At 37.7% G+C, this 70,433-nt stretch overlaps 4 protein-coding genes across 11 annotated transcripts; 3 read left to right on the forward strand and 1 right to left on the reverse strand.

The window, feature by feature from the left end:
- The first annotated feature begins 12,682 nt into the window (after positions 1-12,682).
- On the forward strand, positions 12,683-19,117 carry LOC133797103 (uncharacterized). 2 transcript variants are annotated; one of them, XM_062234906.1, is made up of 15 exons: positions 12,683-13,104; positions 13,994-14,382; positions 14,646-14,766; positions 14,911-15,031; positions 15,822-15,964; positions 16,429-16,512; positions 16,826-16,894; positions 16,996-17,076; positions 17,151-17,270; positions 17,344-17,418; positions 17,523-17,603; positions 18,240-18,313; positions 18,421-18,481; positions 18,682-18,737; positions 18,842-19,117. In XM_062234906.1, exons 1-15 carry the CDS (start codon positions 13,021-13,023, stop codon positions 18,930-18,932), a joined length of 1,650 nt encoding a protein of 549 aa, XP_062090890.1. In that variant the 5' UTR covers positions 12,683-13,020; the 3' UTR covers positions 18,933-19,117. The 2 variants fall into 2 exon arrangements, with proteins under 2 accessions (XP_062090890.1, XP_062090891.1); XM_062234907.1 differs by having other exon boundaries at positions 16,441-16,512.
- Positions 19,118-39,185: 20,068 nt separating this feature from the next.
- On the forward strand, positions 39,186-52,856 carry LOC133797102 (probable RNA-dependent RNA polymerase 5). 6 transcript variants are annotated; one of them, XM_062234901.1, is made up of 20 exons: positions 39,186-39,372; positions 39,524-39,893; positions 39,995-40,148; positions 40,233-40,362; positions 40,523-40,600; positions 41,282-41,471; positions 42,207-42,405; positions 42,493-42,580; positions 42,677-42,817; positions 43,558-43,638; positions 43,792-43,863; positions 44,442-44,548; positions 45,095-45,243; positions 45,345-45,570; positions 45,729-45,954; positions 46,124-46,269; positions 46,740-46,902; positions 47,081-47,219; positions 52,056-52,222; positions 52,307-52,856. In XM_062234901.1, exons 2-20 carry the CDS (start codon positions 39,545-39,547, stop codon positions 52,541-52,543), a joined length of 3,042 nt encoding a protein of 1,013 aa, XP_062090885.1. In that variant the 5' UTR covers positions 39,186-39,372; positions 39,524-39,544; the 3' UTR covers positions 52,544-52,856. The 6 variants fall into 6 exon arrangements, with proteins under 6 accessions (XP_062090885.1, XP_062090887.1, XP_062090884.1 ...); XM_062234900.1 differs by lacking the exon at positions 39,186-39,372 and having other exon boundaries at positions 39,425-39,893; XM_062234902.1 differs by lacking the exon at positions 39,186-39,372 and having other exon boundaries at positions 39,425-39,893; positions 40,001-40,148.
- Positions 52,857-57,326: 4,470 nt separating this feature from the next.
- LOC133797104 (NADP-dependent malic enzyme) lies at positions 57,327-61,760 on the forward strand. Its single transcript, XM_062234908.1, has 19 exons — positions 57,327-57,612; positions 58,068-58,188; positions 58,282-58,356; positions 58,498-58,649; positions 58,736-58,841; positions 58,941-59,006; positions 59,097-59,192; positions 59,295-59,366; positions 59,461-59,544; positions 59,643-59,741; positions 59,869-59,916; positions 60,016-60,069; positions 60,175-60,273; positions 60,358-60,447; positions 60,555-60,632; positions 60,757-60,831; positions 60,918-61,008; positions 61,227-61,355; positions 61,445-61,760. The coding sequence occupies exons 1-19, from the start codon at positions 57,461-57,463 to the stop codon at positions 61,531-61,533; spliced, it is 1,776 nt and encodes a 591-aa protein (XP_062090892.1). The 5' UTR covers positions 57,327-57,460; the 3' UTR covers positions 61,534-61,760.
- Positions 61,761-62,523: 763 nt separating this feature from the next.
- LOC133797105 (2-oxoglutarate-Fe(II) type oxidoreductase hxnY-like) lies at positions 62,524-65,361 on the reverse strand. Of its 2 annotated transcripts, none has more exons than XM_062234910.1 (11): positions 65,157-65,361; positions 64,851-65,046; positions 64,621-64,719; positions 64,413-64,464; positions 64,063-64,184; positions 63,877-63,980; positions 63,742-63,800; positions 63,525-63,581; positions 63,394-63,439; positions 63,154-63,233; positions 62,524-62,877 (listed from the first exon to the last, which is right to left on the reverse strand). In XM_062234910.1, the coding sequence occupies exons 1-11, from the start codon at positions 65,265-65,267 to the stop codon at positions 62,787-62,789; spliced, it is 1,017 nt and encodes a 338-aa protein (XP_062090894.1). In that variant the 5' UTR covers positions 65,268-65,361; the 3' UTR covers positions 62,524-62,786. The 2 variants fall into 2 exon arrangements, with proteins under 2 accessions (XP_062090894.1, XP_062090893.1); XM_062234909.1 differs by having other exon boundaries at positions 64,621-64,722.
- Between the last annotated feature and the right edge of the window lie 5,072 nt (positions 65,362-70,433).

Below are 70,433 nucleotides of genomic sequence, written 5' to 3' on the forward strand. Positions count from 1 at the left end.
ACACACAAGAGTGGGATTAGTTTCTTTGGTGTACCAAAGCCCATAATCAGTTGTTCCATGAACATATCTAATTATTCTTTTCACAGCCTTCACATGAGATTCCATTGGATTCCCTTGGTACCTGGCACACACACCAACACTATAACACAAGTCAGGTCTACTAGCAGTGAGATAAAGCAAACTACCAATCATACTCCTATAGAGTGTAGGATCAACTTTGACACCATTCTCATCTTTTGTGAGTTTAGTTGTGGTGCTCATTGGTGTTTTTGCAAATTTTGAGCTATCAAGACCAAATTTCTTGACCAAATTCTTTGCATATTTGCTTTGACTCACAAAAGTGCCTTCCTCCATTTGCTTTACCTGCAGACCTAGAAAAAACGTTAGTTCACCCACCATACTCATTTCAAACTCGTCTTTCATTTGTTCCACAAATTTTTTCACTTCTGACTTAGAGGTAGAGCCAAAAACAATGTCATCCACATAGATTTGAGCAATTATGATATGTGAATCAACAGTCTTGATGAACAATGTTTTGTCAACTCCTCCCCTTTTGTACCCATGTGACACCAAGAAATTTGTAAGTTTCTCATACCATGCCCTTGGTGCCTGCTTTAGCCCATAAAGAGCTTTGTCTAGCTTGTAGACATGGTCAGGTGCATGAGGGTCTTCAAACCCTTTAGGTTGTTCAACATAAACCTCCTCATTTAAAACACCATTCAAGAATGCGGATTTCACATCCATTTGAAACAACCTGAAACCAATCAAACAAGCAATAGAGAGTAACAAACGTATAGATTCCAGTCTTGCAACTGGGGCAAATGTTTCATCAAAATCTATCCCTTCCACTTGTGTGTATCCTTGTGCCACCAATCTTGCCTTATTTCTTATGATAGTACCAAATTCATCAGATTTATTTTTAAAGATCCATTTAGTACCAATAATATTTGTGTCAAGTGGACGGGGCACAAGATTCCACACTTTATTTCTAAAAAATTGCTCCAATTCTTCCTGCATAGCCTCAATCCAATTAGCATCAGTTAATGCCTCTTTCACATTTTTAGGCTCAAAATTGGATAAAAAACAAGCAAAACGAGAAACATTACTAAACTTCTTTCGTGTCACCATGCTGTCTTTAGGATCCCCCAGAATTAAATCTGATGGATGGTTCAGTTTGACTCTGCTAGAAGGTTCTTTTCGAATCTCATCAGATATAATACCTGGAAACCTTTTTTCTGTCTGTTCAGTATCTGTGTCATCAGACTCAGGATCTGTGGATACAGATGTTCCGGAGGTTTCCACAGCATGGTCATGAACAGGTTCACCGTCAACTTGCTCATCGGATTCGTCCACAAACCTGTCAATTTCTTCTTCTGTAGAAAATTCAGAGAAATCTCGAACATCATCAATAACAACATTAATTGACTCCATAACAGTTTGGGTTCTCATGTTATACACACGATAAGCCTTACTATTAGTGGAGTACCCAAGAAATACACCCTCATCACTTTTGTTATCAAATTTTCCCAGATGTTCTCTATCTCTCAAAATGTAACAAGCACATCCAAACACATGAAAATAAGCAACACTAGGTTTTTTACCTTTCCAAATTTCATATGAGGTTTTAGAGGTACCTAGACGAAGAAAGACACGATTTATGATATAGCAAGCAGTACTAATGGCTTCAGCCCATAGCCTCTTAGTTAGTTTCTTGCTATTCAACATTACCCTAGCCATTTCTTGCAGGGTACGATTCTTCCTTTCCACTACGCCATTCTGTTGAGGAGTTTTAGGAGCTGAGAACTCATGAGTTATACCTGCAGCCTTACAAAATTCATCATAGACCGAGTTCTCAAACTCCTTTCCATGATCGCTACGTATGCGCAACATTTTTCCAATTGTGCAATCTTTTTCAACCTGCAACTTAGTACACAAGGTTTTAAACGCATCAAACGTATCTGATTTTTCCCTTAAGAATCCAACCCATGTGTATCTAGAAAAATCATCTACACACACAAATATATACCTCTTACCATTCAAGCTTTCAACTTGAATTGGACCCATTAGATCCATGTGAAGCAATTCTAGCACTTTCGAAGTATTAATGTTAGAGACACTTTTATGAGTGCTTTTTAGTTGCTTACCAAGTTGGCATTCTTTGCACTTGCCTTCAGTTTCCTTACCCAAACTAGGTAAGCCACGAACAATCCCTGAATGAGACAACTTTTTCAACAGTTTAAAGTTTATATGCCCAAGTTTGGCATGCCACACATCAATATTGTTACCTAAGGCAGAATAACACATGAAAGAAGGTAACATGGTATAACAATTGTCTCTAGACCTGTACCCTTCAAGAATTTCCCCAAAAACAGCAGATCCAGGGTTAAGCATTCTAACATTCTTATTGAGATTCTCAAGATCTTTTGTCAATTTGCTTATTTCATTAATTTTCGAATTAATATCATTTTCAAGCAATTCATTTTGATCAACAAGTATTTTAATCTCAGCAGAAAGTTCTTTGTTCTTACTAACCAATGATCGATTCTCAGAACACAATTTCTCCCATGATTCATACAATTTTTTGTATGCTTCTCCTAGAGACTCATCATTTAGATCGGATTCATCACTATCCGAGCTTTCACCTTTGGTGCAATTGTTTAGGCACACCATTTTGGCCTCTCTCAATGCTGACTCAGAAACGCTGGTTGTGAACGCAACGTTCTCTTTTTCCTCTTCACTGTTATCCGAGTCTTCGTCACTCCATGTAACGATCATACCTTTCTTGTTCTTTTTGAGAGGGTTTGCACATTCAGCCTGGATGTGCCCAAAGCCTTCATATTCCCTGCACTGAATACCCTTTTTGTTAGAGAAAGAGAAATTACCTCTAGGAGCCTTTCCAATGGTTTGCCTATTCCCAATCTTTTTCATGTATTTTTGAAATTTTTTTGAGAGCAAAGCCATTTCATTATCACCATCTCCCTCATCAGGAGTCTCCATCTCCGTGCTTTTGAAAGCAATCGTTTTTTCTTTTTCTTTTGATGGGTTAGGTTTGTCCTTTTGACGAATCTTTTGGTTAAGCTCAAAAGTTCGTAGTGATCCCATCAACTCTTCCACCTTCATGTTGCTGAAATCTTTTGCCTCTTCCATTGCTGTGAGCTTCACATTAAACCTGTCAGGTAGAACTCTAACAATTTTCCTAACAAGTACAGAATCATCAAGTTTCTCACCCAAGGCAAAATATTAATTAGCAATATCAGAAAGTCTTTCATAGAATTCAGTTAAAGTCTCAGAATCAGACATTCTGAGATCATCAAACCTAGTTTGAAGCATAATGAATCGAGATCTCTTGACATCAGCTGTTCCTTCAAATTGAGTTTGAAGGATTGTCCAGGCTTCTTTAGCAGAGGTGCAAGTGGAAACAAGCTTTATAAAACTTTCTCCGACACCATTGAATATGGCGTGAAGAGCTTTATTATTATAGCTAGATAATTTTTCTTCTTCTGTATCCCAAACAAGTTCCGATTTTACAATTGTGCTTCCATCTTCACCTTTTTCAGTAGGAGGTGACCATCCAGACAAAATTGCTCTCCATGCTTTCTCATCTTGAGCTTTTATGAAGGCTCTCATCCTAACTTTCCAATATGGATAGTTTGAGTCATTTAGCAATGGAGGTCGAGACACCGAACTACCTTCTGCAAAGAAAGACATTTCACACAAAACAAATCAAACGAAAAATAACCACAAGATCTCACTAAGAGTTTAGTGAACCGCTCTGATACCAAATGAAATTCTCTTATTTGGATTAAATTAATTGGTTAATTCAAATAATTAATCCAAGGATGTATATGAAAACACGTTTTAACACATTGCGGAAAAGCTTAAACAGAAGTATGATGTGTGTAAACAGAATTACTTAATCAGAAACGTAAAGAATAAAGGACACACGAATTTTTACGTGGTATCAACAACCTTTGCAGATTGTTATTAATCCACGGGGCCACGCCCAGAGAATGAAGTTTATTAGATAAGAATTATTCAAATTACAATCACCAATTGACTTATACAATCTTAAAGACTCCCTCTTTAAATTGTCGCAATCCCAGCAATTTGACACTTCCTAATAACACTTCCAAATGACTCAGAAACTTGAACTCCCTTCAACTTCTGGTCCGTGCACTAATCATCCCGAAGAGTGACTCACACTACAAGCTTCTCCCGAAGCTCTTAAACAAGGTGTCCTTGAGAGTTTTACCTGCAAAACAGTTAACAAACATATGCAAGAAAAACAGAAAACAAAACACAAAGAGCTCTAGAACAAAAGCTCTCTACACATGAAAACGGCACTTCAACAAAATATGAAATCAATCTCTGAAGTGATAACCTAATCGCACAGGTCAGAAGCTTTTATAGAGAAACAAAAGCATAAATAAAGAATATTCACCATTGATTACTTGATGCACAAGATAATTCTAAATAAGGTAAATATCCATCTGTTTCGACAGAACTGGATTCTGCTGAAACAAAAGATACCCAGACTTTCCTAACCGAGACAATGAGAATAAATGACAAGAATATTTCCAAGATAATTCCAGATTTATTCTATATGCAGAAAGAGACATTTACAGCAGAGAATTTTACACAATAAACAGGATTTAATCAATAAATACAATATTAATTTTGACTAAAACCAAAAATGCCAATAAACTAAAAATAGAAACAAATCCCTCAAAACCGGGATTTTACACAATTTTTCACGGAATGAATTTTGGATACTTCATGCGTTTTTTTCTGGATTTTTTTCCTGCCTCGATGTGTTTCGATGAAACTCGATAGGTCTCGATGTGTTGCATGCATGCTGGCTCGATGGTCCTCGATGGACCTCGACGTGCCTCGATAGTGTTAGGATGTTAGTACCTCGATGGTACTTGATTGTACTCGATAAAACTCGATAGGTGTATAAGAGTTTAATTGGATTTAATAACTCGATAGGTGTATAAGGTTTAATTGGATTGTTTGCCTCGATTGTTCTCGATAAAACTCGATAGGTGTATAAGAGTTTAATTGGATTGTTTGCCTCGATAGTCCTCGATTGTACTCGATAAAACTCAATAGATGTATAAGAATTTTATTGGATTGTTTGCCTCAATAGTCCTCGACTGTACTCGATAAAACTTGATATGTGTGACCTCGATAGGACTCGACATATATCGATAGAAATCGATATTTTCTGTTTTATGTTGTAGTTTGACTTTTTGACATTTTTTTTTGTTTTGTTTTTTTTTGCAGATTCGACTGTTTCTGTATTTGTTGCATTCAATGGTGTTTGGGAACTCGAAAAATAGGGATTGGATTTTCAGAGATGCTGAAAATCAAGTTCTGCCCGTGGAGAAGGGTGTGACATATGAGCAACTACTTAACATTCTGTACGATGAGCTTGAAGTGGATAAATGTGTGCATGACTTGAAAATTGAGGTCCCATACACATGCCTATCACAATCCGTCAAACCTACCGTTATAAAAAAAGATAGGCATGTGCGTGCATTCATTGGGTTAGCATCGAAATCTGTAGAGAAGCTCATTCCTCTATGTGTCACATTGATTAAGAATGGAGGTGTAAGAAATGCATCGGCTTCTGCCAGCGTTAATAAAGAAGTTTGATTTGAAGAGAACATTTCTCCTCCATGTCATGGTTTCAAAGGAACTCAAGGTGACGTTGGAACATGTGTTCCCGAGACAAATCCAGATGTCATAGTCCATGATGATATCCCGGTTAGAGATCCTTCATATGTGCATGACACGGCAGAGTACGATCCCTATGGCTACGAACCTTATGTCAACGACGATCTTGTTGCTGATGCAACAGATCTTGGTGGGCCAGATGTTAGGGCAGATTTTCCAACACAGAGTTCAGATGTTATGGTAGATGAGGAGCGCAGAATAGAAGACCGGCAAACACCTGGGACCAGCAGTAGTCGTCCAGGTCCAAGTAGAACCGATGATAGTTTTAGATGTAGTTCTCCATTGGACTTAGGTGAAGATCGTAGAACATGGAGTGCTCCCATGTTCACCAAAGAGGATATAGAGGCCTCACATCAACATCATTCCTCAACCAACAAAGCTTCAGGAGAATTGCACCTTGGGAAGTTCTTTCAGAACAAGCTTGAATTGAAAACCAAAGCATCCATATTTGCGATGAAGAATAATTTTGAGTTTATGGTGAAGAAATCTGGGACTGATGTGTGGTACATTACCTGCAAGGATCCTGATTGTGGTTGGAGATTGAGGGGTAAGAAAAAAATGCGTTCTGAAATGTTCGAGATTACTGTATACAACGAAGTACACACTTGCTCATAAGAAATTCGAGATAAGGACCACCGTCAAGCATCACCATGGGTTGTTGGGCACCTAATCAAGAGGAAATTTGCTACCGATGGTACTCAGTATATGGCAAACAACATAAGGGAGGACATGAAGCACCATTTTGGGGTTGAAATGAGCTATGAGAAGACGTGGAGATGCAGAGAAAAGACTCTCATGTATGTCAAAGGGACACCTGAGGAATCATACTCCAAGTTACCTGGATACCTGTGTCAGTTGGAGCATAAGAACCCAGGTACAATTACTGATTTTGTAGCAGAAGATGATCGTTTCTTGTATTGCTTCTTTTCCCTTGGTGTTTCTAGGTGTGGTTTCCAGTACTGTCGTCCTGTAATTTGTGTGGATGGCACATTCTTTAAGAATAAGTATGGTGGCCACATGCTCTGTGCTGTTGCGTTGGATGCAAACAACCAGTTGTTTCCAATTGCGTTTGCATTGGTGGACAGTGAGAACCATAACTCTTGGACTTATTTCATGAGAAAATTGAAGGAAGCCATAGGGGACGTTGAGAACCTTGCTTTTGTATTGGACAGACATAAAAGCATTAATCATGCTTTGGAGCTTGTGTTCCTAGATGCATATCACGGTGCATGTTACCATCATATCTGTATGAATGTTGTAGCAAAATTCAAAACTGACCACGTGCAAGACATCATAGGGTGTGCAACGTACGCATTTCGAAGAACGAATTTTCACAAGTTCTTTGACAAGATTAAGGTAATTGATCCGCCCATTGCTCAATATCTAGAGGGAATTGTCTTTGAAAGGTGGAGTAGTGCTTATTTTCCAGGTAACCGATACAATATCATGACGAGTAACTACGCAGAAAGCTTTAACAATAAGACCAAGGAGACAGGGAGCTTTCCAGTCGCCACTTTTCTTGAATTCATAAGATTCACTCTTCAGTCTTGGTTTGCAGATAGACGTGAAAGAGTTGCAAAAGCAACAACTGTGTTATCACCTGAGATGGAAAAGGATTTGAAGCAAATAGGTGATAAAGCAATTTTTTTAGATGTCCAAGTCCTTGGTTATCACGAATTTTTTGTGGTCGATGGTAATGGTGATGGTGAGGTGAACTTGGCCACAAAATCATGCTCTTGTGGCATGTTCCAAACCATTGGGATACCCTGTGTACATGCTTTTGCTGCAGCCAGAAAAAGAAGCATAAACATTTACTCATTGTGTTCCCCTTACTATAGAATCGAGGCATTGAAGGACACTTATAAAGATACTATTTACCCTGTTGGGAACGAGGATGAATGGGTAATCCCTGATCACATCAGAGATACGGTTGTCGGCGTCCCTGCTGAGAAAACCCCTGTAGGAAGACCCAGGAAACAGAAAGTGGGTAGGCGAAAGACAAATCGCTATGCTTCACGCGGGGAAAAGATTGTCAAGCCACGTAAGTGTAGCAGATGTGGTGGTAGTGGGCACAATAGGAAGTCATGTAAGGCTAGGATTTAAAATATTGTGTTATGTAATTATTTAATTGATTTTGCTTCTCCTCTATTCCAATGGAATTTTATTTATAGGCTGTGATAAATGTTTTTACTCCAATCATGTTATTGAACTCCTTGTTTTGATATAAACATGTTTTGCTTTGTGCTTTGGTGAATATGAAGTATGATAAAATAGGATAAACAAAACTAGCAGAATTATAGTTTGTTTATAAACTCAACCTCTCTGTTTACTCAGTTCACTTTGTTGTTTCATATTTGGTTGGTCAATTCAATCATACCGTAGATTCAACTTGTATGTAGATAAAAAGTATGCATGCCCACAAAACAAAAATATAAAAAGTAAGCATGAAAAGATTTTAACGAACATATAACAAAAAATATAGATAGAGGAAACATATTAATCATCAAAGAACAATACTTTAAAGAACAAAAGGTAAAAACTTCGCCTCTTTTTAACCTAGAAAGATACTCTCGGCATAAGTAGCAAAGTAGGAACGACACTCCCGTTCACCAATATAGTGGACTGTCCTACTCTTGGGATCATAAAAGGACAGAGCATACCAGCTCTTCTCATGAAGACTTCTTGATTTAAGTAAGAGGTTACCATTATGTGAAACACCTAATGGCCGGAAGTGTTTTCTTAAGGATGATGGCACAGTTTGGTTAGCCAAGTCCACGTAAAGATATTTAGTCCAAGAATCCCACACACCATATTTCTTCATCACCCATATCTCGATGGAAAAGAGCTGCAAAAGCAACAACTGTGTTATCACCTGAGATGGAAAATGATTTGAAGCAAATAGGTGATAAAACAATTTTTTTAGATGTCCAAGTCCTTGGTTATCACGAATTTCTTATGGTCGATGGTAATGGGCACAATAGGAAGTCATGTAAGGCTAGGATTTAAAATATTGTGTTATGTAATTATTTAATTGATTTTGCTGTATTTATCATATGGAATACTTCTTCTAATACTTTGTGTGTTTGGATGTCGAGGCAGACACATTATGTAAATTTAATATATTTTTATTTAATAACTTTTTCAAAAAATATTGTTTGATAAAAAATAATATACAAAACTAACTATATGCTATACTATACAAGATGTGTAAGACAAAAATGTAAAGAGCATCACGGGGCCAAATTCTGATAGAACAGGTCCACACACCACTTGGTCCTGGTCCTGAAATGCTGGATATTCTCATCGATAACAGTATCGAGTGGTAGCCTGGCAACCAGATGCTCGATATGTTTGATGGCAAACATACCACAATCCCCACTGCATATAATCGATTTTGTGTCAATAGAAGATAAAAATAACTTTAATTTTCAGATTTCAAAATCCACTAATTAAATAGGGGAATACCTTGTCTTAGTCTGAGGACACTCCTCTGGAGGAATACAACAATATGAGAAAGGCTTTGCATTCTGCTCAGGATATACCTGGAGGTCCTCATGGTCGTCAAACATGCCAGAACACCATAACAACGAAGGCAACAATAAGCACCAAGGCTTGATCGCTTCCTCCATCAGAGTGGGACTGAGCACGCTATGGTTGGAATCATAAACGTTGATGCACCACGTTGGAATGGAGACTTCAATGGTGATCCAATGTGCGACTTTCTCGACCTGCAAGGCAAAATATAGTTCACTCACATTTTGCCATGATACAAGGAATTGATTATCATCGCCCTTCAACATTCTCAGCACATCGTCGTCCCATGTATACTTAGTGCCGGTCTCTCTGAAATGATTCCAATGACCTAGGCACACCTGGGGGAAGGTGGTGTTTATGATCGCAGCATCTTGCCGAAATGCAGCATGGTAAAAGTGGCGTCGGCGGCGTAGCATGTGCAAAGCGGCATCAATATGCTAAAAAAACATAAAAATTCGTTAGTACCATCAATATATTTTAAGATTGAATTGAAAACATGAATGTAATTTACATACCGAATCCCAAAGCCAAGTCTGGACTGTGTGCAACTGTAAGAACCATGCCACACCGTGCGTCCCAGTATACACGTTGCGGTCTCTCTTATTGTCGATCTTCCCGATGATCCACTTATGGAAGCTCTTCTCCTGCTGTGGGTCACACTTCCTCAGTGGTTCAGCAACTAGCCCCTGTTTATCTAGTCTGATCTTCTTTGTTGAGTCGGTGAAGTCATCAAAATGCTTGGGCCTGCATTTCTTCCTGACAACTTCAAGGCTAGCTGCCTCCTCGGGCTGCAGTACTCGTACACTAGGACTGTCAGCATCACTGGCAGCTACAGATGTCTGGGCCTGTGGAGTGGAGGGTTGATCACCGCGCTCGTAGTCTGCAGGCAAGATATCAGACTCTGTATCTGATTTTACGTTGGTGGATCGACCTGAGACCAGTGAAAGCAGCTGCGCCAACTGAGCCATGATCGTGGTCTGATTCTGTAGTAAGATTGCCTGGCCCTCCTCAACCCTCTTGAGCCTCTGCATCAATTGCTCATAATCAGGCTGGGCAACCTGACTAGATGAAGCTGCACAGGCCTATGAAGTGCCCTCAACCCTCGGGACATCCTCATAAAAAATGGAGGCTTCCTTTGCAACTTATGCTAGCTTCTCTGCCTCCTTCTCAGGTACCACTACTTCATCCATTGCAGTCCCAGCCTCCAACTCAGGGAATAACCTGGAATTAACTTTTGGGAGGCTATTGTAGTAGACTACCTCACCGGGACGTGGCTTCAGCATGGGAAATACCACTAACTGCATGGTTGAATAACATGTGTCAGAAAAACTTTAATAAAATAAATCGTTAATCAATTAATTTGTGACATTTAACAAGATAAAAATGGAACTTACTCGACAATTGGCAAATATAGGAACTAACAGAGCTGTCAAAATAGTGATATCAGTCTTCGTAGCCCAGCTGAGCATCCTCGGAATCTGATTCCCACTGTTCTCACCGAACTTACTCCCAAGAGAAGGCATGGCCTCAAAAGCCCAGTAAAGAAGCGCGGGTGCATAGCAATTGAAACTATACTTCGCCTCCTTCTGTTTTTTGCTTGACCCCTCTTTCTTCTTCTCCTCATAGTGTTTCAATTGCTTCTTCATGTCCTTTTGAAGGCCTTTGCTAACCTTCTTAAATGACAACTTCCCCCAAGGATACTTGAAAAAGTAATCAATATCCTCAACCATCCTCAGGGAATCTCCCCATATCGTTGTTGTCTTCTCTGGGGCATTCAGTACCCCCTCTATCAAATAGCACAAACCCAGCTTAAATGCATCTTCTGGGTTTGTGGAGGCCTTCAATGCATCTTCCAACTGACCAAAACTAACCTTTGAATCACCATTAAAATATTCATGGATGATCCGATCACTTGAAATATGCTCTTTCAATTCATCTGGGGACGGTGATTTCCAAAAATTTAGCCCGGTAACTAGGGCAAACTCTGGAATACCAAATCTACACAGAGTGTTGCCTAGGTAGAACTGACCCTCTTCAGGCTTCTTACTTTCTACCTTACGCAACATTAGCTGATGCAGCAAAACCCCAGAAAAACTAAATGGTTTTGCCTTAAAGAACTGTCCCAACGGGCATGCATGTGCCCTTTCAATAAGACCACGCCTCTTAAACTGCTCTATAAGGGTATCCAAGTAGGCACTACCCCTATAAGTGACACGGCCAGGAAAATGTTTCTCCAACGGCACAATAAGGTCAGGCATCTGGAAAAAAAACAAAAAAAATGTTAAAAACGTTAAAAAAAATGTTAAAAATGTAAAACAATCTGGTAAGGCAGTTACTATCGAGGCAGAAACAATCGAGTTCTATCGAGTCTTATTGATGCCTATCAAGGTGGATTCCAAAATCAGAAAGAATAATATAATCGGGTTACTATCGACTCTTATCGAGGCCTATCGAGGTAAGGCAAAAAAACCAAAGTCTAGTCATATCGAGAAGGGTCCTAAAAATCCCAAAGCAGTGTATCATCGAGTCTTATCGAGTCCTATCGATTCTTATCGAGGTACGTTCTAAAAATTCCCAAAGTCGTGTGTCATCGAGTCCTATCGATTCCTATCGAGGTAGGTTCTAAAAATTCCCAAAGTCGTGTATCATCGAGGCCTATCGATTCCTATCGAGGCACAGTCTAATCCATTCCTCATCCTATAGTTATCGAGTCCTATCGATTCCTATCGAGTTTCATGAAAATATCAAAAAAAACTCAGATTTCTTCATTGCCAGCCCCGATCTATCCTATGAACAAAAATCAATAAAAAAAACTAGACACATACACATATTGCAGATTAAAAATGAAATCCCTCACCTTCGCTTTCTTTGAGGTTGTTTCCTAAAAATTTGGTCGGCTTGCTTGACGTTTTCTCCTTCCCCTTCTCCGATCGTCACCCTTTGGGAGCCCTTGTTCGTGGTCGTGGAAGACAATAAAGGTTGGGTTCTACGGACTCAATCGAGGCCTATCGATTTCAAAGTTTGCTTGGTTCGAGTATTTTGGGAGAGAATACGGAGAGTTTGAGAAAATTATGCCAGGGGTATTTTGGGTAGTAACGACATTAGTAGCACCAAAACGAGAGGCTTATAGGGATAAGGTATTTTTCAAACAGAGTGTCACTTATTGCATTAAAACTCAAATTTCCCTTTTGAAATACAGAATACCTATGAGTATTATTTTATGAGCATTATTTTAAAACAAAGGGTACCAAAATTATATTTTGCACCAAATGAGTAAATTCCATTTAATTTTTTGTAAAAATTTAAAAACCTTCATTAAAATCTGTAAACTTAAATTTAAACATTATTAATGCTGAAAAAGATAATAATAAACATAATTAAAATAAATCCAAAATTAAAAAAATGAATTAGAAGCAAAACACGAAGAAAACCGCCGTTTTTCTTCTTCCTTTGTACTGGGACGTTTTTGCGATTTGGCGAGGAGGACGACCGGTTGGCGAGACGACGCATCTGCGATATTGCGAAGAGGACAGGCTCGTAACGGCGACAAACTCGGAGAAGAGGACAGGTCGCGTGTGTGAGAAGCCAAGTGAAGCACGGGCCTTAGGACTGAGGTAGGAGTGGGTATAAACTATAAATATCCGACTCTTCAAAGTTCAAACCCAACTCCCTCCTCTCCATTCCAACGCCTACTATAAAACCCTCCTCTGTAACGGTACGAAGCTCTCTCTACTCGGAGTTCCTACAATGGCTGAATGCGAGAATGGCGATCTCCACGAACTTTTGCGAGAGCTTCCTTCCCACGCTGTAAAGGAGTTGTTGTACATTGGGGTTTGTCTCCTATTCTATACCTCTTTCGCTTTACTTGTTTTGTTTTAAGGTTTTATTTATGGATTCGGCTCGCATGCGATTTGAATGATAGAGTTAGAGTTTTGTACAGTCACTATTATTAGTTCATCACTGAGAGTGGATTTGAAATAGCGGAAATTTGTTGGTCGCCTCGAGATGATCATAACCGCATTTGGTCTATTGTTGTCTTATGGATTTTGAAATACCTGTGTAAATTATGGTTTAATAGTGCTTATAGGGTTTAGTGGACTCGGCTCGTATGCGATTTGAATGATAAGAGTTGGGGATTTGTATAATCATTATGCTTAGTTTATCACCGAGTGGATTTGAAACACCAGCAATTTGTTGGTTGCTTGGAGATGATCATAACCGCATTTGGTCCATTGTGTTGTCTTATGAATTTGAAATACCAGAAATTTAGGGTTTATTAATGCCTTTAGGGTTTTATGGATTCATACAAAACTGCTTAATTGCTTATGTTTCCGCTGCGGTTCTGGATGACAGGCATTAGTTTCTCTTTTTCTGTCATTAGGGCTTATAGAGTCATCATGCTTATCGACATGTTTTATCTTAATGGTCGGCTTGATCATAGCATTTTTCTCTCTGTGTGTGCTTTTAGGTTTTATTGGTTGGTACAATGATGCTTATGTTTCCGTTGCTTTTTATTAGTGGTATTTGTTTTCTCTCCCTTTGTTGTTAAAATCAGGGTTTATTTGATTCATTATGCTTATCTGTTCTTACTAATGATCTTAGATGCATTACCTTTTTATCGTTAACAGTGGCCTTGGCTATCTATTGATCCGTTTCTTTGTACCACAACAATACTCTTTGGTTTTATATTTGATTCTTGTTATTGTCTTTTCTGATGTAGGTATGCAGCCAATGCATTTTGCGGTTATTTGGAATTCGAGGGGATATGTACGACTGTAATCCGTTGTCTCCTTCGATTTTCAGTTCAGTTTTTGGAGATCTATCAGATTCTGAGAAACATGTTCAGTCTGGTTTGGAAGAAAATGAAGACTCCAACAGTTCTCTTATTTCTAAGGGACCCAAAGTCAATCAGCTGCTTTGTAGCCTTTGTTTGGGCATCTTGCAGTTCACTTACCGTGATGACAATAAGTTTGTGGTGAGAAAGGACAGTGCTTATGAATTTGTTGCCTCAATTGCGGAATTGGTAAAGCAAGATTATAGTCAAACTGATGGTTTTTCTCTTGAAGTGTCCATTCCACCAGTTACCCAAGAAAATGATCGTTCTATATGGTATTACTTGTTTTGTATTGCATTCTACTAGTTCTTTTTTTGCAAGGCACATGACTTTTTTTTTTTTTTCAATATCCGTTGAAAGTGTTTTTTACATGATGTATTTTTTTTGTTATTTTTTTTATAGAACGTTGCAACCAGACCAATTGATGGATAATTTTATTTTTTCTTAGTGTTTTTTATATAAAAAAATTATGTTATTTAGCTCTTAATTTAAGTTTATAAAGATATGTATCATATTTTTTCTGTCTAATTTTTATCAGGTTTTATATTAAAGAAAAATATGGATCTGAGTCGTGGTTTCAAAGGAAAGCACTTAGTGATTGCATTTCTGTGAAGGATGCTTTGAAGGCTTCTATAACGAAACCACTTGAAAAACTGCTTGTAAGTTCCTGTGTTAGTAGCTATTAGGTCATATGGTGTGGGGGTGTAACTTCGAAGCAAGGTTACGGCCATTATTACATTATTAATGTCTAATGAATTCCCTCGAGTATCAACTCAAACGTATTGTAATTTGAAGTTTTTCAGGATTGCAAATCCAATATGAGCTCTCTCCGTATTCGTTTGACATACAGCCAACTTAAAGCGTCAATGGCAATTTTGAATTTTGTTGAGAAAAGCCAGGCTGACTGCAAAAGAAGAAAAACAGGCATGATGATGATTATTAAATATTTTTTTCTTTCTTTCAATAATACGCTGAAGCATGACTTTATCAATAATTCATATGAAGTAAGTAATATAATTTTTGTACACATGCGGTACAAATATGTACTGTTTGTCTTAAAATATATTGGCTGCATTAAAATGAATTTGTATATTTGCTTTATTGAAACTAGTGTATATGATTACAAATTTGCATTAGAAGACTGACTCTTTAAGTTGGATTATTTGGATTCATTTGTTGAAATGACTTTAATTTTTACTGCAAAATAACCTTCATTCAAGCGAGCATATTTTATATGGAGGAACCATAAGAGTGAACTTTTTTTTAACACTAATTGACCTTATCGCCGCTCGTTGTAGTAAATAATAATGTAAATTTGGTAATTTCACTTTTTCATGTTTTCATTAAACTCTGAGAAGAAGCGAGACCTTCTGTTATTGCCCAAATTTGCCTTTTCCGAAATCTAGTAATGATTATTATTAGTGCATTTGTTATTGAATGTAATATGTTTGTACTAAATCTTGATTATATGCATGAAAATTTAGATAGGTCCAACCTAAATTCAAGTGCGATTTTCAAGAAATTTATGTCCAATTTATTGGAAAACCAACTTTGAATTTTATAAACTGTGTGCATGAGATCTTAGTTTGGTCTGAACTAAATTCTAGCGTGATTTCCAAGATATTTATGCATAGAAATTTATGTTCAAATTAATTGGAAGACCAACTTTGAATGTTCAAGTGAATCCCCTTTTTTCTTTCTTTTGATTTTGCAGTTATAAGCACATGTGGTGGCCTGGAAACTTTTAATGATGGTGTCAAAGGTTCTGATTCTAGTAATGTTGCATCAGATGTAGCAATCTTAGAGACCTCTCAAGATAGTCAAATTTCTGAACACGTTAACATCTTTCTAGAAAAGGTTACCTTTTGTCAATTCTCTGAATATAATTTTAAATGAGTTTTTATAATATCAACAACAATTTTCAACTGTTTTGTTACCACTATTATCTATTTATACATTTATCTTTTGAAATGGTCCTTAGGCCTACAAATTAAATTATTAGGAGATAAGAAACTCTAGTATATGTTTAAGTAGGGTAGGTCCCCATGAGAAATTGAGTTTTAAACATCGTGGGAGAAAGTCATGGTCTGATTATGATGACTGATCAGAGTAATGTTGCAGGACATGGTGATGTTGTGCTGTATTTTTTTAATATGTGAACACGTCCGTTATGATTTATTGGTGTCCTTTTAGTAAAATTAGCTCCAATCATCAACTTGCTTTCAGGACATGATCCTTATCCAAGTGGTTTATGTTTGTTAGGTTGTGTTTCTTATTTTTTTTTACTGGCTCTATACATTGTGATACTAATTCTGCTTTAGTTTTTAAACCAGATCAGTGAACCCTGCCAATTTGTGTTCCACTGCAACAGGATGCCTATATACGTTGGTGGGAGATACCTAAAGGTTTGTTTTATTTTTATCTTGGATGATATTCAAGTGTGGGCTATAGTGAAGTCACTAATGCAATGAAATAAACAACTAATTATGTGCTTATTTTAATCTATTCACTTACCGAACAATTGAAACTTCTATGCATAATCTCTTTGTTCTATGTAAATAATTTTTTTATGTGGAAAACAAAATATCACAAAGAAAATGGGTGCTTTACCATTTTGGAGCTACTCTCTATTCATGACCTTGTGAAGGGGCAATGAAGGAAGCAAGAAAATAGAAGGAAAGAAGTTAACATGACTAATAATTTATATTATATTTTCAGTACTCCAGAAATGTTAGTCAAACACGCTGGATCATTGATGATGAAAGAATGGGAGATGCTTCTGTTGAGGTGATATTATCTTTGAAATGACAACGATGTTTCAATTTTTATTTATTTATGTTTTATATTGCGGAACAGAGTAAAACTTGATAGTCTATGCTTCTCTGCAGGAATTAATTGGTAGCCAGATTCTTCCTGTATGCCAAGGCGATAACTACAAGTTTCATGCTGCTGGCAGAGAGGATATTGATGTGCGTCTACTTTTTTTTTTAATGAAATTTCTGAATTAAGCAAAAGGAATTCTGAAGTTTGAAGTGCTTTTCAGGTTAGGATGTTGGGTTCAGGTCGTCCTTTCCTGATTGAGATTCAAAATGCACGCCATGTACCATGTGTAGAGGATGTAAAATCCATAGAAAAACTTATTAATCACTCGGATAGTAAATTGGTAAGTTGACTTTATAGTTGCTGTTCCATTTTCAATAGTTGATTCATTGTTAATCAGAATATTGTTATTGTAGGTTGGAGTTAAAAATCTCAAAACAGTGGATAGTCAAGTTTGGACCCTAATGCGTGAGGGAGAGTCAGAGAAGCAGGTTCTCAAAATTTCACCTCATGATTAACTGTGCCTTTTTTTTCTTGGATAAACCATACACCATTATCATCAGTTTTTTTTATTTTCATTATTTATTTAATACAGAAGCAATATGTTGCATTAGTGTGGATTTCTCGACCACTCAAGGATGAAGACTTTCAGTCTGTATTTTCATTTAAGGAGATGGTGAGTAATTTAGCTTCATCTGGCTTTGCTTTCTCTCAATTGCTCAAGAGCTGTAAATGTTGCAATGTTATTGATTTTTTTTTCTTTCGCCTGTTAATCTTTTCTTACCCTTCAATGAAGCCTTGTTTAGGCTTTCATCTAACTTGTCTCTTCCATTTTTGCACGTTGCATTAGATTGTACAACTAACACGCTTTCTCCATTTTTCCTAAAGGAATTCTTGATATTGATAATTGACTGCTAAAACCTTGATGTTTCATTGTTGCATAGTCAAATCTTTTCTCTTTACCCTGAACTGCTTGAAAGAAAGTAAAATTGTCAATGTGCTTCTAACTTAAATCTACACATTCATGAGTGTAAATTTATATTAACTTAACTTTTACAATGTGCTTTTGCCTTTATAACTTAATCTGAAAATTATTGAGGAAAATAAATTTCATAAATCTTTTTTAATTTTTTTTTGAGTATCTTTATGATTGCCCTAAATTTTATAAAATTTTACTATGTTTAAAAAAAATTCTCAATTTTTTGTTTAAATCCAAACAAAAGAAAATGAAATCTTTGTGAATAATTTTTTTTTCCCGAGATCCAATCAGAGAGTTAGTACTCACGCATTCTTTTTCTTTTGCCCCACACAGAAGGTTATGCAAAAGACTCCGATTAGAGTGCTTCATCGCCGAAGTCCACTGGAACGTGAAAAGATAATACATTGGTTAGTTCCTTTTCAATTATTTAGTGAAATGTCAATATGTCATTCTATTATTCATATCTCTTTTTAACATATTATGAGATTTCGTTTCTATTTATATTTTATTGTAGGATGAAAATGGAGAAGGTTGTTGGAAGTTCTCAATATTTTCTTTTGCATCTATGCACCCAGGTATTTTTTTTCCTCTTTCTTTTACAGCTGAGTGCAATAATAAGAATGAGATGGAAGCAAGGAGAGGATTTCAATTTACCATGGATTACTCTTCTTATCTTTTAGTACTTCCTTTTTTTCTTCTTTCTCTTCCTCTCTGTTTCTTAATAATGTTAAAAATATATATTCCAAATTACATTTATAATATCTTTGAGTGACAGGCTGGCACATATATTAAGGAATTTGTCCATGGAGATCTTGGGCGTACCCATCCCAGGTACCAAAATTTATTTATCACCTTAAAATAGTGATGTGATTTTACTGGTCATTAGTTGGCAAGAATATTTTTAGTTAAAAATGCCTTTTTCTTATGTGTTGCAGCATTGGATCAATCCTTGGTTGTCGAGCAGAGATACTACAACTTGATGTTACAGATGTGAAAATGGATTGCTTTCTTGATGACCAATGTTAGCTCTCAGTTACCATCATTATGATGATTGGTTCCTTTTGCTGTTGGATTACTTTCTCAATTTTGATGAGTTTAACTGCATAGGTTGGCAGTATTTTTTAAGTTGCTGCAGAAATTAGTGATTTTATTTGGACAATTGCACACAGTTATTAGTTTCACAATAATAACAAGAAGCTCGTAATTCTTAATTTTAACATTTAATTGATTTGCTTTTTTTTAATATACAATTTACAAAAGATCAACAAAAATGATCCTTAAATTTTCACCAAAATTAAAACAATAATTTTTAAAGATCACAAAAAAATTGTGCTAATGTACAAAAAATTGTGTTAATATAGCATTGCTAGTTTATTTTAAGCTACTTCTAGGATTAAAAAATCACTGATCTTTTTTAATTTAAAAAGTTTTTTTAGAAGATATTTTTTAAATTAGAATGATTTTATTATTCCTAATTTACTTATAAATTATCTTTTTTAATTAATATATAAATAATTTTTAAAAAAATCATTATGTCATTTTTCAAGTGTGACGTGGTTTATTGCATTGAGAAATTTGAGTTTTTACGCCTTATGTGGGGGGCTAAATAAAAAAAATACATCATTTTACACATCAAATAAATAAGCTATTATTGGCCATTCTTTCCAAAATACTCCTCCCATATTCCTCATTTCTTTCTCTCTTCTCTCTTTCCTTTTACCTACGGCAGCTACAATTCATTGTTGTGAAAAAATGTTCAAAATCATCATTCTTCACCATGAGGAAGGGTTCTATTGCTACAATTCATTGTTGTGAAAAAATGTTCAAAATCATCATTCTTCACCATGAGGAAGAGTTCTATTGTTAATGCGGATGGTAGACATCTATTAATGCCATCTCCTCTCACCTCGAAGCTCCTATTCCATTAACACCATCATTTTTTTTTATGAAACTAAGAAAACTTTTAGTGAAAACACTAATCTATACATTTCAAACAAATTTGTGTATGATTTTTTGGTTTTTTTTTCGCAACTTTTTTCAGATCTGAAACTCTGAAAGTTTCAGAAACTCGATGCATCTCGATTCCAAGCTCGATAGGGCCTTTAAAATCAAGATTTTTGTGAAAAAAATGATATGCCTCGATGAAATTCGATGCCGCCTCGATGAACCTCAATGCCCAGCTCGATGGGGCCTTAGAAATCAAGATTTTTGTGAAAAATGATCTGCCTCGATGAAATTCGATGCCACCTTGACAGACCTCGAAGCAATTCATTGAACATGCATAACTTTTCACTTGAGTGTCCGTTTGAGATGATTTTTTTTTAATTTGGGTATTTTTTTTCGAGATCTACACGTTTAAGATGTTTAAATATACATTTGGGAAGTTGAAAGCTTAAAAACATACCAAAATTAAAAAAACTTGGGGTATTTTTTGAACTTTGGGGTGTTTTCAAGCTTTAAAATTCTCATATGTATATATAAACATATCAAACGTGTAGATCTAAAAAAACCTAAATTAAAAAAAAAAAAAAAATCTCAAAGGGACATCGAGTGAAAAGTTATACATTTTTATGAATTGCATCGAATTTCATCGAGGTGTGTTGAATTTTAATGAAGCAGGTCCTTTTTTTTTTCATGAAAATCATCATTTTTAAGGACTCATAGAGCTGGACATCAAGGTATATCGAGATGTATTGAGGTATATCATGGTGCATCAAGTTTTGTCATGAAATTCATGATTTTAAGGCCTCACCTCGACAAACCTCAATATACCTCGATGAAGCTCGATATAATTAATTGAAAATGCATAAATTTTCACTTGGGTGTCCGTTTGAGGTGAACTTTTTTTAATTTGGGTATTTTTTGGAGATCTACATATTTGAGATGTGTAAATACACATTTGAGAAGTTTAAAGTTTGATAACACCCCAAAGTTTAAAACAATACCCTAATATTTTCAAAGTTGGGCATATTTTCAACTTTTAAACTTCCAAAATATGCATGTACACATCTCAAACATGTAGATGTCTAAAAATATCCAAATAAAAAAAATCACCTCAAATCGACACTCGAGTGAAAAGTTATGCATTTTTAATTAATGACATCGAGTTTTATCGAGGTCTATCGATGTGTGTCGAATTTCATCGAGGTCTATCGATGTGTGTCGAATTTCATCAAGGCATGTCATTTTCCGATCGATCTGGGCATCGAGGTACATCGAGGTGCATTGAGGCATATTGAGTTTTCTACAAATTTTAACGTTACAGATCTAAAAAAATCGCGAAAAATTACAAGAAAAGCAAAAAAATCATGCACACGTCTGTTCGAAATACATATATTGGTGTCTTAATTGAACTTTTAGTGGGTTTAAGTTTGAAATTATCAAAAACTAATCATCTATGGATAACTTTAAGAAAAAAAATAGGGAGGGGAAAGAGAGGGAGGAAATGGAGGGAAAAAAAGAGAAGCTACACTTCAAATTTTTCTTTACATATAATATATGTAAGGTGATGTAAAGTCACCTCTTTATTGCCTTGACCATGAAGGAGGAAAGCAAGAAGTGAAGACCCTTTATGCCTTGGAAATTTCTTTATATGTCGAAAGTGATGTATTTGAGTTTGCCAGCATTGGTTACAAACCCCAACTTCCTAATTAATCTTTTTTAGGGAAATTCTATTTAATTCCTTATAATTTGGGTGTTATAAAAAAGAAATTAACTAGATTAGTCCATAGTGTCTTTTTTTCCATTTTATAATATACATGGTCAATTTTAGAATATCTAAAATTAAGAGAAAAAAAGAGAATGATATGGAAAAACCAAGAAAAAAATAGAGGTTAATGAGTGGTGATCCACGGGGGAGAAGGAGAAGAGGGGGGAGAGAAGGTGAGAAAAATAGAGAATAGTGAAAAACAACTTATGTTAGGGACATTTTTGGAAATAAGGAGAATAATAGAATAAAATAGTCATGTGTATATAGCATAGTATATTTTTTATTTAAGACTCTATAATGCATAAATAATCAAATTTCCAATTGCAATTTAAGCTATTTCACTCAATAGTTGTCGTTTCTTAAATTTATTGTCGTTTTTCAAGTTCCACGTCGTTTTTATAATTATGTTGTTTAACTCTAGAGGGTATTTGCGGCATAAATACCCAATGTTTCACAGTTATTACACTTAAATACCTAATCTTTTATTTTTACGGCAAAAATACCTAATTTTCAATATATGTTAAAGATTGTTGACGCGGTTCTTCGCCAACATGTAATTAAGAGAAAGAGAGGAAGGGATTAGTGCTGAATGTAGAACCGTCACAGATATAAGATCTTAGTGAATGAAATAGGTGACTCAAGACACGTTTTTGAGTGGTTCAAAGGTTAAAATCCTTCTACTCCACTAGTCAATATTATTGATATATTCTGGGTATTTGGTTACAAAGTATATCTCTCTAGAGACTATTTTTTTCAACCCTTATCAACTCCCAGGGTCTCCATATTTATAGGAGAAGGCACCTGGAAGTTGGTAAGGAGGTCATCCCGTGACCTTCTTATTTGTCATATCCACTCTGTGACATTCATGATTAATTCCTAAACCTGACACATAAGTATGGTCAAATCGATAGGTAAGGAGATAATGGGCCGCACGGCCCAACCCAGCCGTGGGTGTCTGAACACGCACGTTCCTTGTAATGCCCCGGATTCCCTATTATGGTTAACGACCGGGTTAGTAGGCCGGGAAGGCCATAATTGTTTAATTATGCCATTTAATGTGTTTATACGTGTTTATGAGAATTATATTATAACATAATGTTAATTGTATGCATGTCAGTGATATATGTTGAGACCACATTATGATGTGGGTTTGTTCGAGCTATTCGACATGAGACGATCGTAGAATATTGATTAGCGGTTTAGTCACAACGGGATTAAGTGTCGGGACTTGGGTTGAGTCTCGGGGTGATTTTGATGATTAGAGTGTTACCAGGAGATAAAGGGTAACAGATTGTGAGTTATTGGTGTTTGAGATTATTGAGAATAGCGGGAATTGGAGAGCGTTAATTACGATTAACGAGATAGGAGGGAAGTACCAAAAATGCCCTTGGGAGCCTTTAGAAACTATTAATTGACCTAGGGGTAAAATGGACATTTCACCCCTAGGATTGATATAACTCTTGATGGCTGAAGAAAATGATGGAAAAACAAAGTATACTTTAGAGTTCTCCCGTACCTTTTTCTCCTCACTGTTCTTTGTGGTTTTTGAACCAATTTTGAGGATTCAAGCTTAGGAAGCAAGCCTTGGGAGTTTAGGAGTGTGTTCCACTATTGAAGACCATCATAAGCCAAGCTTTGGGTAAGTTTCTAACCATGGTTTTCTCTGGTTTGCTCTGTTTTGGTTTTGTTTTGCAGCTGAGTTTACTAGGGTGAATTCATGGTTTTTATGGGAGTTTTGGCTAGGGTTCCCATGCTTGTGATGTTTGGGGTGTGTTGGGATGGTTTTTGGGTTTATTTGGCATTAAGAATAGGCTTTGGAAGCTTGGAAATCGAGTTAGAATCGAAGAAGTTGAAGAAGGTCGGTTCAGGGGTGTTTGGGCCTGGAGGTAGCGCTACAGCGCCCACCCTAGGGCGCTATAGCGCTCCTCAGGAGGCTTTTTGGCGCTTGGGAGGTTCTGTGTAGAGTGCTGTGGCGCTAGGGGTTGAGCGCTGTAGCGCTACCCTGCTCCTTCCAAACCCCGTTTTGAGTGTTTTTAAGGGTTTTTGACTTGGGGTTTCAATCCTTAAGGCCCGGGATCGAATCTACTCACCGTGTGGGCATGTTTCGAGGTCCCGAGGGTGGTGCTTAGGTTAAGACCCTATTATTGTGGATACTCATTAATGGAGGTTATAATTGGTTGTGATTAGGTAACCGCTAAGGAACTAAAAGATCGATCGTTCTCAGGGGTCGTCTTTATCATACTTCTCGCTCGAACTTGAGGTAAGAAAACAGTGTATGGATACAGTTGCACCCTGTACAGGTATATGACATGCATGGTTTGATATTGAGGCATGTTGGTTGATATATGTGAACATGGATTGCATATTAAATGCTAATGAATGCTAATTACCTGTTTAAGACACTGACTAGTCAGGGACCGACTCTAAAGTCGATGATCACGCATTGAGTGGCTCTATGGCATTAATGCGGGACCGACCCTAAGGTCGAAGAACTTATAAGCGCTTGCCTGGTCTACGACCAGAAGACTATAGCCAAGGTATATGACCTCGGTGACCGTTTGTCACGTGGCTAAGGGACGTTGTCCATAGTTTCGACTCTAGAGTCGTGAGGAAGGTTATGTTGGTGGCCAATCACCATGCACCTGTCCTAAACAAGCTTATGAAAGAATCACTTATCAGTTAAGCCCTGGTGACTCTATCGTCACATGGCTAGAGGGAGCGATGCTCATTATTGTGACTTTTGGCTATTGTCACCTATTTGCTGGACTGATAGCCCTGAAGGGTTATTATGATCGTTGTTGATATTATATCATGCTTTATTGTGTTTTCTTGCTGGGCTTTGGCTCATGGGTGCTATGTGGTGCAGGTAAAGGAAAGGAAAAGCTTGACCAGCCCTGAGAAGGGAGCTTGGGCGATGTTGTCGTGTACATACAGGGCCGCTTGACCGCCACTGTCAAGGAGTTCTCAGAGGGACTAGGGGTTTACCCTATTTTTGCCGCTTAGGTCGGCGGGGATTGTAAATTTGGAACTGTAGCGACTCTTTTGTATTACGAACTACTTGTAAACATTTTGAAAGGCTCATGAGCAGTTTATTTACTTAATGAAATGTACCATTTCCTTTTTACTGGTTTTCACCTTAACTTGATAATAACACTTAGATCACGTTTTTAACCAAAGGACTCGGGTAGCGGGTCAAATTTCTGGTTCACCGTTCACCGTAACTGTTCTGGGGTAACCAGGGCGTTACATTCCTGCAGCGTGTCTGAGAAGTCAGGGAGATATCGAACACGTGATGTCAGATATATGCACGTTTACCTTGCGAGTGTTGACTTTACAAAGGGGTCCTAGCCTCCATATCCAGCTCGTACCACGAGCTGTGCATCTGACCCGACCTTCGGCCTTCCGATTCCTTGCTCCAGTCTTGGGAGTCTTGGCGAGTCCTTGAGGATTCCTCGAGCTAAGGGGGGTACGACCTCAAGACAGGAGCTCCGACCTGGGGGATGCTTATGGACTAGCCATGATTAGTCCGAAGCTCGGCCTGCTAATCAGCCCGTGGGAAAATCAGGGCGTACATCTGCCCCCCAAGCTCCTGCTCGTGGTATATGACGTCGTATATAAGACCATAGTAGGGGCTTTTAGACTTCCCCACAACTCTTCGCATTCCACTCTTTACGTAGGCGCCTGATACGTGGCACCTCGTGGGTGGTGACGGTACGTCTTACGAGACCCGCATTTAATGGCCTTGCCTATGCCCAGCCGTCGTTTCGTATTCCGAGCGGAAGGCCTCGGATCCCTCATCAGGGCCATCCAAGAGCCTTCTACACGTGATCCTTCATGCATATAAAAAGGGGGTGGCCACCCTACGCACGGGCCACCCCTTCATCCGAAATTTTCCAAATCTCTTTTCTTCTTTCCTCTCCATACCCCAGAAGAACGAAACCCTTTTCCTCATTCGAAACTGTTGCTGCCATTTTCACCGTTCAAGAAGCTTAGGCGCACGGATTTCTCCGAAGCTTTGGAAGCTACTACACCGACGAAGCTCCTACCAACGCAACACTCTCATCTACCTCCCAGTCATACACAGTAAGTTTCCTGACCCTGTGTACTTTGGAAACATGCTACTGTAGCTTAGGTAAAAAATTTCACTGTAGCCGCATGCAAGGGTTTTCTGGGTTTTGTGGATATGGAGGGTGACAACCCCTTTTTAGGTTAGGGTATATTTGCTGTAGGAAATCGCTTTAGAGCATGGGTTTCAGGATACTTTTTCTGGGGAAAATTTATGGGTAGGAGTTTTGGGAATTTTGGGTGCAAAACCGGGTAGCTTAGGGAACACGCCTCATAAGCGGTTTTGTAATTTTTTGCCTATTGAAACTTTCCCCCCAAGGAAAATTCTATTCTGAATCCCCTGACACACGAATTCCAAGTAATCTGGGATCTGTTGGGAGTATACGCGCGTGTTCATTGAATCGCGTGGTTCCACTCTCCACGAGCTAGGCTTACCTTAGCTCGTGCAAATAATAATTGCTTCTTCCTCCTGCTTGGGTCGCCTTTTCTAAAGTGTTTTCTTTTGTTCGTTAGGCGACCAGATGGCTCCAAAAAGGAATCTCCCTCAGAAGAACGTTGGAAGCTCGGCCTCCCAGTAGGAGAAAGGGAAAGCGGCGATGCCCAGCTCCCCGATCCCCCGTTTCGGGCCGGTAGTGGAGAAGGAGGTCGAGGTGGCCCCCGACGCATTCTTTGAGGCAGAGAGAATCGTCTCAAAGATAACCAATCAGACGAAGATTAACAAACTCTTCCTTACTCACAACATCGCGCTGGGGAAAGCCTCCATTATTGCCCGACCTGCCTCGGATGGCGAGCGGAGCTGCGCGTCGCTCGACGAATCGTTCGCGGCCTGGAGCGGAGAACACTTTAAGGCAGGGGCCTTCCTTCCCCTGGATTAGTACTTTGCGGATTTCTTGAACTTCGTGGGGTTGGCCCCATTTCAGCTCCCCCCCAACTCCTACCGTCTGCTGGCAAGGTTGAGGTACTTATTCCATAAGCATGAGTGGGAGGTCCCCACTCTTGCAGATATTTTATATTTCTTTTGTCTCAAAGCCAGCCCGGACCAGCGGGGGCAAGACGACGGGTTTTATTATTTAACCCATTTTCCCAACACGGCGGCGGTCATCTAGCTACCCAGCCACCCTAATGATTTCAAGGACCAGTTCTTCATGTCAACTGGGTTCCGGAACTGCGAGCACCACTACTTCACTCGTCCTCGTAAGTCCCCCCTGACCCTAGCCCGTGTGTTTAAATATCACTTTAGCTCCTCCTGCACCTCTTTCTGACTTAAACTCATTACGCAACCATCTTCGCGAGGACAGAGAAATCTGTGACCCTCGGGGCACAGTATGAAACACTGGCGGGCTTTCCCCCCAGTGAGAAGGATTATCGCGTGCTCGTGACGGACGAGACGATGGTGGCCTGCAAATTGATTTTTCCGAACCAAACACTGAACCTAAAGAGGCCCCGAGGGCCGCCTCCAGCTCGGGACACCAGACCTATCAACGTGGAGGAGGTCGCGGAAGATGAAGACGAGGAGGACGAGGGCAACGAATTTTCGCTTGTGAGGAGCAGGAAGAGGACTTTGGAGGTCGCCCAGAGGACGGGCGAGGAGAGGATCCAATCCGGAGCAGCCGTGGGTCCTTCTGGCCAAGGTAACCCTTACTTGTTTAGGAGTCTAGATAGGGCCGCTGCGGACCCCCGGCTGGCTAGGTTCAATCCTAGGCAGCTCGTCCATCGTCACAAGAGCAATCCGGACCTGAACACACTTCTGCTCCATTGTGTCGACCGACTCATGCTGGATCACCAAGAGAGCCGGCCTAGGGGTACCGTAGTAGCAGATAATACCCTAGCCTTTAGGTCGATCTTATTCGAGGAGTATGGGACCAACCTACCCACATGGCCATCACTCCAGAGGGGTATCTATGCTCCGGGGCTTAGGCAGTATGTAGAAGAATCTAGCCCCGAGTCAGAACCGGACCCAGAACTTGCGCCACTTCGGGAAATAATCGTCTTAGGCTCTTCCAGCTCGGGGGGTAGGGCTCCCTTAGTATTCGTATACTTTTTAGCGTTAACCCTTTGTCTTTATCTCCGTATGATTGCTAACTTGTAATAACCATGTTTTTTGTTTGACAGAAGAGATGTCTCAGCCCGAAGATAGCTTGCGGGGCGTGGTCTTCGGGGGGAACCCCTCAGCCGGGCCAAGACAGAAAAGGCTCCAGGGTTCCAAGAGCACTGCTGGGGTCTCCACCAAATCCCCGGCAAAGGAGAAGGAGAAAACCCCGTCAGCCCAGGTCGCGGGGGCGATCCTTCTTGCTGCCGGAGCAGGACAAATGCCTCCACCGCCTCAGCGAGCTCCGTCTGCCACCCAGGACGTAGGAATGGAGATCGGGACTCCGTCTGTGGTGGCCTCCGATGTACACATCCCGGTCAATCCCTAGGACCTGGAGAAGATCCCAGAGGCCTTCCGGGGAACGGTGTACGAATCGGCGAACTACGCCGTTAGCCATATCTATAAGTTCACCGAGAAGGAACTCCGGACTATCGAGACAATGAGCCCGGTTGACGTTATGGACTCTTCAATGAGCATGACCCTAACTGTAAGCTGCCTTATTCTTTTAAAGCTTTTACCATTACACTCTGCCTTATTTTTCCTCTGAGCCAGTTTATCCTTCATTCCTCGCAGGGTGTCGTCGCCCTTCACCGGAGCATCATCAGGGCCAGAACTCAGTTCGATGACATGAGGACCGAGCACCAGGCCACCCTTCAGGAGGTTAAGGTGACTAAGGATGCCTTGGCGACCTCGAAGGTCGAGTTGGAGAAGACCCAGGTCGACTTGGAGAAGACCCGCTTGAAGGTCCAGGAGCTCGAGACCTCCCTTGCTACCTCGCAGGTAGACCTCGAGGCAGCGAAGACTGAGATCCAGGCCGCCAGACCGCCCTGGAGGACGAACGGACCACCTCGGAGCAGTCCATGCATGATCTGTTCTATCACTGTTGGCTTCACAATCCGGAGGCTGACTTCTCTTTCATGCCACCGAGTCTCTGGGCGTGCTTGCTGGTGAAGTTCCAAGCTCGCCTGGACAAAGAGGCGCCGCCTTCGGAGACTGGGGAAGCCTCTGGTGCGGCGGAGCAGTGTGAAACAGCGACCTCCAAAGGGCCGACTGACGGAGCTTAGGGCGCTTTTTCTCTTCTTTTCCTTTTTTTTGCCTTTGAATATTTTGAAGTATTTTATGTAACCTTTGCATGAGGTGTTTTCACCTCGAGACAATTTGCCTTACACCTTTAACTTATATTTTTTCATGCTTTTGGCTACAATATATATATATATCTTTTTGATAAACTTAGTTCGTGTTAACCGCTATTTATATCTCGAGCTCTTTGAAAAGAACAGCGATAAATAGATTTACATCAACTTCTAAGTTTTATGACCCAGTTAAAACCAGGAACTTATTTAGAAAACTTAGTTCGTGTTAACTTCTATCCGTGTCTCAAGCTCTTTAAGAAGAACAACAAAAAATGGATTTACATCAACTTCTAAGTTTTATGACCCGGTTAAAACCAGGAGCTTATTTGGAAAACTTAGTTCGTGTTAACTTTTATCCATATCTCAAGCTCTTTAAGAAGAACAAGGAGAAATAGATTTAAATCAACTTCTAAGTTTTATGACCCGGTTAAAACCAGGAACTTATTTAGAAAACTTAGTTCGTGTTAACTTCTATCCGTGTCTCGAGCTCTTTAAGAAGAACAACGAAAAATGGATTTATATTAACTTCTAAGTTTTATGACCCGGTTAAAACCAGGAACTTATTTAGAAAACTTAGTTCGTGTTAACTTCTATCCGTGTCTCGAGCTCTTTAAGAAGAACAACGAAAAATGGATTTATATTAACTTCTAAGTTTTATGACCCGGTTAAAACCAGGATAGGACTTAGTTAGCGTTAACCCTTATCCATATCTCGAGCTCTTTAAGAAAAGCAACGATCCATAGATAAGGATCAACATCTAAGTCGTTAAGGAGACCTGGTTATATCCAGGTACCATATGCCCCCCAAGTAACTGGGAAAGGGTCTTTCGTGGTTACTTTAAGATTACAATTGCAAATATGCGTAAAAAGCTGATTTTTATTAATACATAGAAAGTGGCTTTCCAAGCCTTACAAGTGGATCATTGATAATATCTCTTTAAGTGGATGGCGTTCCAAGTCTGCGGGACCGCCCCTCCATCAAGTCGAGCTAGCTTATAAGTTCCCTCCTTGATGACTTCGATGACCTGGTATGGTCCTTCCCAGTTTGGTCCCAAAACTCCATCTTTGGGATCTTTCCCGGCCAGGAAAACTCTCCTTAGGACCAAGTCGCTAACGCTAAAGGCGCGTTTTTTGACTTTAGAGTTGAAGTAGCGAGTGATCTTCTGCTGATAATGGGCGAGCTGGAGTTGCGAATCCTCTCGCCTTTCATCAACTAGGTCTAGGGAATGGCATAGGAGCTCATGGTTTCGACCTTGGTCGTAGGACTGGACTCTATGCGAAAGAACCTTTATCTCCACGGGGAGGACTGCCTCACTCCCAAAAGTTAAAGAAAAAGGAGTATGACCCGTAGGAGTCCGATGCGAGGTCCGGTACGCCCATAGGACCTGGGGGAGCTGTTCCGGCCAGACTCCCTTTGCTTCATCTAATCTTTTCTTGAGGCTCGCCTTTAGAGTCTTGTTGACAGCCTCGACCTGGCTGTTCGCCTGAGGATAGGCCACGGAAGAGAAGCTTTTCACAATTCCATGCCTGTCGCAGAACTTGGTGAACAGGCCGCTGTCGAACTGAGTGCCGTTATCGGAGACGATCTTCTGGGGCAGGCTGAAGCGACAGATGATGCTTTTAATCATGAAGTCAAGCACCCTTTTAGACGTAATTGTTGCCAACGGCTCTGCCTCGGCCCACTTAGTGAAGTAGTCGATGGCGACCACGGCGTAACGGACCCCGCCCTTTCCGGTAGGCAGGGCGCCTACTAAGTCTATCCCCCAAACGGCCAACGGCCAAGGGGCCGAGATCATTTTCAGCTCGACTGGAGGAGCTCGGGCAACTGCAGCGAATCGCTGGCACTTGTCGCAGCTCTTTACGTATGAAATCGAGTCTTTGGACAGAGTCGGCCAATAATAACCTTGCCTGAGAACCTTTAAGGCCAAGCTTTGCCCCCCAGTGTGGTCTCCGCAGAATCCTTCGTGAATTTCCTGCAGGATGGCCTTCGCTTCACTTGGAAGAACGCACCGGAGGAGAGGTAAAGAGTGCCCACGTTGGTACAACACTCCATCGACTATCGTATATCTCGGAGCTTGATATAGGACTCGCCGCGCGTCGCTACGTCCCTCAGGCAGCTTGCCCTCGGCGAGATATTCAAGAATGGGGGTTATCCAGGTTGGCCTGGCGTCGATCATCTCGACCTCTGCCCGATATTCTTCTATACTTGGTTTTTCCAAGAATTCTATTGGCACCAACCCCAGGGTCTCTGTCTCTCCTGAGGTGGCGAGCTTGGCAAGAGCATCTGCATTGGTGTTCTGCTCTCGAGGTATCTGTTCGATCGATCCTCGCTCAAATGCGGACAGCTCGACTTTTACCTTCGCCAGATAGGTGGCCATCTTGGGTCCTCGTGCCTGATATTCGCCCAAGACCTGGTTAACCACGAGCTGGGAGTCACTGAAGCACTGGACGAAGCTCGCCTTTAACTCCCTGGCTATCCTTAGGCCAGCCAGCAAAGCTTCGTATTCTGCCTCGTTGTTGGAGGCCTTGAACCCGAACCTTAGCGCCGAGTGGAACCTATGTCCCTCGGGGGATATCAGAATGATTTCGGCCCCGGAGCCGTTTTCGTTGGACGAACCATCTACAAAGATCTTCCACAACGATTGGGGTGAGGTGAGCTGAGATGAGTACTCCGCTGGATTCTCCTGGAATCCCGTGCATTCTGCCACAAAGTCGGCCAAGGCCTGACTTTTTATGGCAGTTCTTGGAGTATAGAAATCTCGAATTGACTGAGTTCGACCGCCCACTTTAACAGACGTCCCGATGCTTCAGGCTTTTGCAAAACCTGCCTTAGAGGTTGATCGGTCATGACGTGTACTGAGTGAGATTGGAAGTATGGCCTGAGCTTTCGCGAGGCCGTGATTGGCAGAACGCCAATTTTTCCATCAGCGGGTATCGTGATTCTGCCCCGAGGAGTCTCTTGCTGATGTAATAGACTGGCTTTTGAACTTGGTCCTCTTCTCGTACTAGTACGGCGCTAGCCGTGTCCTCAGTGACGGCCAGGTAGAGGAAAAGAGGCTCTCCTGCCTTGGGCTTGGATAGCACGGGTGTTTCAGCCAGATGCACCTTCAGGTCGAGGAATGCGCTTTCGTATTCTACTGTCCATTCGAACTTCTTGTTTCCCCGAAGCAGGTTGTAGAAGGGCAAACACTTATCGGTTGACTTGGAAATGAACCGGTTCAGTGCGGCCACTCTCCCTGTCAAGCCCTGGACATCTTTCCGCGACCTAGGCGAAGGAAGCTCGAGCAGTGACCTGATCTTGTCGGGGTTTGCTTCGATTCCTCGGGTATTAACTATGAACCCCAGGAATTTCCCGGATGCGACACCAAAAGTACATTTCTGGGGATTGAGTCTCATGCCATATTCTCGTAGTATTTTAAAACATTCTTCCAGGTCGGAAACATGGTTGTCGGCAGTCTTTGACTTGACGAGCATGTCATCAACATACACTTCCATGTTCTTTCCGATCTGGTCCGCGAACATTCTGTTTACTAGCCTTTGGTAGGTAGCTCCGGCGTTCTTCAGACCGAACGGCATGACCTTGTAGCAATAGAAATTAGTCGGGGTCATGAAGCTGGTGTGTTCCTGGTCCGCCGGATTCATCGCGATATGATTGTAGCCTGAGTACGCATCCATAAAGGACATGAGCTCGTGCCCCGCCGTGGCATCCACCAGCTGATCGATCATTGGCAGTGGAAAACAATCCTTGGGGCAGGCTTTATTCAGATCGGAGAAGTCAATGCAGGTCCGCCATTTCCCATTGGGCTTTGGAACTAGCACGGGGTTGGCGACCCAAATAGGAAATTTGGCTTCACGGATAAAGCCACATTTTTTGAGTCGGGTCACTTCTTCTTCTAGGGCTTCAGCTCGGGTTGTTCCTAGACGTCTTTGCTTCTGAGACTTGGCAGGAACGCTTTTGTCCAGATGGAGCGTGTGCATGATGACACTCGGGCTGATCCCTACCATGTCCTCGTGCGACCATGCGAATACATCTAAATTAGCCTGGAGAAACGTAATCAGCTCCGTCTTCCTATTGCTACAGAGGTTTTTCCCGAGCTTGACCATCCGTGATGGATTTTGTGGATTAAGGTTCACCTCCTCGAGCTCCTCAATAGCCTGGAGCTCGGACTTGTCTTTGCCTATTCGGGGGTCAACGTCCTCACTAAGGGCGACACTTTCCCCTTTGGCGTTTTGAGGTTTTTCAATCTCAGGAGCCGCCAAGGGTTCCTGGGATTCCTCTTCACTCAGAATGGCCATAGCCAGCTGCCCGGGTTTAGATTTTCCCTTCATGGAAATGTTGTAGCATTCCCTGGTAGCGAGCTGATCACCCTTGATGGTGCATATTCCTGTTGAAGTAGGGAATTTCATGGCGAGGTGTCGAATGGAAGTGATAGCCTCGAAAGCTATGAGCGTAGGTCGGCCCAAAATGGCGTTGTAGGCCGTGGAGCAGTCAATGACCACGAACTCGAGTAGTTTAGAGACTATCCGAGACTCTTCTCCTAGGGTGATTACCAGCTCGATCGTCCCTATTGCTGCCGATCCTTCTCCCGAAAAACCATACAGCATCATGGAGGTTGCCTTTAGATCGGCGACAGTCAGACCCATCTTCTCTAAGGTGGATCGGAATAAAAGGTTCACCGAACTCCCGTTGTCTATCAGCACCCTTCTTACTTTCCGGTGGGCGAGCTGGACTGCTACAACCAAGGGATCATTGTGAGGGAACTGGACATGGCCTGCATCTTCCTCCGTAAAAGTGATCGGTTGCTTCTCTAATCGTTGCTGTTTTGATTGACGTTGCTCCGGGACGAACTCCACTCCGTTGTGAGCTTTTAGTTCATTCACGTATCTCTTCTGGGCGCCTCTGCTCGTTCCAGCCATGTGCGGGCCTCCAGAGATGGTGGATATCTCTCCTCCGACCACGGGAGGAGGAACGTCCTGATCTATCTGAGTCCCGGGCTGACTGGCTGGGGCGTCTGGAGCAGGCCGACTCACTGGGACCCTGTTCCGTGAGTATTGAGCCAAGGGGCCTGCTCGGATGAGAGTCTCTATCTCATCTTTGAGATGCCTGCAATCGTCGGTATTGTGTCCGACGTCGTTATGAAAACGGCAGAATTTAGTATCTCTCTTTCCCTTGTGGTGTTTCAATGGTTCCGGCCTCTTCCAGGGGACCTGAGTAGAGTTGGCCAGGAAGATACTTTCCCTGGACTGGGTGAGTTCGGTATACGTCGTGAACACGGGCTTGAACTTGTCTACAGACTTATTCTTCTTTTGGCCGTGTTGATTGTTTTCACCATTCCCCTTTCTTTTGCTTCCGCCGGGCTGGTTATTCTGTGTGACATCTGGGGTCGCTACCACGACCTCCGTCCCCACTCCAGCGGGCTGCTCGGGAACCTGGCTGGTTCCCGCAGCTTTGGCTTCGGCTTCTTCCAAATTTATCCATTCTTGGGCTCTATTAAGGAATTCGTTGACCGAACTGACTCCCTTCTTTTGTATATCCTTCCAGAGATCTCCTCCAACAAGGATTCCGGTTCTCATGGTCATGGGCTTGGAGCTTTCATCCGCGTCCCTAGCTCGGGCAGCAAAGTTCGCGAATCTGCTTAGGTAGGCCTTCAGCGTCTCGCCGGGCTGCTGTCTCACATTGGCCAGGGAGTCGGCCTGAACACGGGCGGCCTGGGAGGCGCGGAATGCCCTTTTGAAGTCAGCTGAGAAGGTATTCCAGGAGCTGATTGACTGTCTCTTACTTTGCTAGAACCACTGTTTGGCAGGTCCGATCAGTGTGGAGGGGAAGATCAAGCATCTCAGCTCTGGGCCAATATTATGGGCCATCATTAGGGTGTTGAACATCCCTAAATGGTCCGACGGATCTCCGTCCCCGTTGAACTTCGACAAGTGAGGCATACGGAAGCCAGATGGGTATGCCGTCGCTGCTATGTTGGGGGCGAAGAGTTCCATCTCGTCTCCCGAATCATATTCGTCTTTTTCTTTTTCTGACAGGAGCTTCCTCATCAGTTCCTCCATCTGAGTTAGGCGTTCGAGGGTTTGGTCCTGAGATCCTTGGTTATTCCGGGACTGCTCAACAGCTCCGGATCCATTGTACATATTAGGTGGGTTATTGTCCCTCCTATCTTGAGATAAGTTATTTGGAACATTCCCTCCGTTACGTACTTCGGATCGCCCCCCCCCCCCCCCCGAGCGAGCCTGACTACCATCTCTAGCCCGATCCTCTTTGTGAGAGTTGAGGCGATCTCGAAGGTCGCTTCCCTGGGTGGTCTGGTGACTTTGTGCCGAACTTAGTCGCTGACGCAGGTCTCCTCCAGAGAGATCACTCCGGCGACTGTCGGTCCAATGACTCCTGCTGGATAGGCTTGGCGTCCGTCTTTGGTGGCGAGGACCTGAGCTTTCTTCCGGCGCCCTGCTACGCCGGGAAGGTCCCGCTGATGGTGGGTTTCTCCTACTACTCCCGTAAGCTGGGATGTCTCGGACGAGCTGAGGAGGAGACGGATATCTGATTGGAGAAGGAGGATGCCTGACTGGGGAGGCGATCCTAGTTCCGTCTGGACGGATCAAATTTGGTGGGGGCCTTTCGGCCCTGCCAACTTGCTGGTCCCGCGCCGGGCGATCTGGACGAGGCGTAGGACGGTCTTCGGGGACGGGTTGACGTTGCGGGCCCTCCCCGGATCTCCTTCGGGAATTTCCTCGGGCTCTCCTGGGCGTCCTCGAGGATGGTTGAGAGCTAGGAGTTGACGTCCTAACCGAACGGCTGTATTGCTGTTGTCCGGGTCTAGGCATTTCCCCGAAGTTTGCTTCTCGATGATGCGATGAAGGGGTGGAGTTGGCTGCTGGAAGTCTATCCGAACGGCTATGTCTGGACCGATTACCCCGGCGAGACTTAGGAGCCTCACCTTGCCTCTCTCCAACGTTAACGTTGGTTGTGAGAGGGGGTAGTCGGGCCAGGATATCCTGGATTTGCTGACCAGCTGCTGCTAACTGGCTCCTCAGCTGAGCGTTTTCCATCTCCACCGCAGTATAATAACACGGGTTTGGATTAGGTGGCTGGGGCGCCGAACTACCAGTATCGTCTTGGCCCACCGGCTGCTTTCCTGGCCGCTGCTGGACTTCAGGAATTTGTTCATCAGGGATGGCGGTATGATGAGCCTCCTGCCCATCATGTTGTTCTGTCTCGTTGCCATGCCTGGATCGAGTAGTCACCATAGTTGGATGTTTGTAGCAGCACTAATCGAACTTGCTCTCAATGAAAGCACCAAACTGTTGACGCGGTTCTTCGCCAACAGGTAATTAAGAGAAAGAGAGGAAGGGATTAGTGCTGAATGTAGAACCGTCACAGATATAAGATCTTAGTGAATGAAATAGGTGACTCAAGACACGTTTTTGAGTGGTTCAAAGGTTAAAATCCTTCTACTTCACTAGTCAATATTATTGATATATTCTGGGTATTTGGTTACAAAGTATATCTCTCTAGAGACTATTTTTTTCAACCCTTATCAACTCCCAGGGTCTCCATATTTATAGGAGAAGGCACCTGGAAGTTGGTAAGGAGGTCATCCCGTGACCTTCTTATTTGTCACATCCACTCTGTGACATTCATGATTAATTCCTAAACCTGACACATAAGTATGGTCAAATCGATAGGTAAGGAGATAATGGGCCGCACGGCCCAACCCAGCCGTGGGTGTCTGAACACGTACGTTCCTGCAGCGTGTCCAAGAAGTCAGGGAGATATCGGACACGTGATGTCAGATATATGCACGTTTACCTTGCGAGTGTTGACTTTACAAAGGGGTCCTAGCCTCCATATCCAGCTCGTACCACGAGCTGTGCATCTGACCCGACCTTCGGCCTTTTGATTCCTTGCTCCAGTCTTGGGAGTCTTGGCGAGTCCTTGAGGATTCCTCGAGCTAAGGGGGGTACGACCTCAAGACAGGAGCTCCGACCTGGGGGATGCTTATGGACTAACCATGATTAGTCCGAAGCTCGGCCTGCTAATCAGCCCATGGGAAAATCAGGGCGTACAAAGATAAATACCTATTTTTTTTTTCTTTGCCGCAAAAATACATATAGTTGCTAAATCATTGCTTCTGTAAGTACCCCATTTGCTAGAACTCTTAAACATGTTGACTAAACAGACATTTTTCTCTCTGTAATCAGTCAATTTCGTAATATTTTTTTAAAAAATATTTTAAATTAGAAAAATGAATACAAAAGACATTTTAAATTAATTCAAATTTAAAAATTCATATTTTGATGACAAAAATACCAAAATTACGGAGTGATACATATCTGGTGAGTCAACAACTTCAACAGAGGAGGTACTGATAAAAGTAATGTTTTAGCAACTTTGGGTATTTTTGTCGCAAAGAAAAAAAATTATGTATTTATCTTCAACATATATTGAACATTGGCTATTTTTGCTGCAAAAATAGAAAATTAGGTATTTATTTGTGACAAGTGTAAAATATTAAGTATTTATGACCCAAATACTCCACTACTCTATAGATGTTGTTTTAAAAGATTATGTCGTTTTCTTTTATTAAAAAAAAAGATTATGTGGTTTTCTAATTTTTTGTCCTTTTATTAGTTGATGTCGTTTTCAACTCCAACGTCGTTTTCAACTCCAACGTCGTTTTCTAAATTATTGTAGTTTTCGTGTGTATTGTCGTTTTTAATCAATGATTTCTTTTATGCAATTTTTGCCGTTTTATATTATTAATGTTGTTTTTGTCGTGGCTTTCTCAGCATGGCCATTACACCTCACCAACATGAGCTACAAGCAAATTCCATAGTACAAGCACATCTCTGCAGCAAAATGAAATCATCACTACAAGCAAATTCCATAGTACAGGGAAAAATAGGAAATGTGAAATTTGGAACACTTGTTCATCTACCTTAAACACCTCTTCTAATTTTTTAGAATAAATAAGAATTTTGCTCAAAACTAAGACTCATATAGAGTTTTGCTCCCAAAACTTTTTTTTTTGACAAAATTTCTTCGGAACTATAACAATCATAGCAAATATATCTCTTTAGATATATTATATTCATTTTTTAAAACGATTTGCTAGTTTGATCACTGGCTACATGCATAATTGCAGTATAATGATCTATTTAACTAACTTAAACTAGTTAAAATTGAGTTTATTAATATTAAACATACATTAGTTCTAAAAATATTAATATATATTTCTAAAATTTGTTATTAGACTACTATATGTATGTTTTTCCTATCTGGACTGTTCAGCAAATTATTTAAAAAAAAGAACGAAATACTAAAGGAAGATATTTGCAATGATTGTTATAATCTATGGTATTTTTTTCTATAAAAAATAAATTTAAGAGGCAAAGTTCTACAAAAATCATATTTTGGAGGAAAAAATCCTCTTTTTTCAAACTTTTATGATGTCTGGCCTCAAGGTTGTAATATTGAAGGAAACCTTCAGCTGAAGGAAACTTTCAGCTAGACTTGATTTCATCCGAGTGCTCTCTCTCTCTCTCTTTTTTTTTAAATGACCGTCCCGACGTTTAAAGAGAAAGAAAACCTTAACCATGAAGGTATTTTTTTTTGTTGGGAAAAAGATACAGCCTCATAAAAGACTAAAGTAAGGACCCAGAAAAGCTACACTTGAAATTTTTCTTTTCATATAATATATCGAAGGTGATGTAAAGTCACCTCTTGATTGCCTTAAAGCAAGAAGTAAAGACCCTTAAAAGCTGCCTTGGAAATTTCTTTATATGTCGAAAGTGATGTATTTGAGAAACCCCAACTTCCTAATTATTTTTTATTTTTTAGGGAAATCCTATTTAATTCCTTAGAATTTGGGTGTTATAAAAAAGAAATTGACTAAATTAGTCAACAGTGTCTTTTTTTCTATTTTAAAATATACACGGTCAATTTTAGATATCTAAAATTACAGTAATTAAAAATACAAAAATAAAATAGTATAATAAAATGTTGGGTTCCGACATTAATTTATTTTTTTTCCTTTATTATCATTTTTCTTACTTGCCAAAAAAAAAACATACATGTAAGCAGAAAGATAGAGAAAAATCATATACAATAAATTTAGTGTTACAAAATAAAAAAACAAAAAGAAAAGCACACCAATGAAAAAAACTTTATATCTAAATAAATGGGAGTTATTTATTTATTTCAGACAGTGAAGAATATTTTTCAATAAATTATTATTAATTTTTCAATTTGACCACCCTCACCTCACACAAGCTCTTGTCCTTTTCTTTTTCCCCAATTTTACACTAAAAATTTCTGCTCAGAAAGAAAGCGAGACAGTACCACCACCCCAATAATGCTCACTCACCCTCGGCAGTCCGCACTCAGTCCTTCCTAGCTTTAGGCACGCCTATATCACGTGACCAGTACACACGCAGTGCTGCCACGTAAGCATAAGCGTACGGAAAGGTATGCGACCGTTAGTACCCGCTCGCTCTTCGTTATAAAATCGGGCGGGACTTTTTAACAGACATGCTTGCTTCTCATTTCTCCATATTTGATCTTTTCCAACTCTCTCTTCTTAATTTCAAATTTCTCTGCTTTTCTCCCTTTCTCTCAGTCCGTACGAAAAAAAACGGCCATGGATGACCTAGAACTTGGCACGGGAGTGCCTCTTCCTCGTTCGGTGGAGGAGATGCTGGAGAGGATTTGCTTAAGTCAGAACCTGGCACCGGCGGACGACCTGGCAAGGCGAAAGTTGGCTGCCGCCGGAGAAGAGTTAGCACTAGAAAAGCTCAGGAGGATCGCCAATTGTAAGGTTAAGAACCTCTCTAAATTTATAATGCACATGTTGTCGCAATCTCGATCTCCTTCGCAGTCTCCTCCTCCTCCTCGCAAAAGGAATCGTATCCCCGACTCTCATTCTCCAACCGGGTCGCCCTCTTGTTCTCCCAACACTCGTAGGGTCTGCCTTTTTAAGAATCCGCGAGGTGAGTGAGTAATTGTGATTGATTGTTTTCTTTTTCTCTGTTTCAGGTTTCAATGATGTTACCGAGCAGTGTCGTTTAGCTACATCTAAAATGTGGAACAGGTACAGGTGGTCCCATTCCTTGCTCGCTCAATGCAGAGACAGAGACTGAGACTTCCAGACAACCCAGAGAAATGACTCAAGCAGAAGCAGCGTTAGAAGCTTTGGGAGAATTGGAGTTTAATAAGCAGTTCTTAATCCTAAACTACACTGCCGGGTAGTCTAAAGTTTTATTTATATATATATTTTTCCCAATTTATTATTGCGTGTCTTATTATTGTTTTTACATAAATAATTACAGAAATGAGCTTCATAAGGTTGCAACGGCTGACGATATTAGGAAGCTGAAACATCTTACGATGGTACGGTTCGAAGCAGAAGTATGGAGACTCTTTGGTCAAAAATACGTCAAAAAAGAAGATCGTCGCATGGTGAGTATCATTCAGTCCTTAAATTCAGTAGGACTAAGCTCAAAATAAAAGTTATTCTACGGCGTTGACTTTATTTCTAGCTATGTTTACTTCTTTAGTAAAGAACATTAGTCATCACATATCAGCTGTAGTAATTTTCCTGATTTTTTTGGAGTGCCAGTATGACGATTGGGATGATGAAAGAAGAACGTATATCTATGATTGCTATGTTTCTACGGAAGGAAGTTACAGATTCAAGGTTTGCTTTCTTTGCCCATATAAGCGTATTCCACAAGCACACACGATCAGATACATGCTTATAGACTTAGTGACTTCAGTTATGACTCAAAATATTTCTCAAGAAAGTTGTATCTTGATCATTTTATCTTAGGTCATTTTTACTAATCAGTAATGGGATGATAAGAATGAAAATAAAGTAAATGTTTCCATTTCTCATTTACTTGCACGATTAGGAATTAGATTTTGGGAAATCCTCACGTAACAGTGAACTTGGAAAAAGACTGACACAAATTTTGATTCCATTCCAAAATCTTTTCCATTATGATTCATTTTTACAGGGATTAGTAAATGCACCAATCTCTGATCTAATATAAAAGTGTTATAGTCGCCTTCCTCCATTTTAAGAAACTTAAATAACTTGATTCAAAGTTCCTGAATTATTCTATAAGATAACTTTTTATTTTCATGGTTCAAAAGTCTTAGTCTTGCATTATTCACCTCGATGATGGGAAGAATGTTCTCAGTATGAGACTTTAATGTGCAACAAGTGCTTAACTTCCGAATATATTAGCATCATGAAAAACTTGATGTAGTTCTTTGAACTTATCTAGTGACATTGTTATTGTCAAGTGTCCGAGTTATTGGTCTGCCACTTGAAAGACTATATTTCAAATACTGATGATTTTGACCTTTAATTCAGGGCCCCTTTCTCAGCAACACAAAAACTCACCTACAAAAGGTTCTAGGAGATGACAATATTTTAAGAGTAAAGTTTGCTGAGGAGGCGAATGAAAATTCTGGTATTGATTCACATGATCATTACTTTGCTGGTTATAGGAAGATAGCAAGAGAAGGGATCAAAGTTGGTTTGCGCCGGTATTGCTTTTTCGGTGAGCTTTGTCTATTGGAACTCTTTTTGTTTCAATATGTTGATTTTTCAGTTTAAATTATTCATATATCTACTTTAAGTGATGAGAACACATCGTTGTTAGTTCAAGCTTGAGTTTTAATTGCAAAATTTATATCTACTTTTTTTCTAGCCAAGTACATAGTCAGCCTGTTAGGTTACTTGAAGTCTGTTATTTTTGTCTTTAGTGTGCTATTAAAAATCACACTGATGAAAGTGTCAGTTAGACAACATTTATATATTTTCTTCTTTACACTCCCTTGCTATAATCATTTCGCTTGAATATAATTGACAAGAAGGTTCATAGCACTTGTTATGTCTATATTGGTTTATTGCTCAAATATGCACATGCTTATCCTTCTCACGCAGATCATTCAAACAGTCCCTCAGGCTTCTAAGGATCTTTCGCTCTAGGTTTTTTTCTACGAGGCACCAAGAGATGTTAATACATACATTTGGATATATCCTTGTTCTACTAGGCTTCAGCTATGTATGACAGTTTAGTTCTCTGTTTAGGATAGTCTAAAGATTTCCTTGTTTCTTGGTTAAGTTACTTCTCAATTTTACATCCTAAAAATGAGATAGAAAATCAGCTAGTTTTTTCACCTTAGGAAGCTAAATCTGGCTATTTGTTCTCATGTTATTCAGGAAACTGTTCTCTTTCTATGTGGCATTTTAATGTGTACTGTTCGCCTTTATTTATCTTAATGAACAACAGTTTTTAAAGATGGTGGAAATCAAGAGAAGAGGAAAAATCCAAATTCATCACCTGTGAAGTGTTTCTTTATTCGCATCCATTCAGATGCACAAATTGATCAAAAGGTTCCTTATTGTTTATCTAACAAAACGATTTCTGAAGCAAGAAAGCTATTTATGCATGCACATACAGTGTCTAGTGTGGCCAACTATATGGCTAGGTATGTTTGATCTCAATAGTTTATTTGTCAAGAGATGTTTTATGCACTTTTCATTGATAATTTGAACTATCCTTTTGGTGAATTCAGGTTTTCACTAATTTTGTCAAAGACATACAGCTTAAATATTGATCTATCCTCTGTAGATATCGATATAATTGAAGACAAATACTGTGTGGTAATCTTTCAATTGTTCTTTCTTTCAAATGGAATTAGTAGTGTTTATTAATTAATGCATATTTGCTCATTTATATATTTTGTTTAAAAAATGCAGGATGAACATGGTAAGCGCATGTCTAGAGATGAAAAACCACTCATTCATACAGATGGAACTGGTTTCATATCAGCGGATTTGGCTGTGAAGTGTCCAAAAAATTTACATGAGGGGAGACTTCTTAAAGATGAGGATACTGAGGTTTCTAAATTCTGCCTTTACCCCGTTTTCAAATCACATATGCAAGTAAATTAGTAAAAAGTGATGATACGTAAGTGATCATACAACCATATTAGGTCCTTATCTTGGTGTTCTTGTAAAAATTCTGCAAATTGTATGTGATATGTCTATCAAATTTATCACTAATATTATTTAGAATGATGTGCTTAGCATAATATTTTTGCCATACTTGCAAGTCTAGAAAATTTATGAGTAGGTATTTCTTGGTCAATTTGAATACGGATTTTTCTCTCACAAACTGAATTTCTTAATGTCATGCACTATCTTATCTGATCAAACGTAAGCATTCTCTTTATGATCTGATGTGGGCTTTGTGTGTGTGTGTATAAATACGATCCATTAAAATCACAAAAAAGAGAGATTAAAGTAGCTGTAGTTTTTTTTAGTGCAATATAAAACACACATCTTTCTTTAAAAAAAAAAAAGGAAGGTAAGTTTCATTTTTAAAGTTATAGGAATAATACATACATATATATATATATATAAATATATTTTTTGCTTAAACATCAATCAGTTAGTTTCATGAGAAGGTTCGGGCATTTTACAGTATCTAATATGATAACATAGGTAGTATAAGACTTCTCTGATCTTATACTATAAATTTTCATAAAAATGTAATATTGTTCTCATCCAGCTATATGGTTGGTTAATCTGGTCAGTTTAATGCTGAAGATTTAACTGTTTCTTATTTACGGTGTCAGATACTCCTCAATCTTAATTGTGATGAGCATGAGGACAATGTTATGGAAACAATTGAGCAAGGAATTGAGACACAAGAACCAGTATGTAGATGAAATGCTGGCAATTTACTCTCTCTCTTTTCACACTCATATGATATCTGCTTCTTTTTTTTTAAGAAATTTTGAGCATTAGTTGATATTTAGGCTTGGAATTCATCTAATTTTTGTTGACTTTCTTTCCTCGCCTCTCTCTAGCCTATGCTGATGCAGTTCCGCTTGTTTAACAATGGCTATGCTGTTAAAGGAACCTTTCTTGTGAGCAAGATGGTATGTTTTTCTTTTCCTTTATCATGGAAATAATTCAGTGTTTGAAAACATTGTAGCCTTACTATCAATGCTTTGCTAATGTTGAATGTCTGGTTGTTTGGTTTCTTTTTGTTTAACTTAATACTGTTGCCAAGAATACTTGAACAATATTACATTTGAATTTTCCAAATAGCCTATTTTTATCAGCAGTAATTTCTCTGTAAAGAGATTCTTTGTTCAAACATTTGATTTGTGGTTTTTTCAAGTTGAGAGGATGCTCAACACCTAGTCAATGAGGTTGTTTGTTTGTTTGTTTGTCTGTCTTTTGGGATAAGAAACAGTTAGTAGTTACACACAACACACACCCAACCCCTTGAACTAGACTCAAGTAGTAGCTTAAATGGTGTAAATGAGGTTTGCTTTTTTACTTGGGGTAAGTTTTTATTTGTGGGGTTTGATCTAGATAGTCAATCAAAATGAGTAAAAACATATTAGTTTCCGTTTCCTTTTTTGTTTGATGTTTCTCACCTTCTTTTTATTTATTTACAATGCTCCTGATATCTAATATGAAGATCGATTTCCTATTTAAAATTGTGTAGCTTGAACCCAAAACAATCAAGATTCGACATTCCATGGTAAAAGTTGTGCCAGATCCAGAACTTAAGAATATTCCTACAAAAAACTCGTTGGAAGTAATTGGAACAAGGTATCGCCAATAATACAATTTCATAGAGTTTGTGTGAACTGCATTGTGTATGATCTCCTCTCCGACTAAATAAGTTTTCTACCATCAACAGTATGCTGCATAATATTGTTTCTCTTTATTCTTTAAAAATGGCCTTTGTTTTTAAAAATTTGAAGGCTGTTAAACGATAAATCTTGCTTCCTTTGCAAAAAAATAGTGTTAGTCGTCTACTCGATTTACTTTTTTGAGTTAGAAATTTGTGAATTTTAAGTATATGTGTGCGTGTGTGTGTATGTCTTGTGGTTTTCATTACGCATATAAAGCTGAGTGACCTTTGAACTATAACTTCTGTTGACCTTATAAATGGAAGATCAACGAAGTAGTAAAATTCATTATAACATTGTTTATTACATTACAACAGATGCATTTGCTCTCTTATTTTTCTTTTAAAAGGTAAGTTTATGATGTGCTTTAGGAATGGCTAAGGAAAATAAGATGCATCATGTGTACCAATTGTTCTGATTTCTATGGTTTAATGTGAGGTCTATTAACCTTTTTGATGACCAGTAATCGACCAAAGAAAGCTTATTTTTCAAGGAATTTGATTGCACTCCTAAGCTACGGAGGGGTCCCAAATAGATTCTTCATTGGTTTACTTAGGAAGGCTTTGAAAGAAGCTCATGGTGCTTTCAGGAACAAGTCTGCCGCAATGAGAGGTCTTATACACACGCGTATATATATATTCGCAAAAATATACATGTTCTGATTTTTTTTTTTTTAAATCCTTGGTTTTATTTATTTATTTGCATTTTTTCAGTTGCTATGAACCGTGGGGTTATGGACAAGGATTCAACTGTTGAAAGAATGATTTCTTGTGGTATTCCTCTTGAAGAGCCCTATTTGCAACATCGTCTCTCTATACTTCTTAAGGAGCAAAAGCTGAGCCTCAGAGGGGGGAAGCTTTGTGCTGATGACAGTTATTATTTAATGGGAACAGCTGATCCCACTGGCAAACTTAAAAGTGATGAAGTTTGCATTGTGCTGTAAGTGTTATAAGTCTTTCCATATTACTGCATATTCCTGTTGCACATTTATTATTAGTTTATAATAATATGTTAAATCTCTATGTAGAGTGCTCGTGTTTGATATAAATATATGTATACTCATGTCTCCATATTTTGTTATCCTGATTATATGTCAGTGACAATGGACAAGTTTCTGGAAAGGTGTTGGTGTATCGGAATCCTGGAGTTCACTTTGGTGATGTTCACGTTTTAAAGGCTACTTATGTGGAGGAGCTGGAATCTTTTGTTGGAAATGCAAAGTATGCTATTTTCTTTTCCAGGAAGGGACCAAGGTCAATTGCTGATGAGATTGCAGGTGGAGATTTTGATGGAGACATGTATTGGATCTCAAGAAATCCCGAGGTTTGGCATTTACCTTTTAATTCTAAATAATACATTTATTTTGCTAATCTAAATTGGATCCTATTTTGTTCTTCATAGTACATGAGTCCGAGCACTACTTTGTTTATTAATTTCATAGATTGAAATTTCAAGGCATTCGTATTGATTGCTTATAGTCATATTACCCTAGCTATTGCAACATTTTAAGCCAAGTGAACCTTGGAGTCCAAATCCCTCGATACGCAAGGTTGAAGGTAAAACACCTACGGAGTTTTCAGATGAAGACTTAGAGGATGAGCTTTTTAAATTGTTCTTGACGACTAGATTCAAACCAAGGTATGCTTTTGTTTGGATCATGTCATGTTAATGCAGTTATTACGCTTGCTCTATGTTTTTGCTGTATGCTCATTAATTTTTGAAATTCTACTGTAAATCTGCATTTATTTTTCATGAACAATCATAGACGAACACAATTAATTGATTATATGCAACAACAACAAAAATTGAGTTGTATATTGTTTTCTTTTTAATATAACAATTGGAATCCAATAAGGTTTTATTCTTTGTTAATTATCCAATCATTCTCACTATGTTCTTAATCAATGTTATGCACATAAATCAGACATTGTCCATTCGAAACAACTTTCATTTCAATTTTTTTCTCTCTTTTTCCCCTTTTGCTACTCGAGGAAGAAATCAATGGTTAATGTCTCAATCTTGTCCAAACTGATATTGGTATCTAACATCTCCGCCGGTCAGAAGGGTTATGCTGTTTCTAAATTGGTTTTTTTTTTTTTTTTTTCCAGTTATGCAATGGGAGAGGCAGCAGACAGCTTGACAGCATTAATGGATCGAGTTTTGACTCTGGGAGATGACTGTGCCGAAGAAAAAACCATTGTCAAGGACAAGATAAGCAAGTTAGTTGACATATACTATGATGCATTGGACGCTCCTAAGAAAGGAGCAAAGGTTAGTTTCACACTTTCTCTCTTTTTATTTGCTTATCATAGCATTTAGCGCTTAATTTTCATATTTTCACCAAATGAATATAAACATCTTTTCTTGCTGATTAATTGTTGACTGGTATTTGCTCATTTCATAATTCTGTTTACACTTTCCTCTTCCTCCAACTCCATTTTTATAACAGGTTGAGGTTCCAAAAGATCTGAAATCGAAAAGCTTTCCTCATTATATGGAAAAGAGAAATAGTTACACCTCTACGTCCATTCTGGGAAAGATTTACGATGAGGTGATAGAATATCAAGCAGAGGATCATTCAAGCAAAGGTCTGTATTAATGTTTGAATTTTTAATTTGTGTGGAGTGTAGTGATCAAATTACTCTTAAGAAAGCTTTTTGGAAAAAGGGAGTTACGGACATACGTTTCTTTTCTGCTATTAGTGCAGATGTACATTCAGTTAGGCTCAGTTAGTTATTTTTGTTATAACAGAATTCCTTTCCTGGCTCTAACAGAATTCTGTTACTGGTCTATCTGTATTACTCAATATGTATATATAAAATATCCTGAGCTCTCAAGTGTTTCAAGAAGCTCATTTCATCATATTCTCAACTTGGTATCAGGGTAGCCTTGGTTTTTTCTCTCTTCGTCTTCTTGAAGCTTCTTTCAATGGCGTCCTCTTCCGATGCTGGTGTTAGGCCTGTCCTCTTCTACAGCCACCATCGCTCCACCGATTCCTCGTGTGCAAGTAATTCCGAATCACATTGTTCCTCTCAATCTTCGTTTAGATCGAACTAATTTCTTTTTCTGGAGGTCTCAAGTTCTCTCGACGGTTCGTGCGCATCAGCTGGAAGGCTTTCTTACTGGTTCTCGTGCTCGGCCTCCAGCTACTATCATAGATCCGACTAATTCTGTGTTGATTCCGAATCCAGAACTGGCTGATTGGTTACGCGTAGATCAGTTTTTATTGAGCTGGTTGTTCAATTCTATCTCTGAAGGAATGCTTGGTCATGTTGCAAGGTGTGCTTCCTCTGCTGAGTTATGGAATGTTCTTCTCCAACTTTTCTCAAACACCTCTCGTGCAAGGATTCTGCAACTCCGTGGACTGCTTCAATTGACGAAGAAAGGTTCTACACCTATCGATGAGTATATCCTTAAGATGCGATGCCTTGGTGACGCCTTGATGGCTGCTGGTCAGTCCATCACAGATGATGAGCTCATATTATACATCCTTGGAGGTCTTGGAAATGAGTACGACTCGGCTATCGTTACTCTTACCTCCAAAGAATTTGTTACAATGCAAGATGTTCAATTCCTGCTACAAACTCAGGAGATGCGGATTGAACAACAATCTTCTTTTGCTACTTTGGATCTGCAAAATCCTACAGCAAATTATGCTGCTGCCAACCGAAAGAATTATTCACCATCACCTCATCCTGGTAATTACAGATCTGGTTCTGGTCGGAGTTCCAATCGAGGTCGCGGAGGTCGAAACTCAAATAATCGTGGTGGATCTCGTCCGATTTGCCAAGTCTGTGGCAGAATGGGGCACACGGCAATCAAATGCTATCATAGGTTTGATTTGAGCTATCAAGGCGAGACTGCTTCGACTCCCGCTGAGACTAATTCTGACGATCCACAAGCTATGCTTGCTACTGCATTGACTGTTGCTGATCCGAATTGGTACCTGGACAGTGGCGCTTCGCATCATGTTACTTCGAATGAGGCTATGCTGACTGATAAGGCTGATTACAAAGGAAAAGGAAAGCTGACAGTAGGTAATGGTGCCTCTCTTTTTATATCAGCAGTAGGAAACTGTTCCATTTCTTGTTCTAAAATTCTTGTTCTGAAAAATGTCTTATATGTTCCTGGTATGCATAAGAATCTCATCAGTATCTCTCAGTTTTCTGCTGACAATAATGTTGCTATTCTGTTTGAGTCTAATGTTTGTTTTGTCATTGACAAGATCACGCAACAGCTCCTTCTACAGGGCATTCTTAGTCAAGGTCTCTACAAGCTTTCTCTTCCACATTCTCTTCCGCATTCCTTTGGAGTCTCTCGGGTCAGTCGTGCCTTACAGCCGCCTGTTGTGCATCTTACCTCTTCTACTTCTATAAATAAATCTGGCTGTAATTTTCCTTCTTCACATTTAGCTTCATGTAATAAATCTCAGTGTATTGCTGCTCTTTGGCACAATAGGTTAGGCCATCCATCTTCTGTAATACTTACAAAAGTTTTACAATCAATGAATAAATTTTTTTCCAAATCAGATCTTTCATTCTGTGATGCATGTCAGTTAGGGAAAAATCACTTAATGCATTTCAGCAGCTCATATCTCAAAACAACTAAGCCTTTACAGCTTGTTCATTCAGATGTTTGGGGACCTTCCCCACATCTTACTCCTGAAGGTTACAGGTTTTATATTCTTTTTGTTGATGATTTCATCAAGTATAGTTGGATATATCCCATGAAATCCAAATCTGATGCATTTCCAATTTTTCTTACTTTTAAAACCTTTGTTGAAAATCAGCTTGATGCTAAAATCAAGGGCCTTCAAACAGATTGGGGTGGGGAGTATAGAAAATTACAACCTCTCCTTCAAAATCTAGGAATCCTATTTAGGCACCCTTGTCCTCATACTCACCAACAACAGGGTAGAGTAGAACGAAAGCACAGACATGTTACTGAAATGGGATTAACTTTGCTGGCCCAGGCACAAATGCCATTAAAATTCTGGTGGGATGCTTTTGTATCTGCTGTTTTTCTTATTAATCGTTTACCAACTGTTGTTCATGCTTATAAGTCTCCATTTCAGTGTCTGTTTGGTGTTACACCTGATTATACTTTCTTAAAAACATTTGGTTGTGCCTGTTTTCCGTTTCTTCGGCCATACCAACAACATAAATTCCATTTCAAAACATCAAAATGTGTTTTTCTTGGATATAGTCCATATCACAAATGTTATAGATGTTTACACTCGTCGGGTCGCATTTACATTGCTCGGAGTGTCAATTTTAATGAAAATGAGTTCCCTTACTCTTCTCTTTTTTCCACAACTCTACCCACAACTAGTCATAATAATCTGATTGCTCCAGCTTTTGTTCTTCCAGCCGTGCCTGAGTCCCCAAGTTCTTGTCCTATACAGTTTGGTACTCTTCCTGTTCCTTCACCTAGTCCTCCTTCTACTTCTACTCCGATTCTTGCTTCATCTCCTCCGTCTTCTTCCCCAGAAAATTCTTGTTCTGAGTCGTTAAATGGAATTCCTGCTGCTGAATCTTTTTCTACTGAAGAGGTTACTGTTCCTGCTGTTCACGTGTCTCCTTCTCCGCCTCCTTTACCTCAAGGTCATCATATGCAGACCAGATCCAAATCTGGTATATATAAGCCTAAGGTTTTTCTTGTCACAGCTTCACAGCAGCAGCTTTATGAGGAACCAAAAACTGTCAAACAAGCTCTCAGTTTACCCCATTGGAAACAGGCCATGGACAATGAATATATGGCTTTATTGAAGAAAAAGACTTATGTGTTGGTTCTTCCTACTTCAGACATGAATATTTTGTCCAACAAGTGGGTGTTTAGGACGAAATACAAGCAGGATGGGTCTCTTGATAAGTTCAAGGCGAGGCTGGTTGTGAGGGGATTTCAGCAAGCACCTGGTTTGGATTTTCAGAATACTTTTAGTCCTGTCATAAAGGCTTCCACACTCAGGGTCATATTCTCTTTAGCAGTGACTTTTGGCTGGGATATCCAACAAATAGATGTCAACAATGCTTTTTTGAATGGAGCATTAAAGGAAAAAGTTTATATGCAGCAGCCTCAAAGATATGAAGATCCCCAAAAACCTCATTATGTGTGTCAACTTTCTAAGTCTCTTTATGGCTTAAAACAAGCCCCAAGAGCTTGGTTTGACACTCTCAAGTCTACTCTTATTCAATGGGGTTTTACTGTTTCAGTTTCAGATACATCTCTCTTTTACAAATCTCAGCAGGGATCTCTTCTCCTTGTTCTAGTCTACGTGGATGATCTTCTAATCACTGGGGCAAGTTCAGTTGCCATTCAACATCTCATAACAGAGCTTCATAATCAGTTTGCTCTTAAGTCTCTTGGTTCTGTTAGCTACTTCTTGGGTTTTGAAGCTTACCGCATCAAATCTGGCTTGTATTTGACTCAATCCAAATATGCTACTGATCTGTTAGCTCATACTCAGTTTGAAGATGCTAAACAATGCGATACCCCTATGATCTTGGCCAACAAATTGTCTTTGACTGATAGTCCTGCTTTTGACAAACCAGATTTGTATCGCAGCACTATAGGTGCTCTTCAATACTTGACATTGACACGACCGGATCTTGCCTACTCTGTTAACAAACTCAGTCAGTATTTGAAGGCTCCCACTGTTAATCATTGGAATGCCTGTAAGAGGGTTCTCAGATATATAAAAGGCACTCCTCATCTTGGTCTTCATTTTAAACCGTCCACTTATCTTACTCTTGAGGCTTATTCTGATGCGGATTGGGCATCTAGTTTGGATGACAGAAAATCTACCAGTGGGTTCTGTATTTTTCTTGGTGGCAATCTGGTCAATTGGTGCTCTAGAAAACAACGGGCAGTAGCTAGATCTAGCACAGAGTCTGAGTACAGAGCTCTTGCATCTGCGGCTACTGAGCTTGTCTGGATCAGCTCCCTTCTCAGTGAACTTCAAGTTACTCTTCATAAGACTCCACCTGTTTTGTGGTGTGATAATCAGAGTGCTCAAGCATTGGCGTTGAATCCTGTTTTTCATACCAGGACCAAGCATATAGAGCTTGATATTCATTACATTCGTGATCAGATTGCTCAAAACAAGCTTGAAGTTTGCTACATTCCAACTGAAGATCAGACAGCCGATTTGTTTACTAAGCCCCTGTCTTCTCCTCGTTTTCAATTTTTATGTAACAAGCTTTATTTGGCACATTCCAAATATAGCTTGAGGGGGGTATTAGTGCAGATGTACATTCAGTTAGGCTCAGTTAGTTATTTTTGTTATAACAGAATTCCGTTCCTGGCTCTAACAGAATTCTGTTACTGGTCTATCTGTATTACTCAATATGTATATATAAAATATCCTGAGCTCTCAAGTGTTTCAAGAAGCTCATTTCATCATATTCTCAACTTCTGCCATGTAGAGATATGGAAGCTGGCCCATTTCGAAGTTGATGTCCCTCGAGACTGCTTGAACAGATGGAGTTCACACTACGAAGAATACAGGAAAGAAATGACCAATGCCATGAAGAACGATGATCGCGATGTCAAAAACCAGAGTACTAATCAGATCAAAAGAAAATATAAGATGGTAAACCTTTTTTTTTCACACCATTAAAAGAAAGTTGCATTTAGTTTTTTCCTGCTCTGTTAGCTTATGTTCTCCTTTGTTTAGATACTTTATGAGGCAGAAGAATTTGAAGACAGTAAAAGGAATATAGATGAGATACATAACGAGGCACTGGCAATATATCATTTGAGTTATGACTATGCCAAAAGTAGAGGTGGTGCCAGTTATTGTTCATTTGCATGGAGCGTAGCAGGTCCAGCCCTCTACAACATTCTCATCTCCAAACAAGCTGGTGAAAAGGCCATCCAATGTCTCCCTTCTGTCTTACGGGAGCTGATTTAATCAAATCAACAATTGCATATTAAGTAGAAGTAGTGCTAATAGTATATAATCTATATATGCAATGTTTGTAATTGAAAGGTAACTTAGTTATGTGGCAATTGTATGATTTCCCTATATAATTATGTCATATCAATTGTCACGGCCATTTATGTTCAATGTTTCTAAGTTCTCTTTCATTTGTCAAACCTTGTGGTAATTTTACTGTAAGCTTCGTTATCGAGTATTGTCCTTCACCGATTTATCAAGAAAGTATATTTGAGTTGGATATAATATAACGATGATATTATTAATAATAGATTTGTGGCATTTATAAACGTTACACGTGGATCGTTTAGAATAAGGTTCCTCATAAAATAATCTCAATATTATAATAATATTAATAGCAGAGTTGGACCAAGTAATCTCTAGCCATCTTTTTTATTTTATTTTTTCCTGGCTTCTTCTTTTTCTCTCGACCTGGCATTGAGTCTCATAGCGAAATCCCTTCTCACCCCCCATAATTCGAAGAATATGTTGGAACAATGTTTGAACCTAGTTCGAACCAGAGTTTTTATGTTTTTTTTAAACGAAAATGCGTGAACTCTAAACTAATTAATTTTTTTAGCACACAACCCAGAAAAAATAATATAATTAATTTTATAGTACTCATAGACTTCAACAAAAAAAAAAAAAAGTTAATCATTATAAAATTCCTGATAAATTTCTTCGGTTTTGTAAAAATTTGTCTTATATGATGTTAAAAGTTAGAATGTGAGTAGTAATGAGTTTTGAAATCTATATTTATGTAGTTTTTTTTGGGTGAGTGTGGTAATTTTTGAGATGATAAGGTGTGAGGATTTAAGAAATTCGTATATTTTTGTGTTATACAGTACTATGTTATGTTTTAGGTGTTAGGTCACCCTTTTCTTTCTAAAGGAAGACAGATTTGGGAGAAACATTAAAATAGGTGCAAAATTACTAATAAGTGTAGTATGGAGCATATTTTATTATGCAATTACATATACAAGAAGAACAGTATGAAGATCACTCAACAAACTCATATTGGAAGAGTTCTTCAATACACTGTATCTAACTAATTAACACAGGTTCAAAGTTGCTGATCACTCTTCTTCTGAGTTGTCTTAACGTGATCAACAAGAATCTCTCCAGTCCAGCCTTTACAAATCTTCATTCTTCTTCTCGTACACTAATCTTGTCCTCTCCCTTTTCTGATATACGAAACAGACCTTGTATAGAACCAACGGTCATAAGTGAATCAATTACTGATAGCAAACAAATTGTTAGTTAGTTGAGTGTATAATTCTGTTAAGCTTTCTCTTGCAACAGAATTTTTCATTTGTACAGCTTCGTAATACTCAGTATAAATAAATAGTTTGTTCACCTCAGAAATCAATTAACAATTCTTGATTCTGAGGTTTTCTTTCCAATATACAGTTTTTCATTGTTTTCTTCTCTGTTTCTGTGAACTTCATCTTGGTATCAGAGCCAACAAATGGCAAGCTGACATGTGTCTTAGTAAATTCTGTAAACTAAACTGGTATTTGTTCCCTCGATCGTTTGGTTTGTGCTCTACAAACAACTCTTCTCTACTTTTATAAGTTTTTTAGGCTATTGCTTTCTTCTTCTTTTCTTGTTTAACAGGTTTATATTTTATCTACTTTCAATCTATTTAAAATTCTCATTAAATGAAGTATTCAAAATATATATTATGAATATCCGGAATGGACAAATCTTCTAATTAAATGCAACTTCCAAAATTGGACACTTCTATTCAGTTTAGATAGAAATCCAGTGGAATTGGTTGCTCTCTATCTTATCTTTGGACGCGTGGGCAAATGGGAACAATGATTTGTGTCATCATATATATATATATATATTTGGGGTACTTTTAATGATTACTACCCATTGATGGTTACTTTAATATTAATCATTGGATTAAGATCAATGATCCGTATTTATAGTTGTTAATTAATATTTCGAAAAATAAATTATGATTTTTTCAAATTTTTGGAAGTGTTACCTACTGAAAAAACGTGTATCTATTATGAAAATATAATATTGTAAAATTTTTATTTTTCAAATGCATGTCAATTTCTCAATATAGCTAGTGTCTCTCATTGTTTGGAAACAACATTAATTATGACAAAAAAATAATAACTAAATTCGAAATTAATGTAGAAATATTTTTTTTACCTGATAGTGACTTGCTATACCAAGTCACTATATTGTCATATCATCATAATTGTTAGTACCCATCTATGAGTAGTAACCATTGAGAAGTCTTCCATATATATATATAGCCTTGCTAGAGCGTAGGCGTAGGCGTTCTTTGCTTTGTTCCCATGCATTGGTTTGTTCGTGGAATTAATCAGTCTTATTTAGTTTGTGGAATTATAGTTCCAACATTTGATGCAGTAATGGAGTCATAATTTTTAGTGAAGAGACTAAATAGTAAATATAAATTAAAATGACTTAGTTGTTATTTTATTTGTTTGAATTAAGGATTTTTTTTAATTAAACTATCAAAATAATTTAAAATTTTAAAAAATATTAATGAGAATTTAGGGTCAGATTAGTTCGCAATTGGAAAACTGAATTTTTAAAAAGTGTGTTTCTAAAATGAAAATTTGGATTTATAGTCTTAAAACATGTTTCTGAAAATGTGATTGGTTTAGAATCCGTAAACTGTTTTTGAATTTTAAAAAATTGAATATGTGATTGGTATAGAATCTGAAAATATAAAAAAATGATAGATTTGTAAGATTTTAGGATATAATGATTTGAATTGGGAAAAAACATGAAAATAACGTTTTCTATTTTGTAGCTTAAATTTAAAACGAATATTTGAATTGAGAATTTAAAAACAAATAACTAATCAAATATTCTTGTGGGCCCTATCTTTTTTTAGTTTTAAAAATCATAAAATTGAATTTAGATTCACTACCAATCAACCGCTTAGCTTCTAGTCAAAATTTAATTATGTGCTTGATTTGATGATATTGTTATTTCTCACAATAAGATAAAAACTAAAGTTTATTTTTAGTAAATGAGTGTTGATTGAAAAAAATTAAAATGTTATACATTTTTTAAGAAATTACGAAAATCAAATAAATTATTCGTTTTAAAAGATACATATAGATCAAATATATTGTAAAAGAAGTATTAATTGGAGATTTTTGCTCCAAGTTTAGCAGAAAAATAGATGAAAACTTAAAAATATTCACATATGCAAATTATATGGAATGTTAGAAATTTAAATGTCATTCTTCTAGTAGTTTTTTTTTTGGGACAAAAAAATCAATGCACATTGAAGTACTAAGTACAATTCTTATTATTACTATTTCTATAATCAATAGTTTTGTTCAAACTTGTCCCAATTTTACTGAGCATTTAAGTGTAGTACGGTAGGAGAAGGAGAAAAAAGGCAATTAAAGTTGCCTTAATTTTTGGTGCAAATGCTTTTCTGATCACTAAAGGAAGTTAATTTGATGCATTGAGAATATATATTTTTTTCAGTCAATTTAGAAAAAAGTTTATATTTTTTTGGACATTATATTTTGTCATATTAATACTATGAATTCTGTATTTTGATAAATTATTTTTTAGAATCTATATTTTTTAAAATAGTTCAAATATAATCCTAAACTTGATTTTGATTAAAAAAAAATTAAATGAAATTACAAATAATTTACCAAACTAACCATTCAAAATAAAAATAAAATAATTTAGCTTAAAAATTGTATTATTATATTCAATTTTTTTTTATTAAAATTGAATTTAAAAATCTATTTGAACTATTTTACAAAAATGTAAAATCCAAAAATAAATTTTTTAAAATATAAAATTAAAAAATATAATCCATAAAAAACACAAGTAAAATAAAAATGTATAAAGCCTAGAAAAAAATGGCAGATAATAGTGATGCGGTCCTCTTTATATATTGCTTTATTATATGCATTATTGGAGTGAGACAACAACCATGATTTTTTTTTTCTTTTCAATAACATGTGACGAGTGACAACAATGTGTTGAATATCCATAAAAATATTATTCAGCCGCCTCCCATTATCCACTCGGAGGGGCCCTCTCCCTCTCACCAATAACAATGAAAGACTACTCACATATTCATTATATAAACGACAATTATACATTAAACAATCAATGGTTTGCAATATACAGTGATTCTACTCCTCTCACTGGCCGCCACCTTATTATGAGTAATAATTTGTAGTTAATTTTTAATTACTAGTAAAAATTAATTACACATGTACATCTAAAATTATTTTCCCATATAATAATATCTATACTAAGCATTAGGTCTTAATAAGTTGTTAGTCCCATATCTTATTATTAAAATAAGTGCGAATATCATATATTTTAAAATTTTGAATAACTATATGCACACAAATTATATTTATGAAAATTTAGTACATCTACACTAAATTCTATACCACCATTATGCTGCTAATTTATAATCGTTCCTTTAAAACATGTGCTCCGATAATTCTCATCTGTTTCTAATCTATCTATAGTTTATCCTAAACATTTGACTTGATGAGATAAAAAGTTCATTAGTATTATCCAATTATATATCCCAAATCCAACTACTACCAATAGTGAACTCCATGTTGAATTTTTAAACAAATCCAGTCAGTGACATAAATAATTTAATAATTTGATTATACTCTTTCTTTAACGGTGGGAAGGAACAAAAGAAAAATATTAGTAAATGTCATAATTATGCTAACTTTTTTTTAAGTGAAAAACGACAATAATTTTTTTAATCTTCATCTATGATTTGACGAAGCTTTATTTAAGAAAAAGTCTTGATTTTTCGCTATATAATTGGTAACGCAAGTTGCGTTATTCAGCTCGTTCAAGTATACCTGTTTGTAAGAGAGAAGAAGCGAGTTAAGAATGGAGAGTACTTTGAAGGAAATGAGGGACGGGGCTTCAGTCCTGGACTTGGACCCCGAATCCACCTGTGGCGGCGGCGTCGAGGACGTGTACGGCGAGGATCGTGCTACCGAGGACCAGCTCGTCACCCCCTGGACCTTCTCCGTTGCCAGGTAAAGTTTGATTCAACCACACCTCCTCCTTTCGTTTGACATCTACGTCTTTCGCTATTTTAATGTGTTTCATTATATCACTTGGTCGCTCAAAACTCAAAACTAGTCTTTTTTGCAATTTTACTTTTCTGTTTCCTTATTTAGTTTCTAGTGTTTCATTTTCTCTTTTGGATTCTGATTCTAAGAAATGACGCTCTCATATTCTTTTGATACAGAGTTTACTTTTATAACTATTATAGAGCTTTTCCCTATCAAGGGTGGTGATCAAAGCTGATTTATCGTTTATTTTGGAGTTTTGAGATTGTATTAGCTTGGTTGAATAATTCTCCATGTTTTTTGATCTGGGTTTGTGTTTAAATTCTTGGGACCCACTTAATTTGCTCTCAGTATCTTGTTAAGAAAGTAAACGAAAAAAATAAAAAAATTAACGATTCAGTCTTGGGGTTGCGATGTAGTGGATATTCTTTGTTGAGGGATCCCCAGTACAACAAAGGACTTGCATTTACTCAAAATGAAAGAGACTCCCATTACTTGCGAGGGCTTCTTCCTCCGGCTGTTGCGAATCAAGACCTTCAGGTTTTGTTTTGAAAATATGGCAACTTAAATTTATGGACAAGTAAAAAATGTTAACATATAATCTCTAATTTTGTCTAATTTTCTCATAACCAGGAGAAGAAGTTGATGAACAATATCAGACAATATCAAGTTCCGCTACAAAAATATATGGCCATGATGGACCTTCAGGTAGCATTCTTGCTAAATCAATTTAGTTGAGTTTTTCAACAGCGAAATCTGCATAATGGGCTTATGTCATGCATGTCCTGCTAAGAAGTGTTCTTTTCAGAAGTAAAGAAATGGGTGGTGACTGATTTTTTTTTTTAACAGGAGAGGAATCAAAGGCTGTTCTACAAACTTCTAGTTGACAATGTTGAGGAGTTGCTCCCAGTTGTTTACACTCCAACTGTTGGTGAGGCTTGTCAAAAATATGGGAGCATCTTCAGGCGCCCTCAGGGTCTTTACATAAGTTTGAATGAGAAGTATGTATAGTTTCATTACCCTGTGAATTCTTCAATTTAGTGGGGGAGTTTCGACTAAATTTGAAACTATTTTTTAATTTTTGTAGGGGAAAGATTCTAGAGGTGCTGAAAAATTGGCCAGAAAGGAGTATTCAAGTTATTGTTGTGACTGATGGTGAGCGAATTTTAGGACTTGGGGACCTTGGTTGTCAGGTATGATATCCTTTCCATTATGAATGATATTTAATTATTGAGTTGTTCAATTAACTGAAGAATAAAGTAGGCCTCACATCATGACCTTATATGTTTCAGGGTATGGGGATTCCTGTAGGAAAATTGGCTTTGTACACGGCACTAGGAGGGCTTCGTCCTTCATCTGTAAGCTTTTTTCAGAATAGAGTTTCCACATTCTAGTTTTGATGCATTATATGATCCAGCCTTGTAAGAAATTCCTGTTTCCTTTTGTAGTGTTTGCCTGTAACAATTGATGTGGGGACGAACAATGAGGAGTTGTTGAAGAATGAATTCTACATTGGTCTTAAACAAAGGAGAGCAACTGGGAAGGTCTAGTAACTTCCTGTTGCATTTTATTGAAGTGTAGGGATATAGTTTTGGCTATCAAATTGCAGTTTAAATCAGCCATGAGAATCTTTGCATTATGTACAGGAATATTCTGACCTTTTGCATGAGTTCATGACTGCTGTCAAGCAAAACTATGGGGAAAAAGTTCTTGTACAGGTAACATTTGATTTTAAAGTTGCATCTTTGACCTCTTCAATTGTTCATAGATTTACTCGAGGTATTTTGCCTTCTATTATCTGTGTGTTTGCAGTTCGAAGATTTTGCAAACCACAATGCTTTTGATCTGCTAGCGAAATATGGAACCACTCATCTTGTCTTCAACGACGATATACAGGCATGGAGTATAGTTATTGTGAAGCTTGTACTTGTGAGGAATTCATTTTCTTGCCCTTTTTCAATTGTTATTGAAAGAACTTGGTTAATTTGTTGTAGGGCACAGCTTCTGTCGTTCTTGCTGGAGTTGTGGCTGCTTTAAATTTGATTGGAGGCTCTTTGAATGAGCACAAGTTTTTGTTCCTTGGTGCTGGGGAAGTAAGATCAATTCTTCTCTGCATCTCTGTTAATCAACCTGGGAGTTTCAAGCATGCACCCATTTTTTCGCGTAGTTTTGTATATATAATTGATACTATCTGAACTATTTGCGGATTCATAATTGTAGGCCGGAACTGGTATAGCAGAGCTTATAGCTCTTGAGGTTTCAAAGCGGGTAATTATCTTACTGCTCCATAATTGTGTCATATTTGGTTTTGGTAACTTGGTTTTAAGCATGATAGTTTATTTATTTAGCTTCCCTTGTCACTTGTAGACAAAGGTTCCTGTGGAAGAGACACGAAAGAAGATCTGGCTAGTGGATTCAAAGGTTGCATAAAGCTCAACAAAATATGATCCTAAATGAGATACATTGCTACTTTTCTTTTCAGTCTCTTCTCTTCAAATTTCATGAATCGTGTAAACTATTCTCCAGGGATTGATTGTTAGCTCTCGCAAAGAGTCACTTCAGCACTTCAAGCAGCCTTGGGCTCATGAACATGAACCTGTCAAGGATCTCCTAAGTGCTGTCAAGGTATGTTACATTTTAATACAATTGAATCACAATCACAAATTTCAAAACTTATTGATCTCTGATTGTACTTTTGTACTTCTTCAGGCAATTAAACCAACAGTTCTCATTGGATCATCTGGGGTTGGAAGAACATTTACAAAGGAAGTGATCGAAGCTGTGTCCTCCTTCAATGAGGTATCCCTCCCTGTCTTTCCTTCCCCTGTTTTTTTCCTTAATCTGTTATGTTTTCCCTCCATTTCCGTGTCTCTTCGATGACATTGTTGTAAATGAATGATTTGCAGAAACCACTCATTCTGGCTTTGTCTAATCCAACCTCACAGTCTGAATGCACAGCAGAAGAAGCTTACACTTGGAGTCAGGTATTCAACACGTACTTCAATATATCATTCCCTAGTCAAGGATTTTATTTTCCAAAAAACTAGACAAGATACAATGCAGAGGACATAAAATTAGCTTCTCCTTTGGTTATTGTTTTGTTTACAGGGCGGTGCAATTTTCGCTAGTGGAAGTCCATTTGATCCTGTTGAGTACAATGGGAAAGTCTACGTTTCTGGACAGGTTGACATAGTTCCTACTTGCACCCTTAAAATAAAAGTTGGCTTCTACATAAATTACTCAACTTTACATTTTTCTTTTCAACTCAGGCCAACAATGCTTACATCTTCCCTGGATTCGGCCTTGGTTTGGTAATCTCCGGAGCTATCCGTGTACATGATGACATGCTTCTGGCAGCCTGTAAGTAGATAGCTTTTTTAAATTCATTTCATATAATCAGAAAAAGAAAGTCCAAATAAATGAGAAACATAAACCATGTAATTTACTCTTTTTCTTATTATAACTGGTACATTTAGCTTTAGTATGGGCGTGTGAATAAGAGTAAATGCATAATGCTACGTTTCAGGTTGGGGAAATCACTAATTCTCTTTCTTTTTTTGGTTTCTTTTGTAAAACAGCTGAAGCCTTGGCAGGACAAGTCTCAAAGGAGAATTATGAAAAGGGACTGATCTACCCACCATTTACTAACATCAGAAAAATTTCTGCCAACATTGCTGCTAGTGTTGCTGCCAAGGCATATGAACTTGGTAAGTGTTCCATTTCTCCAACCAAGGTGTTACACACACACATAAATAATTAGTTCATATTTAATTTGAAATCATGTGTATACATGCAGGATTGGCTACCCGTCTCCCTCGTCCGGCGGATCTTGTCAAGTATGCTGAGAGTTGTATGTATACTCCTAACTATCGCAACTACCGGTGAACAGTCAGACTCACTTTGATCTGGCGCGTTGGAGCCTTGTTTTAAACTTCACAATAAGAGCTATATCATGGTAGTGTGTTCTTTGTTTCCATCAGCTTTAACGAATAAACATCTGAATAACAAGTTTGAAAGTGTACCTTTGTTCAGTGAGAGGATGGTTTTTGTACATGAACTCTACTATGTGTAATGGCTTAAATTTAATAAAATGTCTTCAGCTTCTTTCCTAACTAGTTGAACAAAGAAAAGCGTGGTACTTGTCAAAAGCATATTGGAATAATTTGAGGGACCGATCCCAAGCTAGTGGGTTGTTGTTTGCAAGTGTGTTTTTTCAAACGATTGGTGGAACAAAAAGGGTGGCTTGACTTAAAATAAAAAAAAATGATAAGAGAACGACTTGACATGATTAAACACGAGTATATAAAGCATTTTTATTAACTTTTTAAGTATTTATATGAAAATTCTTACTGAAAAGGACGAAAAAGCTTTAGTCTGGTGGACCATGTATCTCCTCTTAGCTCATACCATTGAAAGTGGAAAATCATTTCTTTCCAACTTGCCTCAGCTTTCCTTATTTTTATTTTTCTTTTTTCATTTTAGTTGCCTAAAGGGAGTAAGGTGGGCTATTTCAATAAATTATTAATTATAAATGGTATACTATATACAGTGTCAGGCAGACGGGAAAAGTCTGTCAATATGAACCTAAAACAGATGTAGTAACACGCATAAGAAAATCAGGGTTTGTATTATTATTATATATAAACTGTAATATTTAGGAATATTATAGTGCTATAGATTGCTTTTGTATTTTTAGAATTAAGTGGCTAGTTTATGTGAGATTTGTTAGATAGCTTCCAAGGTAGATTATGATTTATTTATTTTAGTTGGTTTGATTATTTAGTCCATTGTCTATTATTCTATTTAACTATCTAAAATCCTTTCTTCTTATGTATTTACTACGCAATATGTTATTCTCAACTAGGGTTAAAGTACTACAGTAAACGCATGATTTGCATAAACCAATCTCATTCGAGTGTTTATTGGCATACAAAAGAGGAACAAAACTTTGTGTCAACAACAGACTATTAATTAAGTCACATTCTAAAGTACTTTTGGAATGTCTTTACATTCCAATGTATTGATGCTCAACTAAGGAAATAAACAATTCTATTACATAGAAAAATGGCATTTCTTGTACTGGTTGATACATCTTAAAGGATTTATCTCCATATCCAAATGCTGTCAGAAAGAGAGCATTAAGTTTGATGTTCTTTGTACATATTCAGATCAACATGTGTATCCTTGTAGCGTTGGCTAAGGTAAGTCCGGCATAAGATCGGAGAAAACCTGACCAAAGAGACAAATAAAGGCATAATGTAAGGCTATCATTTAAAGCACAAGTTAATATTAATTTATAATGCAACTTAATTATATCATCACATTAAATAAGTTGTTCTCTTATTCAATGGACTATGTCCCCAATAGACATAGTTGTACTCAATTGCAAGATAAGAGTTGGTTTCCTAATGGATTCATCAGTTTCTATTATAAGTTTAGCTGCATTCGTCATACCGAGATGGTTTTTTTTCTTTTTTTGGTGATGACCCAAAAGGCAAAACTTACTTGGGAGGGTTTTTTTCTGATTTGCAGGTAGGCAAACACTCAACAAGGCAATCGTGATTAGGTTCCACAAAGTATGCGATCTGTGAAAGTAAAAACGAGTTAAAAAATCCATCCAAAACTTTGATATTAAATTTAGTTTAGCGGAATTTTCAATCATTAAAAAGCTAGTGAAACAACATAGGAACTAGGAAGACTACCACAAACCCACTTAAAAAAGATGTAAAGTAAAAGATGCCTTACAGAGTATCTTTCTTGACCATTTCCCAGGACCCTGTGCAACGTGGACCTGACCGAAAAAAGGCCAAAATATGAGTGGTGTAAAGTGAAATCAGCATTGAACTATACCAAAATAACATAGAACTTTGGAATACTTGAAAATACAGTTGCTCCAGCGCTCCAGCATGTCACCAAGATTCACAATAAATGCTCTGTTATGAGTAAACAAAAGAAATAGAAAAGTTAAGACTGTATAAATTGATATAAAAGGCCATTTGAGACTATAAGATCAATACAAAAGAACAAGTAAAGACAAAGTATATTATAAGTCTTAGAAAAATCATAATGACCAAGAGTGGTCCAGTTACTAACCCTTTCACTGGTGCTACATATTCCCATACTTGAGGCTTAGCATCCTTATCTTTGCATATCTGTAACAAAAAGATAAGGGACCAAATTGCGAAAACAGTAGAAGATACATCATGAAGTAGTGAGAAGCCTACATACTTGGAGACCTAAGACATCATCTGTGGCCAAGAGGGTTATCAAGCCGAAGTCAGAATGAGCTCCAGCTCCAAATATTCCTTTCGATGGATCAGAAGTAACTTGACCTAAACAAGAAATTATATTGAATGAATTTTACTACAGATGAGGATCAGTGATGAAAGTTAAAATTTATAATTAAATTTTCACCTCCATAGTGAAGTAAGCGCAAAGTTGCAATAGGCTCGCCGAGCATTTCCGGCTTATCAAAGAAATTCTTGTCCAGTCCCAGAGCAAGAGCTATGATCCTTGCAACCGCTCTTGAAACTTCCCTGAATGCAAATGAAGAAAAGTTTTCATAAGGAAAACAAAGAACAAAAACGAGCATCACACACCCATAGATATATCCTGAATGGTCAAAGATTCAGGAGGAAATCAATCTAAAGAAACATAAACTTTTTCGCATGAGATCACAATGTCTTAATACAGTCCAATGGATAATGAAAAGTCATATGCCAACTTAAATTCACGAACTTGTCACGTGGACAACACACACTTACAGTGCCTCTTGATGAAATTTCTCCATGGTCTCCCTCCAACCAGACAATTTACCTAAGAGGACAATGGAAAGAGTTAAGAAAAAGAAATGGATATGGTGTTATGGCCAAAGATCAAGCATTACAAGAGACATTTCACTTGACGCATGTATATCTCGCTCTTGTACCAATAAATCAGTAACTAGATTCTAGTTCTTACAACTAGAGTTACCTTGTTCAGGCCATTGATTAGGTCCATAGAATGGTTTTTCCACTTCTGGGTCATCCTCAGGTTTCTCAACACCTATGTAATACCCCTCTTTGTAATCTCCTACTTCAGCAAATTATAAAAACATATCAACATCCAACAACTCAATCATAGGAAAAACAACTGTTCTATCTATCCTTGATCACACAACCCAAAAGATACAAAATAAAGGTGATGCACAAAAAAAGACAAACCGTGAACTTGGTTTTCAGGATCAAGATGCTCGTCAAGAACAGGGGTATAGCCCCTGTTCTTCTCATTCCTCAAAAGCTTCATTTTTTCATCCAATGGCAATTTGAAAAATCTCTTGCTCTGATAAAAAACTTCGTCCATGAACTCCTGGCTTATTCCATGATTCACTACGTAGAAAAATCCACAATCCAAACACGCCTAAACCAGAAAAATATCGAATAAAAAAATGGAAACTTTACTCAGTTTTAACCACATAGAGAGGCACTAATAAATCACAGCCTTTTATCGAACATAAGCTAAGCACAAACCTGTTTGAGCAAAGAGACGGACTGTTCGATATCTGGGTTTGAGAGATCGATACAATTGAGAGAAGAGAAACTTGAAGCTCCATTAGAACCATTCACGATTTCGTTTTCCATTTCCCGAAAACTGTGAATCCCAACACGTAAAGACAAACTTTATTTATTGGATGAAAATGGAGGAAATGAAAGGAGCAATTTTCTTTTCTCTTCTTTTATTTGCTTTCCTTTCATACCAATCACGGAAAACTTTATAGGATGGAATTTTACGGAGCTTTTGCGCTTTTTCAATTAACCATCAGCAGTACCGAGCTACGTCGTTTTCAGTGTTTATTTTATTCATTATTTATTTTTATTTTTCTTGGCTGTCATGGATTTGATTAAATTTTTATCGTTCATTTTATTTAGATTAAAAAATAAATGTGCTTTTTCTTTATTTTTTTTCTGGTTTTCGAGGTTTAGGAATACTATGTGGACCATATTCTGAATAGACGCGTGGCATTTTAAGGAAATATTCCACACCAAATATTTATTATATATATAGAAATATGAGAAAATTGAGAATGTGACAGAAGCAAAGTAGTATAGAAAATAAAACAAAATAAAAGGTTTCGTAAAAAGGGAAAAAAGGTAAGCCAAGTTGAAGTTGATTTTGGTCTCCTTTTGGTGGTCAAAAGTCAAGATTGGACTTCTTTTATGGGTTATTCAATCATGAAGCCAAGTTTCAATGTACATTACATTTCACATACAATTTTACTGTAATGCATGCATATCTATATTTGCTTTAATTTCACAATATATTCTTATAGATGTACTATTACTTTTTTATGATCTTGTTTCAAACTTATATTTGTAAATATTCCCTCTTGAACAATAGCTTATTATCTATGGTAAATATAATTGAATTTACTATACATATATATATAAATACTAACGTATTTGATTAGTTGTATTTAAAAAATATACGAACTTAATTTTACTTTTTGTTTTTTTAGTTTTCATATTAATATTAATTATATAGACAATGTCATATATTTAAAAAAGAAAATGTTTAATATAATGTATGACATGAAGATATTAATAAATTTTTTTGATGAAATTCAAACTATAACAATCCATAAGTATTTGCTACATTTTTTCTCAATGCCCAATGGGCTTTCCTATTAAATGGTTTCAAAGGCTAGACTTTCTTAAATTAAAAATAAATAAAAAATTGTCAATAGTTTAATAAAGAAGGGGGTTAAATTTTGTTTGTAATTTAAGATGGTGATGCATCATGATAGAATAGTAAAATACTTGTATTTTATATGCTTCATTTTGTCTCAATCTGCAGACACTTTGATTGTCAATTTTTTTTGTTGCTAATTTCTTCGCAACGCTTTCAGTAAATTGGCCATTTTTGTGAGTAATTTGGAATTACTTTATATGAATAATTGTTATTTTGTGATGTATTATTTTCAAAAGATACAGTATCTATTCTTATTTTAGTAGAATTTTCTATCAATTGGATTGCACAACAATCAAATGCCTCTTCTACTACTTTTTCTCTGAACATAATATCATCGAACTTTCTAGTATCATTATTTTCAAAATCATTATTATTCTTGCCCTCAAATTAGAAAAAAATAATAAAATAACAAAATTTGTCATGTTGTTTAAGTTTTTTTTATTATTAAAAGTTAAATGAAATCTATAAAGATTTAAAAATAATTCTTGCCCTCAATTATTTTGTTTTTAATTAATTAAAATTATTTTATTTATTAAAATGATTTTAAATCATTTATTTTATTTTATAAATTCTGAAAATATATTTAAATCATTTAAAAATAATGAAACAATTGAAAAATCAAATAAATCATTAAAATGAGATGTAATATAAGAATATTAAATATTTAAACGCACAAAGGGTACCAAACTATATAGATTTTGCAAATAGAGAGTATCAATTGATAATTATCAGCAACAGAGTTCAGGATACCAAATAAACATTTACCCTTATATCTAATTTCATTTGGGAAATTTCACATTCTATGCTTAATATTGGGTGTTAATTAAAATATATGCTAGGCATATTAAAGAATTAAGAATAATGCTACTTTTTAGCACTCTACCAAAAATACCCTCTTCTCACTTCTCTCTTCCCTCTCAACTCGCAACACCACCAACACCACCATCACACTAAATACTGCATTTCAAACAGATCCGGACATGATTTTTTAGTTTTTTTTTTTTTTTGCAATTTTATTCAGATCTAAAACTCTAAAATATGCAGAAAATTGACATTGCTCGATGGTGATTCGATGATGCTTGATCGATGCCAGCTCGATGGGGCCTTCAAAATCAAGATTTTCATGAAAAAAATGACTTTGCTCAATGGTGGTTCGATGTACTCGATGCGATTATCGCAAGAGACATAATTTTTCACTCGCATGTCCGTTTGGGGTGATTTTTTTATTTGGCTATTTTTTTCAAGATCTACACGTTTGACATGCTCATATTCACATTTGTGAAGTTTAAAACGTACCAATACATGAGGTATGTTTGGTTTTTTGTATTTTTTTTTTCAAGTGTTACACTTTACAAATGTGCATATGAGCATATCAAACGTGTAGATCTTGAAAAATACCCAAAATAAAAAAAAAATCACCACATCAAACCACCATCAAGCAAAGTCATTTTTTTTCTTCATGAAAATCTTGATTTTGAAGGCCCCATTGAGCTGGCATCGATTGAGCACCATTGAGTAAGGTCGATTTTATGCAGATTTTATAGTTTTAAATCTAAAAAAAATCACAAAAAAACCTAAAAAACCATGCCCATATCTTTGAAATGTAGTATTTAGTGTGGTGGTGGTGTTGGTAGTACCGTGAGGTGAGAGAGAGTGAACCGAAAGAGAGAGAAGGGGAAGAAAGAAGAGAGAAGAGGGGAATATTTTTTAATTAGCACCCATAAAAACTAGGGGTGCATACGGGTTGGATTTTCGGGTTTCAGGTTTTGCGGGTTTTGGGTGGAGAAAAATGGTACCGAAACCGATTCGAATTTTTCGGGTTTCAGATTTCGGGTTTTTTCGGGTTGAGCTGGGCTTGCTGGATTTTGGGCCGAAAAGCCCAATTTTGCAAAAATACCATTTTTTTCATAGACATCATAGTAAAGCTAACTCTTTCCTTTTGGTTTCATACTAGAAAATACTGGAGGTTATAATAAATGAAATCAACTTATAGTCTATAATATATAGGTTCAGTCTCAAAGCTATTAAATAAAGCTTTGAGGGAGATTAAGTAAAACAAAAAACAAAAACATGTTCAAAATAAATTATAAAACACAAATCAGTAAACATCATACAATACTAAATTAAGTCCATAAACATTATAAGTGAAGCTTTGAGTCAATATTTTAAGTCGAGCAATTAAATCACCAGGTTAGAAAGAAAAAAAATGGTTAGATATTACATTCCCAAAAGAGTAAACATTTAACATTATACAATATACAGTTTTAATAATATTCCTAAATCCAAAATGAAGATAGGAGTGTATACAAAAACTCTAAATAGTAAAGAACATATCCATTCACAGCATATATTTCACAGAATTATACAAAATACCTCTAGGCCGCTTGACGGGAGGACCCTTGTCGTGACCGACGACCATGAGAGATGGAGTTAGAGGGGAGGCCACATGAGACGAGAGTGGACCATTGCCGTGAGAGATGGAGTTAGAGGAGGCAGGCGGCTGCTGGGTTTGTGAGAGATAGAGATAATGTGAGGGAGGTGAGGCGAGAAGAAGAGCTGGTGGTGGTGGAGGGAGGTGGCTCTGCTGAGAAGAAGGGGGGTCCGTGCGTGAGTGAGAGTGAAAGAGAAGAAGAAAAGAAATTTTAGATTTTTCAGATTTTGGGGTTGTCATCTTTTCTTTTTCAGATTTTTTTTTAAATTTTGGTCGGGTTCGGGTGAACCGAACCCGACATTACTGAATTTTAAACCTGAACCAACATATTTCAGGTTCGGATCAGAATAAATCCGAAATGAATGGATTTTTCAAAAATTCAGATTTTCAAGGTTCGGATCGGGCGGGTTTTGCGGGTGAAATGGTCACCCCTAATAAAAACTGAAATTTCCCTTTCATTTTCTGTCTCCTTACCGCTTACCCTCTCCCACATCACTTTCTCTCTATCCTAATTTATCCGTTTATTTCATTTCCCTTTCTCATCTCTCAATGTACAATCTCTCTCTCTCCATTTTTCTGTCTTGTGTCTTACCTCTAATACTATTTAAGACATTTATAAAATTTCAAAATATTTTTTTTGGATTTTATATTTAAAGCAAAATAATGGTTAGCAAATAATAATTATTATTATTTATTTAAAAACAAATCACAGAAATGTAATTACCAAAAACAATTTTTGTCTATAAGAATTAAAAAATATATAAATAGTATCTTTGTTTTTAGTGCTACCAAACGGAACTCATTCATCTTTATTAACAATTTAATCAAGCTGATGATCAAATTGGTATACCTGCTAATTTTTTAATACATAGTTTAAAATAATTATATATTTATATTATTAATAATTGCGTGTTTATGCTAAGAATCACGCTAACTCGACAGACACATGAAATCAATTTTAGCACGGAAATATGTAAATTTCAATCATTATAATATTGGTATATATTAGCTAGTTTAACTGTTTTGCCAATTCTTTATTACACAACTAATATAGATTTTTCCAGAAGATAATAGTAATAATAATAATGGAAAACAAATCACGGAAATAGTAGTATGAGATAAAACTTAATGGTGTTTTTATTTATTATTTATATATATAAAAATAGGTGATAATAACCTAGTCAATTCAAAGTTGCGGTTGAGCAGGAACCAGCACACCTCATGCGCCCAGAATAAAATTAATTAGTGAGTGTCCAAATTCATATTTTTAATAATAGTTTCCTTTGGACCCAAATACATCACAATCTACTAATTACTTTATAGCCCAAGCTTCCAAGACCGTCCAACTTAATTATTTCTTTTGGGAGGTCATATTAAGAAGAATATAACATTTTCAAGTTTATTAGTCAATTAAATTACATATTACGAACTCTAGGAACCCATTTATTAAGAGATAAGATGGTTGATTTTGATTTGACAAATTGATAGAGATTGATTATTGGTTTTTTCTTCTTTCCACGTTCGTCCTTCTTTTAAAATGAAAAAAAGAAAAGAACAAACATGAAAAAAGAAAGAAGGAAAAACCATAATATTTAATCTCTATTATTGATTATTAAACTTTTCATCG

This window comes from Humulus lupulus, chromosome 8 (assembly GCF_963169125.1).
Source record: "Humulus lupulus chromosome 8, drHumLupu1.1, whole genome shotgun sequence".
Taxonomy (NCBI): domain Eukaryota; kingdom Viridiplantae; phylum Streptophyta; class Magnoliopsida; order Rosales; family Cannabaceae; genus Humulus; species Humulus lupulus.

What these genes read in the sequence shown, in the direction of transcription:
- LOC133797103 (XM_062234906.1), top strand. Translation starts at nt 13,021, where the DNA reads ATGGCTGAATGCGAGAATGGCGATCTCCACGAACTTTTGCGAGAGCTT. An exon ending in TTGGTGGGAGATACCTAAAG is followed by an intron (nt 16,513 to 16,825) that starts GTTTGTTTTATT and finishes TTATATTTTCAG; the next exon opens with TACTCCAGAAATGTTAGTCA. An exon ending in TGGGAGATGCTTCTGTTGAG is followed by an intron (nt 16,895 to 16,995) that starts GTGATATTATCT and finishes GCTTCTCTGCAG; the next exon opens with GAATTAATTGGTAGCCAGAT.
- LOC133797104 (XM_062234908.1), top strand. Translation starts at nt 57,461, where the DNA reads ATGGAGAGTACTTTGAAGGAAATGAGGGACGGGGCTTCAGTCCTGGAC. An exon ending in TTGGGGACCTTGGTTGTCAG is followed by an intron (nt 58,842 to 58,940) that starts GTATGATATCCT and finishes TATATGTTTCAG; the next exon opens with GGTATGGGGATTCCTGTAGG. An exon ending in AAGTCTACGTTTCTGGACAG is followed by an intron (nt 60,832 to 60,917) that starts GTTGACATAGTT and finishes TTTTCAACTCAG; the next exon opens with GCCAACAATGCTTACATCTT.
- LOC133797105 (XM_062234909.1), bottom strand. Translation starts at nt 65,267, where the DNA reads ATGGAAAACGAAATCGTGAATGGTTCTAATGGAGCTTCAAGTTTCTCT. An exon ending in CCGTCTCTTTGCTCAAACAG is followed by an intron (nt 65,047 to 65,156) that starts GTTTGTGCTTAG and finishes TTTCTGGTTTAG; the next exon opens with GCGTGTTTGGATTGTGGATT. An exon ending in TCCTGAAAACCAAGTTCACG is followed by an intron (nt 64,723 to 64,850) that starts GTTTGTCTTTTT and finishes AATTTGCTGAAG; the next exon opens with TAGGAGATTACAAAGAGGGG.
- LOC133797102 (XM_062234901.1), top strand. Translation starts at nt 39,545, where the DNA reads ATGGATGACCTAGAACTTGGCACGGGAGTGCCTCTTCCTCGTTCGGTG. An exon ending in CCTTTTTAAGAATCCGCGAG is followed by an intron (nt 39,894 to 39,994) that starts GTGAGTGAGTAA and finishes AATGTGGAACAG; the next exon opens with GTACAGGTGGTCCCATTCCT. An exon ending in CTCCTAAGAAAGGAGCAAAG is followed by an intron (nt 46,903 to 47,080) that starts GTTAGTTTCACA and finishes TTTTTATAACAG; the next exon opens with GTTGAGGTTCCAAAAGATCT.